The 64875-nt window shown below is 33.1% G+C and overlaps 2 protein-coding genes and 1 long non-coding RNA gene across 4 annotated transcripts in view; all 3 read right to left on the bottom strand.

Moving 5' to 3' along the window:
• Positions 1–923, bottom strand: part of LOC139976913 (uncharacterized) — a 3945-nt gene extending 3022 nt beyond the window's left edge. The window contains exons 1-2 of the long non-coding RNA XR_011796315.1: positions 825–923; positions 160–319 (exon numbers count right to left, since the gene is read on the bottom strand). This is a non-coding gene — a long non-coding RNA (uncharacterized lncRNA). The remainder of the gene's footprint in view (positions 1–159; positions 320–824) is intronic.
• Positions 924–12912: 11989 nt separating this feature from the next.
• Positions 12913–29142, bottom strand: LOC139977138 (phosphatidylglycerophosphatase and protein-tyrosine phosphatase 1-like). Of its 2 annotated transcripts, none has more exons than XM_071986248.1 (5): positions 28910–29142; positions 26154–26310; positions 19676–19756; positions 18560–18748; positions 12913–17176 (listed from the first exon to the last, which is right to left on the bottom strand). In XM_071986248.1, exons 1-5 carry the CDS (start codon positions 28930–28932, stop codon positions 17000–17002), a joined length of 627 nt encoding a protein of 208 aa, XP_071842349.1. In that variant the 5' UTR covers positions 28933–29142; the 3' UTR covers positions 12913–16999. The 2 variants fall into 2 exon arrangements, with proteins under 2 accessions (XP_071842349.1, XP_071842348.1); XM_071986247.1 differs by lacking the exon at positions 28910–29142 and adding an exon at positions 28692–28902.
• Positions 29143–29977: 835 nt separating this feature from the next.
• Positions 29978–35922, bottom strand: LOC139977137 (succinate dehydrogenase [ubiquinone] cytochrome b small subunit B, mitochondrial-like). The gene is made up of 4 exons (XM_071986246.1): positions 35773–35922; positions 34405–34509; positions 33442–33586; positions 29978–32324 (listed from the first exon to the last, which is right to left on the bottom strand). Exons 1-4 carry the CDS (start codon positions 35798–35800, stop codon positions 32153–32155), a joined length of 450 nt encoding a protein of 149 aa, XP_071842347.1. The 5' UTR covers positions 35801–35922; the 3' UTR covers positions 29978–32152.
• Between the last annotated feature and the right edge of the window lie 28953 nt (positions 35923–64875).

Genomic DNA, 64875 nt, shown 5'->3' with positions numbered 1-64875 from the left:
AATTTGAACTAAACTGTGCAAATTAAATCACAAATACTCATATATACAACTTAATATAGTCAAATAAAGTGGTTAAAAGTGTACTTCACGAAACCAATTTCAGCTGAGGTTTCATGTTTGTCTACTTTTATTTATAAATGAACAAAATGGGGTACTTACGTTTCCAATTTCCTTTTCTGCCCTTTCTGCCTTTTCTGCCCTTTTTGCCCCTTGTCTCAACCAACAGATTGTTAAAGAGGTCGTATCCGTCTTCAGCCGAGACAATAGCAATTGTTACAGAAAACAAAAGGAGAATGCTCAACAATTTGCTGTCCATGATCTGTGACAAATGATTGAAGAAAAATAATAATAATAATAACTAACCAAAAAAAAAAATTAATGAATGATATATATTTATGATAACTGTAAATCTAAAAGGCCACATTATCTTAGGAGAACAATATGGACTACGCGACATTATTTTTTAGTCATTTTTTACAGTTAAATTAAAGTTCCAAGTATGTAGCAATTTTGTTTGCAGTGAACTAGACATTAGCACAATAGTATTTACAAATAATAAGATATTATCCATTCTAAGTAAGTAAGTTAACAGCTTGCTGCTTCTGTGATCAAATTATGAACCGTTTTGTTCAACGCAAACAATTTTGTGTCCCACAATTTTATGTAATATTTAATTTTCATATTTGCAGTCATATTTCATTGTTGAAAGATTTGATAAAATTCAATGAAAAGTACAGATTTAACACATGCCTTATATTAATAATATACTTTTTTGTATAAATTTTATACACAATTTTAAGAAGCTGAGACATAAGTATACTTACCGTTCTTTTTTCTCTCTCTCTCTGTTAAAATTGGTACTTCTTGAAATGTCTAGTGACGAATGATATTTTCGGAGAGTATCAACTGCTGTTTGCTCTCTGGTGAGTTGGCTCAAAAAGTACGAACACAACAAAATGCTGGTATTTACGATTAAAGTTTACGCATGAATTCAGCTAGCTGGCATAACTATATATATATATATATATATATATATATATATATATATATATATATATATATATATATATATATATATATATATATATATATATATATATATATATATATATATATATATATATATACATATACTTCTGGACGTAAATATCTGAAAAAAGTATTCAAGATTATCTCGGTCCGATGAATATATATAAAAATGACCAGTTTGCAATATCATAAAATATGACTACTGCGCATGCCTGTTATAAATTTGAATAAAACAAAATGAAGCATCAACTTAATAATCCGCTTATTTCTCATAAAATAAACCCATTTACGTTTAGTGGTGTAAACTGCAGTGTTCTCCCAGAGGACAATTGCATCAAGGCAACTTGCAGTTTTTTTTTTTTAAATACTACCATCGCAGTTTGCCTTAAAGGATCCCTCGATAGACGATTTCTTTTTAGGATATTGTCGACAGTTGCAAAACACTGCTGTCAATTGATCTTGTATTTTAATAACCCTTTCAACCCTTGAAAAATGACCCTTTTTAACAGCTGAGGTTCACCAGTATAGTCTAATACACAAACCATTAGGGCACAGATGCAACACAAAACTGAATGGACAAAAAAAAAACAATAACAATACTTTAATAGCCTCAAATGTGTTATGTCATTCGACGGTGTTCTGTTGTGTATATGAATTTCAAAGACCATATTTTGGTAGAGTTATGATAGATTAACATTAACATTTAGATCTGCACTGAGAAGATGACGTCATAATATAAAACTAGCCTTAAATGAGCAGTGCTGGTAATGTTTTCATAGCTATTTCTGGTTTTCAAGAGATTCACTTAAAAGTATATGCTCAATCTCTGGAATGCTCCCTTAAGACTACGTTGATAGTGATGACGTCAGCTGATCGGCATTATATATATATATATATAAATATATATATATATAGATATATATATATATATATATATGTATATTTATATATATATATATATATAAGAATTGAATATGTAGCAAGTGGTATGACAGATATATAGTAAATCAATAAAGCTTATATATATATATAAATACATATATCAAAAAGTTCTCTTCAATACTTTTCGTCGTTGTAAATACAGACTGACCGTTTCCATGCTTACTGTATACCCACATAATGCTTAAAATACCTTCAAATTATGCTTATCGTCGCTTGTGAATATTCATAGGATATTTTCAGGTTTGTGAAGGGTGTATTTCGAATGCGTTTTTTTTTATCGGTTTTATGTTTAATTAACTGTTCTGTTCAGTTCAGTTTATTTCCACGTATGTAAGTAATAAGGATAAAACAAGTATAATAAAGCAGAAAGTGGAGGAGAGTTGAAGAAGCTAAATGCATTAACAGGCAGCTCCCTTTTAACAGAATAAAAGAGCAACATATAAACCAGAAGAAAGAAAAAAAGAGAGAAAAACGAAAGAATAGAAAGAAACGAAAAGGTAACAAAAAGGGGAAATATTGTTATATCTTATGTTTATATAAGGAGTGATTTTTAACCATTTATGTTTTTGCAAAAAGTAGTAACAGCTTTTAATAGTTTGTAATACAATTTTTCGAGTCCGTTCCGTTATATTGCACCAAAAGCTGAATCAATCAAAAAGATTGAAAATGTTTGAGTGCGAAACTTGCTTTGATAAATATAGTACAAATTTGCAATCAAGAAATAGCCTACTTACTGTTATGGTCAAAAGTTAAAGTTGGAATAACCGTCAAAGAGTTACAGAGGTGAAGATATATATTAAATTTTACATATTTGTAACATAAAGGTGTTAATTTGATACTTAAACTGATATCGACAAAACATGTAATGTTTTTAAATCGTATGAAATCTGTGTGATAATGAAGTGTGTATTTATATCGTTATTATAAATCTTCATTCTTTCAAGTATACGACAGCCTGAAAGAGACAGAACAGTTGTAATGTTATATGCCATGGATAGATTTGAAGTTAATTACTGCACTTTTCACCAAGTTCACATCATTTATAGCCTGCCTGTTCCTTAAATATCCATAAAGCCAATTGTTGTTCCACTTAAAAGACTTGTAAGAAAATTACGGGCAGGAGAACGCGCGCGCGCAACCGTTCTAGCATGACCACAATCGTTAATGCGTAACCAGAATCCAGATGGCGGTTGTCAGAGATCGCTAATGAATATATATCTACATATATATTTATATATATGCCGGAGAGCTCGTCAATCGTCCATCAAGGGCAAAGACGTAATTAACAAATCATTATCCATCAATATTAGAAAAAAAAAGGGGAGGGGTGGGAGAGATAACCACTAATAATTTAACACCTTTATCAGGTTTTGTAATCATATTTTGTTCATTAATCTAATTTTAATAGAATTTACAAATGGCTTTCCATTGCGTCAACTGTATATAAAAGCGTCGACATTTAGAAGACATCATTATTCAAGAATCGACACTACATCAATTTACTTCTTTTGAAAAGTTACGAAGTTCAACTTCTTTAATCAGGTAAGGATTTTTCAATCTATTTTTATTCTCAACTTACCTTCATTTTTCTTTATAAGTAGAATAAAATATATTTCTTTCTTTCTATATTTATTAATGAAAGGATATTGTATTGTTATTAAACGGAAAACTGACATGTAAATTATAGAAAAATTTTGCAAGCGCGAAAAAGTAAGGTCTTGAACTGAAAAGCGATTCGAAGCTGCCGTGATCTCAGGATTACAAAAATTTCAAAAGAGTTATGAAGACAAAATCGTAACTACAGAAAGGGTCTGGTACAGGACTAAGGTAAAAAGAGAAAGGGGATAACGAGGGGCTGGGGTGGATGGAAGGGAGCCATTGAAAATCACTAATTCACTTGTCAAGTTTTGGCCTATTTATAGATTCATATGCAAAAAATATGCAAGAAAGCATTCACAGAGAACCATACGCCGGTTGATATTTTTATTTTATTTTGGTGCAGTGTATATAACAGATTCGGTAATTTTATCAGAGAAAGCAATAATTGTTTTCATACTTTGATTGTAATTTATGACGAGTAAACAATGGTTTCATTCTGTTTTACAAAATTTCTTCATTAAGACACTTTCATAATATTCGAATCAACCAGGGGCGGCGGGTTGAACCTTCGCCATATCGGTTTGGAACTGGTGCACCGCTGGGCCAGTGGCGTCATAGGTTGGGTTGCCAAATACTCTAATTTCGTTGTTTGAATCTTCCATTTAAAAACAGTAAAATATAAATTGAAAAACGTAGCCCGGAATTTTCGAAAAGTAACTTTATAATTTTAGTAATGTGGCATACTGGAATTTTTTTTTTTTTATGATTTTTTTTTTATTTTTTGGGGAAAATCAGTCCTTGTCGTTGAATATATATATTGTTTTTTTCCAAAAAGATTTATTAGCTTCCATGTATATTTTAAAGAGAGCTTTGAACAAATTAAGATAATAAAGAATACATTTAAAGAATTACAGAATGATTTTAAATCTAATTCCAGACATCTACAAAGAATCATATTTTTTTTGCGAATTTAACACAGATCTGGAATTAAATCAGTCGTTGAATTAAATAACCATCACGTCACAACATTTGTTATTTAATTGAAACCTAATTCATGCAAAATATTTTTAACTCAAATTATTATTATTATTATTATTTTTTTGGGGGGGGGTACGGTTAAAGACTTTCAACAATAAACTAATCTTCTTAAATTTGATTTGTCGTTCCGTTCTTAATTCCCGCCCACTTTCTAGAGGGAGGCGCGGCAAAAGGGGATTCTGAGTGGGATGGAAAAATTAACAAATAATATTCGTGTTGCGTATATATGGATAAAGGGATGAACATAATATGAAATATTTCAAACAAACTTTTTCAAATTCTAAATTTAAACGATAATTTGAAACTTCTACCATACCAGTAAAACTTCTCACTGTTCCACGTTCTATAACCATACACTACATTAAAAAAAATCTTAAGCTAATTATCTGGGGGCGCTTTATAACATTTTCCATAAATAAGAAATGAATGTTAACGAATTGCTGAGGATTTTGTGGTTCGCTTCATGATCCATGCATGTTATATAATACAGGTGATGAAGTTTTATAAGTAACAAAGTTTTATATTGATACGGTTATAATATGTGACATTCTACGGAAACTGGGAGATAAGCAATTGAGGGGAGGGGGGGGGTGGGAGATTGACGGACGTCAGTGTGCGGTAAGATCTGCACTTTTTAAATTAGAAATGTTGTTATTGCTTCATATTTATAGTCAGTTTAAACTTGGCAGAAATGATCTTCATTTAATAATAATGTGACCCATGTGAACAAACGAAAATTGTTAGTACATAACTCATAGTGAAACGTTAATTATTCGCAACGAATATTTTGTTAAATCTTTGAGCAAGAAAATACGGAACGGACACCAGTGGTACAGTGTCGAGGAGCAACGTTGGTGGGGGGGGGGGGGGGAGGTTATTCACTCCTTCACGCCCTGAGCTTAAACTATTCAGAAAAGATTGTTTTTTCGTATAGAAAATAGATAATGCCCCCCCCCCACACCCCAAGAAAAGTATTGAAAAGAAGTTTTTAAAAAAAGACAGAATTCTAGCTGTACGCCCTACATGCATGTACATAATAGTGATATTTTATATTTAAAGGTTGGGATTTTACCAAGTTTCAAATCAACAAAACTTTAAATAAGCAAAACACTGTAACTATCCTATGAATTTACCGGCCTAAATTAGTCTAATAATTGTCTTACAATTGGTATAGGCAATTCAAAATTAATATTTCAAATGTCAAAATGCTTTTCATGTTTTTGTAGTTAGTATATCATTTGAAATCAAATTTGTTTTTAAATTTCAATAACGATTCTTTGAAAACTGTTGACAAGAATTATCTTAAGAATTGATGTTATCCTTTCGAGAACTTGCAGAATCAAAATATTAAAACACGTTAACTTGTAATTTCAATTCATTATGTTAGGGGTTTTCTCAATACTTGCTTGACACATCCCGGTGGGGTGGGGGGGGGGGTGGGGTCGGGACAGTTTGAAGGACTGGGTGTGGCCAAGGACTTAAAAATATTCAAACATCCATGAATATAACATAAAGTTATGAAGACTACAAAAAGGTCTCCAGGGGACATAACAGTCTCATTGGCCTAACCGGGTTCTTCGACGCCCTCTGTTTCGAAATAATCATACTGTTGAAATTGTTGCCTTCGTTGAACTGGTTTGGGTTTAAATGTCTTTTCTCTATTCCTTCTCACTTTTAATATTAGCATCATGCAGTCCAAGATGATTTACCTTCTTCTCGCGTTTGCCGTGACGATCGCTGTCGTCACAGCGACCTACGAAGATGACGATGATGACGACTTCTTTACGGAGATCGAAAATTATATGGAGAAAAGAGGCAAAAGCAAAAAAATGAAGCTTAAAGGTAAGAAGTGTCATGCCTAAAATAATATATAGGCCTATATCGTCGAAAGTTGTCTGTTTCAAAATACATAATTGTACCCCAGAGAGTGTACAACGTTCATTCCATTATTTCATGTTTTATAAGTGCAAAAGATAAGATTTGTTTTTCAGTTTGGGTGAACGTTTTATAATTTCTGATTAAAAAAATCCCTCTTAGAATCTGCGGAGTGAGACATTTTCATTGCAATTAAGTGATTTTCTTTCTTGCCTTGAAGTTACAATTAATTTAACTTCATCAGAGCAACAACAAAAAAGAATGTGAAAAACTGAAACACGCAAGCATTGTAATTTAATGAAACGTTGCATCTGCAGAATTTGAAAGCTTTAAGTAAGCTTTCAGTTGTATCCACATTTCGGGTACACACCAATAGCCGGAATAAGTAATGAGAGAAGGGTTTAAATCCTAACATTTTTCCAGGTTTCTTTTTTGATAAAGCCAAATAAATCAGCCAAAACTTGTTCTTTAAACTTCATATAAACGACACATTATCCTTGAAAGACGTTCAAAACAATTTGCCTTTCACAAGTTTTAAATGAATCGTGAATGACACATTTCAGTGCGTAACCTTCTTCTACTTATGTTGAGTGTTGTGTTTCGTGTGAAGAACTACCCTACTGTGTTTTTGTTTGTTTTCTTAGAATGACTATTCCAATTAAATCAGTTGTGATGAGTACCAGATGTTAGAGGATCATTATTCAACAAAATAAGATTATTGTTTTCACCAATTCAGTACATGGTAAAGAGGAGAGATAAAAAGGTGGTAGTTAATGAATATGATTATTCAATTCTCCACATATCGTCACCCAGACACTTTTCCAAATCAGTATTAGTCACATGACAGGCGCAATGACGTGCATTATTATTGAAGAAGAGTATTGAATAGCAGAGACGGCGAGAGACAATTCGGGCCTCGAACCCTCCCCTCCCTCCCTCCACCCCTCCCTCCCTCCTCCCTCCACCCCTCCCCCTCTTTCTCTCTCTCTCTCTCTGGTGTACACTTAATGATGAAGTAAATTACATAGCGTGCGTACGCGATTGTATTCGTTTGCTTTGGCTGATCGCTTTGCTGTTTTTTGTAAATGAAAGGATTTCTTCAAGTTTGGTAGGAAATTTGTCACGTGGTATGGACCTTCGGTATGCCTTTGAAAACCTTCAGAATGAAAGGTCACAGGTCAAACCTCGACTGAAGTACAAAGTGACTTGATTACACTGTGCATACATACTTACTTACAATGGCGACCTAGAGCAAAACTCAAGTAGTAAAAGGACAAAGTTAGCTTTGTGATGGATTCGTGAATGAGGGTTGTGGATTGAAACATTGCTATGTAGCGATGAGATGAGATGTGACGAGATATGCAACTTCCTGTTAGTTATTTTGACTTGTAAAGTTTCATTTAGGCCTACTAACCATGATTGTAATAAAACCAATGATGTGGAATTGGCATTGGAGCACAAACATGAACGGGAGTACGAATTAAAGGTCTGGTTCCGTCATAATGACGTAATACATTCTGCTATTTTAAATCGTATAAATTTTTTCCACCTATTGTATCTCTTCTTTGACAGCTTGTCCCGGACACGAAAGATGCCAGTGCTGGATGCGGGGAACTAAGGTGGTACAAATAGCAGTGTGCCAACAGCAGAGTGAGTTCAACCCGTATATATTAAAGACTTTAAACCCCAAAAGGATACTTCTTTTGCAGGAAAACCAGAATTGTTTTCTCATAGTTTATCAGTTGAAACTGGTTATGAATGGTTTTCAACCGTTTATAAGTTATTACTTGGTTGAGGAATGACCATGGTAACACATGTTACAACTGTTACAGTAAGAACTGAAAAGCTAGTATTAGACATATAAGGAGAAGTCAGAGAATATAACAAACGACTGGTAACAGGAGGTTATAATTGTGTGTGTTTTGGTTTCTTCTGAAAGCTGGCAAACGACTCGTAATATAGAAAGCTACGGTTTGTTTATTCTGAAAGATTTGATTTGATTTGATTTGATTTATTTTGTTTTTTTCACGTGCAAATATACAATGTGAAAAGAAGTCTTCTATAAAGCATACAATAGCTTAACAATGTAGAAGACTCCCTGAGGAAAGAAAAGAGAAGAAAAAATTAAAAACCAAATTAAACGTTTCGACAATAAATCAATTATATGATATTTTAATTAATATGATGCAATTATTTCTTTAATATAACATTTCCTAAATATTCTACAGGATAATTTATTTTTAATAATGTCAGCAATAGAATTCCAGGTTTTTATTGCTCGATTTCTGAGGCTTAACATTCCTGTTGAGGTATTCGTGTTATGATAATACGCATAATTTGCGCAGAAAAGAGAAGAAAAGAAAAGAGAACTTTAAGATGTTTAATATAGCCTAGTAATAACTGAATAACGGCTTAAAATCAGAACAATTTTCTATGAGAATCGGGTTGAAACTAACAAGTGATGGCATCAGCCGCGTATCAATTTATTTTGAGGAGCAGATGCCAAGTATTAAATGTGAACACAGAACCATCCACCATCGTTAGTTCATATGACAGAGGTCTCTATGAAGAAAAACTGGCCCAGACAGCTAAGAAAAATATTTCACATTTTGGGAGATAGCTTTGTGTAAACGTCGTGTTTGGGAGCTGTCATTTTGGTTAATCTGTGACGTCATAATGTCACTCTGATCTGAAAATCTCTCTTTGTTTACCCCACACTTTAAGGTCGAATGCTTATAGTTTCCACACTATAGAAAATAACAATTTTAAGAAATAAAAACTTTTTTTCGCGGCCCAGAGCTTCTCCCCGCTCAACCGCTTGGCGTAAATCTGCTGGACTAGTATATGACAATAGTACTATATCGATACGATTTTAACTGTATGATTTGTGTGTGTGTATGTGTGTGTGTATGTATGTATGTATTTGTTTTGTTTGTTGTTGCTTTTTGCTAAAGAAAGAGGAATATATTTTAAATACAACGGTGAAATGTGCATTCAGTTCTTTTGTATCGTTTTTGTGATAAAATATATTTGAAATTGGCATTTCTTGTACCATAAGTGAACTTGAAGCAAACAGGTGTGATGTCATATATAGCTGCACACTGAGAAATCTCTTCATCCAAATTTCTTCTTTAAAGTTGGAATGCATTACCATTTAAATACAATAAAGTCATTAGGTGGGGGGGGGGGGGTGTATTGCGGATAGCTTCGAATGCCCTAACGTTGGAACCCTATCCAATCCAATGTGACAAGAACAAAATGTAAAACATCAAGAAAACTAAAACATTTTGCTGCAAATAACTATGACATCAGAGTTGTTTGACTCAAGTTCATAGTACAAACTGTGACAACTTAAATTTTCCTTATCTTTAAAACGCAATATAGGAATTGCGCACAAATTTCACCAAGATGCTCAGTATATCTCATTTTTTCCATTATAGCCCAACAATAAATTTTTCCTTTGGACTTAATAATTTGCAAATCATAATGATACCCTTTTATAATTTTTCTTCGTTTGGGTAGAATGTTATTATTATCTTTGAACTGTGCAAAACAGGCATAAAACCAAGTTTGATATAAATTTATGCTGATATTATTTTTTCTCCATCTTTCAGACGCTGCAAACATTGGTATATAAGATGTCAATACAACTGAAACCGCAACGGAATCGACCATTTTAACCGGAACTCGACAATCCATAAATTTACTTGTTCTTCAGTTTTTCAACAAGCAATTTTGTGTCGAGGGATGAACAAATTTACGTCTTAAGAGTTTCGACAAATTAATAATTCTACCCAGCTGTTACAATGTGGACTTAATATTATTGTATTCTTGCTGTTTTGTTATTCATACCAGCCTATTCACCACTGGTACCGTAATCTACGTTCGCTTAAGAAAATAAATTTCCAACTTGGTTTTCGGGAGGGAAATGTTGTTATTTGTACAAATTGGCTGACATAAAACAATGAGGGCAAACGGAGATCATTGAAACGTTAAAAACGGTTTCATTGAAAAAATTTATAACTTTAATTCAAGATGTGGGATAAATTATTGATTGTATATGGGATATCGGAAATATCGAGTTTATTTCGAAGAACTGGTAATTCATCTCGCATGTGAATATTCTCGTGTATATCAATATATCTGAGAGAAAAAATATATAAATCGTATTGTTGTTTCTGTTTTGTCATTATTGTTAATTGTTTTTATTTTCTATCGAAGTGAAAATGTTCAGATAATATTGCACGGCACTACGGATATCACATTACTAATATATTGTACTAACTAATCGGATAATTCCTTTCAATAAATCTTTGTTTCGTTTTTCAATATCTTCAACATGATGTTACTTTCTTAATGAGACGGGATATTTCAATAATGGTGACAGTCAAAGAATGCCTTATCCTGTTTATTCTGATGGCGATGTACAATCATGAAAGTGGAGGGGTTGCTATTACTCAGTAGAACAAAGAAGTTAGCAATGAGTAGAAAAACAAACTATACGCATGGTTATCGATTAATAAGCTTTACAATGTATTGTAGATAATTATCTGATCTTAAGTAATTAAAAATAAAACACTCAAAAACACTAGACAATGTGCAGATTGCCCACCCTTCCTTTCCCCAAACATGTCTTGATTCGTTAACACCAATTGCTTTACACTAATACAGCCGTGCTCTGAAACATACATTTTGTTGTAATACTACCCCCCCCCCTACCCCCCTCTCTCATGAGAGCTAAAGTAACTCGATGCCTGCAGACCTACCGATTTCTAAATGAACGTTATTTTAGAATTGTAACATTCCACCAAAAATTGTGCAAAGTGAACTTCCTCATAATTTGAAATAACCTTTATGTACTAACCGTGTTTCTTAGTGTGTACTTATGTGTGTCTCATTCTCAGCCTTATTTACTTGAGTCTGTACATGCTATTTTTAAAATGGCATCCCATATCTTTTTGTAGCACGGTTAACAATAAACAATCTCAATAAATAGTATTGATAGCATACTAACACATCATATATATTTAAGTGATATGGCCGGTGTGTATCGGTTTATAGCATGAGTGGGGGTAGTGGAATGAGAAAGTGCCTCTCTGGTGTTTTACCCCCCCCCCCACACACACTTTTTGGAAGCTTCCTACCCCTTGAACCCATGATACACACCTGACGATGATCACACAGTCATAGTCCCGATGCAAGGGGACTGGGGTTGAGAACGGATCAGTCTGTTCGCTGTTTGGTTTTTCGTGTCCAGGTTCTTTCCTGGGCGACTTTCCTTAAAAGTATGTGTAGCATAATGTTCCAGCTTCCATTCTAGGGGATACATACCTGACAAAACACCAGAGTCGATGCAAGGGGACTGAGGTTGAGAGTGGATCCGATGCTTGGTTTCAGTTCCAGGGTCTTCGGTTCTATGTATATTTTCAGATCACGTGTAATACCTGAACGACTCAACACGAAGTGTAATGCTCGTAATTTTTACCAGAAAACACTACGATTGTGCTGTTTTAATTATGCAGATAGACACATCCCCGACGGGGGTGGGGGTGGGGTGGGGGCGGTGGACATGTCCCCTTCTCACCCCTTCTCTCACTTGGCTACACCCATGTTCATTGCGAATACTTTTGAAGTTTTTGAATTAATAACGCGATATCATTCATAACGGAGAGTTTATCATATGTAGGAAGGGACCCATGATATCAGCCATACTACAGTTTTAGTGCTTGTTTAGTGACCATGCTTAGGTTTCGAAAATGGGCAGACACATTTCATTTGGCAAAAATGTGATTACAGGTCCTATTGCATTATCAACTGACCAATCCAATTGTTAGTGGTCATTCCTTTATTATAGCCATTATCAGTGGCGTAGGAAGGTACTTTTGAGTGGGGGGCTGAAGACTTATGGCCGGCCTGGGGGAGGGGTCTAAGGGGAGGGGGTGTCCCCCTCCCCTTTGGAATTTTTTGCATTTCCAGATAGCCTCAGATGCAATTTGGTGCAATATAGCACACTTCAACACCGACTCCATTTTGTAAACTTAATTTTGTATTTTCACCTGGCCTTAGATGCAATTTGGTGCTCCAAATGAGATTTTTTTTCTCATTTGGAAATGAAAAAGGGGTTTTCTGACTTGCGAAGCGGGGGAGCGGAATGATACATCCGCCCCTCCACATTTTTCACTGGGGGGGTTGGCGCCCCCCAGCCCCCCCGGTTCCTACGCCCTTGGCCATTATGGCTATTGGATCGTCACCAACTATTGACTGAGTATATAGCTCAGTTACTATGGTCACCCGAAAGCCAAATCGCAGCTATAAATGAGCTCTTTTGTTTTCTGTTGAAGATGTAAACAACGCGGATATCCCCCCACCTCCCCAACCACCCATAAACACCCCACAAAACAACAACAACAGCCAAACAAAAACACCATGTAAACTTCGTTGAAATTGTTTATTAATATCCCTTATATCCAAAAGGTTTACACGAAATCTATATTTAAGCCTATATATACACATTTAGCAGTTTACCTATGATGAACGTGGCAGAGTTGGTAAGAAAAAAAAGGTAAAAGAAATACATTCACCAATTTTTGCTTCGATTAGGAATTTCAAATTAATAATGTAAAATAACGATGGTTTAATTTCACCCAAAAGAAAAAATGTTGAGTAAACTATAGGATTTATCTTCTCACATGATTCAAAGAAAGTAATTGGCTGTCTGAGACTTGATTAACCAGCCACTATTCTCGTAAGCTTTGATTAGCCGACTCTATCCTCGTAAGCTTCGATTAAACGAAACTATCCTTGTGAGCTTTGATTAACCAACACTATCCTCGTAAGCTTTGATTAACCGACACTATGTTCGAAAGTTTCGATTAACAGACACTATACTCGTAAGCTTTCAATTAACCGACACTAGCCTAGTAGTGTAAGCTTCGATTAACCAGCACTACTCTCATACCGTAATTTTCGATGAACCAGCTTTGATTAATCGGCATTAACCCTGTAAGCTTTGATTAACTAATACTAGCCTTGTAAGCTTCAATTAACCGACACTAGCCTAGTAGTAAGCTTCGATTAATCAGCACTATTTTCATAACCTTTGATTAACCGGCATTAAGCATGTAAGCTTTGAATAACCGATACTAGCCTCATACTGTAAGCTTGGTTTAATCGACACTATCCTTGTAAGCTTGGTTTAACCGACACTGGCCTTGTAAGCTTGGCTTAACCGACACTGGCCCCGTAAGCTTGGTTTAACCGACACTGGCCTCGTAAGCTTCGATTAACACCGATACTAGCCTCTAGATGAGTTGATGCTTTTTGATGATATAATATCCACACACCCAATGCAGCTGTGAAATAAGTGTTAAATTAATTACATTTGACTACAAAAACATTATTTCTTGTCGATGTACGAGAAAGCATATTTCTATGGTTGCCACAGACAACCAAAGAAAAAGAGAAGGTTTTAAGTTACAAATTTGAAAAAAGAGCATTCTTTGGAACTCGAAATAAGGAACTCAAAATGGTGACCTTATTTTCTTTCCCACATAGCAGCACCCTCCACATCAAAGTTTTTGTAAACAACATGCACGTTACTAAAGTACAAAAACAGTTTAAATAATTAAATGTATAATAACTACAGTTTTAATAACTATATGTATCAGAACAACTGAATATAATAATACAATTGGAAAAAAATTGGGCCAAAAATATACATAAATTAGCAAATACAAGGTTGGTAACAGTAATAATAAATCTACTTTTTTTTACTTAATATTCTAAAATTAATTTTTAAGGCATCCAATGGTTGGTTTGGTGTGGGATATATTATCAAGATGTGTTAGAAAGGCATTTGATAAACAACTTAAGTACAAACTAATTACCAATTTAGGTACACCTCCTCTAACTCCCTACCCCCCACCAGTTACAAATTGATATCTTCTCAAGTTCGACAGAGGGACAAAATGACTTCAGTGAATTGATCCTTTGAATGATAGAGAATATGACTTTCGGTTTGTTTTTCCTAAACAAAAACTTAGGATGCTTATTACAATGTTACAATTGTGTTTGTCTGATTATATCATTACAGAATTTTTCTCTATTTCTTATAATTTTAACATTTGTGCTTTATTTGTTTCTATTTCGTGTTTCGTTACAATTGAGAGCAATTTCCCTTCAACCTTCAAAGACAACATAAAAAGGTTCCACATAGGCATAATATTCCCCTGAGGCAATTCCTCTCCATTGCTCTTATTTTTGCAACCATCCACTGCACCCCCTATCTTACTTAGAAAGAGACACCACACAGACAGATACACTGTATTTCCATGGGAACAACTTCAACAATTAATTAGCCATAATTAATTATAAAGGCAAGTTTAAGTTTTTCTCTCAACCAAACAAAAAGAAAGAGAAATGAAAAAGATAGCTATAATAATCGCAAGGAAACTAATTAATAATGAGGCAATTGCTGATTAATAGTTTTATATCTAAACATATATATGTAGAAAACAGACAAGAGAAGATAACAATAGCGATGTATAGAGTCATGGTTAATCTGTCTACGGAAATTAAGAAAAATTGTGAAATAAACATTAAAAACTACCCAAAAGATAATAATACCTCCTCTTACAGGAGCTGTTATGCTCTTCGCTGCCAATTTACCGCAAATAGGACCACACCTGGACCTGGAAGTATACCCTTTGAAGATCCTTGTGTTGGTCAGCCTCACAACACCCACCCACCCACCCACCCAACCAACCCACCCACCCACCCACCCACCCTCCTTGAGTGTCTTCACCAAAGGAAATGATTGTTTGCCTTAGAGTGTGAATAATCGCTCTGTTTGTTATTTAGCAGCATTTTTTTCTTCTTCTTTTTGCACAAAGGTTTTTTTTCTCAGAATAGAACAAAACCCACTCGCTGACAGCAACATTTGTCTGGCAATTTCAAGAAAAGTCGAGGTTTTAGTATTTAAATATTTTAGAAACAAAGATTGGACAAGGTCAGGCTGATATGAACCCCAGCTGAACTCTTCTTACAGTATATATGGGATTTCAGTGCAATGAAAGTAAATTTTCAAATTTTTATTCTGAAGGTGCAAAGTGGATAAAAAGATGTTTGACAATGACTTTAAAGTACTGTTCGATTGTCACTCTGTGAATGACGAGAAAAAGAAAAAAAAAAAAACAACTAATTGAAACATGTCTTCCCTCTAAGACCCTCTCTCTCCTTTCTCCCTAAATTCAGTTGCTTCCTTTTACCGAAAGGTATTTTCTTTCCCCCTCCCCCTCCCCACCTTTCGTTTGCCTCTCTCTATCTTTACATATGCCACATAAACCTCAGCCTCTTGAATGTAAGTAACCCTGTCTGTTCCAGAAACTATATTACAATAACATGCAACAAAATTTATTACATTCTTTATACAAATGATGAAAGTTTAAAGAGAAGATGAAGGACGACGTAGGATTTTTTCGTCGACTCTTGGAATAGAATTTTCCCAATTTGAAAGATGCTCAGGGTTTGATGTAATACAGACATAAAGGCAGCAAAGAGATATGATAAGAAATCGTAGCTCTAGAGGTTCAACAAAATTGTACATGTGTTGAACTATTATTAAAAGTTTTTTTTAGGCAAATGATAATCAACTCATGATAAACTACAGGCCACTTCAACCAGCTGTTGCTTTTTGTGCAGGTTGCTTTTCAATAACACTTTCACCTACTGAGACATTTTTCTGATTTTTAATATTAGCTGTGGGATGTCCATCTAAATGGCTGGAATTTCTAGTTTAAGCACAAAGCTCTTGACAAGCAAGGCCACAAAAGCAGAGAAGAGAATCTTGAGGAAAATAAAAGACTTCTGGGGATTCCAAAAACATATTCAACAATGTTACTGGCAGTATCTAACAGAGAACTTCCTCCCTGCCTGCCAGCTAATGGTTTACTTTCCCAAGTTTTGATAAGTGAGTGTGTGTGTGCTGTTGTTGACTAACTTTCAGTCAATGTGCAATAAAATTGCGACATAAATCAGTAAATTTTGCCGTTTGTATCAGTCCACCAGGGAGTACCTAATGTTTGATTTTTAGACCTTTACAATTTAACAAGCCACAACTATCTCAGACGATTCTTTTGCCACAACTATCTCAGACGATTCTTCGCAACTTGGGGTCTCTAAGGAATAAGGGAAGGAGAGCAGATGGGGGAGAGCAGAGGGGGGCAGCAGAGGGGTATGGATTTGTGACATCAAGTGACCACAACCACACTAAACGCTTCAACTATTCAGCTGTGCATTAGTTTTCTCTTAGTTTTTATAACCACCAAAGGTCTAAATAAACCTTTGATATTGAGTGCCTATAAATATTACAATATATAAAGAGACCGAATGAACCGACACGTTTTCCTTACACGCGATTCGTTTTTTTTCTGAATACACTTCGCAAAGGGAACGGCTCTAATAGATAAGTGACATGGTTTAAAGGTCACCAGGAGAGGTTTCCTAACCTTTGACCTTTTTACTGGGATGCATTGAGATCTTCATTGCTGCCCTCTTTCCCCTTCTCTCTCTTTGCCTTGAGTATATTCTTGTCGTAGTATCGGTACATCGCTCGGAAATGCAGGTCCTGCAGAACCACGTGGGGCCTCTTGTCCTCGAGAAAATTTTTAGAGTTGGAAGGCGTCCACTTCCTCTTCTAAAACAAGAAACGAAACAGAAGGATTGCTTACTGGTCGTAGATTGTAATCACGGATGGGAATAAATATTGAAATATTTGAATAGATATGAATGATATCTAAGGAAGAAATAATCCAGGTGGGTTTTTGCAAGAAACTGACGGGAAAAAAAGTGCTAAAAACCCAGGCCATTCGGGTCAATTCCTGGTCTTAAAGGTTATCTGTATAGGACCCAGATTATAGCATGCAATAATTGCTAGTTTTCAAAAAGTACTTTCCTGGAGGTCTTTACTATCCAAATTATTCTCAGATGTTCTAAATGAACCCACAAGATGTTTGAATGTCCTAGTGGGGGAAATTTCCTCCAGGGTGATAACAGAAATAGTTTAAAAATTTTGACCAAAGGTGACCATATTTGAAAATCTGGCATATTTGGGGCCAATACAGCATACTTTTAAACTGGAATGGTTGCATGACTAACAGATAAAAGTTCAAATGCATACATTTGCTGTCAATGCTCAATTCAATTATGTCTGCAAACAAGGTTGTTAAAGACGGTAGCATTTGGGAGGGGGATGGGGGGGGCTCCGGGGACCCATTGGCACTTGGGTCACATGCCTATTGGGTAATCCTGTACTGGTTGGGTTAATATTTTTAAGTTAACATCTTGTACTCCACTGCTAGTACTGTCTAAGATGTCCTCACTTGGTGGTCCTGAGTTGCTATTAGCTCAAACTAGACATGCTCTAGACTTGCTCAAATCAACAATGGACTTGCTGACATCGAACTTAAAAAATTAGCACCCAGCATCAACACATCAAACAGTGCCGAACAATTCAAGAAAGGGACAACCATAGCTAATGGCATGGTGTAAATAAGATGTATACAGCTACATAACATGTATATATATATTGAAATGGTACTCAGAGGGAACATTTATTAATTTAAAAATAAATAATATTATCCCTTTTTCTTTAACCATCTCAGTTATTCAACTTTTCACAAAATCTACAGTCATGTTCAACGCATTAATAAAAAATTTGAAAAAAGAGAGGATTGACAAGCTTGACCAAAAAAATATAGGCTGGAGGCTTTGTTGCCAACGATTTTTGACCGTTAAGAGAAATTTTAGCTTGTTAACCCACACATTGCATCTGGTTTTTATGTTTTACAAGAGAAAAGTACTATAAATTTAATAGAAAAAGCTTTCAGCCTGGAGAAGACTCATAGCAGAGGGGGAATCCATTCCCCTTGTATAATATAGATGTATATACTACTGACTTCAACCTTACAATCTACTATACTTGGCAGAATAGGAATCCCTTCCCCTTGGATAATATATAGATGTATATAAACTACCGACTTCACCCTTATAGTGTACTATACTTGAGTGATCCAGATACCTGAATGAGGTAGCATCCAACTAACGTGACACTTCTTGTCCTTCCGGCCTTGCAGTGTACGTAGACTGTGCTGTCTTGTTCTGCGTGCTTCTTCATAAACTCTATACCGGTGTCTATGTTCTCCATTGACGGAGACGAGTAATCTACTGTGGGGAGACTGAGGTAGTCGACGCCTGCATTATCCCAGTCCTACAAAGAAACAAAACAAGCATCATTAAAACTAGATCATTGATAATGTCAGTAGTCAACGCTTGCATTATCCCAGTCCTACAAAGAAACAATACAAGCATCATTAAAAGTAGATCATTGATAATGTCAGTAGTCAATGCCTGCATTATCCCAGTCCTACAAAGAAACAAAACAAGCCTCATTAAAACTAGATCATTGATAATGTCAGTAGTCCACGCCTGCATTATCCCAGTCCTACAAAGAAACAAAACAAGCATCATTAAAACTAGATCATTGATAATGTCAGTAGTCAATGCCTGCATTATCCCAGTCCTACAAAAAAACAAAACAACCATCATTAAAACTAGATCATTGATAATGTCAGTAGTCAATGCCTGCATTATCCCAGTCCTACAAAAAAACAAAACAACCATCATTAAAACTAGATCATTGATAATGTCAGTAGTCGACGCCTGCATTATCCCAGTCCTATGAAGAAACCTTATATATTACAAGCCTAAGGATAGGAATGAGTCTTTGGAAACAAGCCTGATCAAAAATAAATCATTGATAATGTCAGTAGTCGACGCCAGCATTATCCCAATAACAAAGACAGGAATAAGACTTTGGAAACAGCATGATCAAAACTAGATCATTGATAATGTCAACAGTCTATGCAGGTCTGTGTTTACATCACATAACTAACACAGGACTTCCATAATCACCTGTGCAGACATACTAATAACCAATTGATGCGACAGTAATTGTGATTTTAGGAAATATCAACTGAAAAACTGGGTATGTTGTCAGGAGAAGTGGGCATAATTTTGGGAGAGGGAGAAGAGGGACAGAGGTGGCTGGTGGGTGGGTAGGTCGGTGTGGGGTTACAGCAGGGAAGCAGGGAGTAAAGTAGAGGGGTTTATCTGGCTGATTCTTCGTATTAATTACCTCTTTCCTGGCGACAAATCTTTTGTGTTCGTGTCCTTCGCACAAGGAAATGACTGCTTTCACATTCTCGTCCTTCATGAGCTGGAAAGAAGAGAAAAAGGAGAAAAAGAAATTTTAGAAACATTTGTGAATTTGAAAAAGTGAAATAGTGAAGTAAACAGGCATTTTGCAGGCAAAGTGTTAACCTTCTATAATGAATGTTATTAACGGATGTGACGGAAAAAAAATGCCCTCTGTCTTTTGGAAACGGTAGAAATTTGAGCTGATACCGATGACCTTTCAACGCTTTGGCAAAGAATTCCAATGTGACTTGTATCCTATAATTCTCCCATCTCATCCTGCTATGTACTACATACCCAGTCTTGGTCCCCCCCCTTCCCCCCAGTCTTTCTGCCTCCATCTGTTCCATTCATGCTCTTTTGGCCAACTGCTTCTCTCAGATCTTGTTTGTCTTCTTGCTCTCCCAAAACCCGACCCCCCCCTCCCTCACATTTATCCTTTGATGATAATGCGCCTGTCCCATCCTGCTACCCTAGGGCCACCCTCACATCTCTTTCCATCATATTCTCTTCCCAGTTTGATATTGTTTCTCTCAGATCTTTCTTGTCTTCCTTTCCTCCCCGACCCCACCAACCCCCCCCCACCCCAACCTTGACCCTTTGTATAATACTGCCTCTGTCCCATCCTGCTAAACTTCAACATTCTGATCCAGATCTGATACAATTTTACTACTACCCAACCCCTTTCCCTGGGCGGTAATAAAATGTTTAAAACTATGCAATTATCAAGTTCATCGATTTACTAAATACCTCCCTGTTAGACAGCACTGCTTAATTGACAAACAGTACTATTCCATTGCTGTCAAGTACAGACAAAACCCAGCACAGCAGTGCCTAGTAGAGTACAGTACAATGGCTAGACAAGTACACACTATAGTATACAGTAACACAATACTTTGTAAACAAATCGCTGTTATGGTTTAATGATATCTTTGGTACAAAAGAGGAAAAGTCTTGGATGAATAAGTGCGAAGAATCAAACCCTTGAAGCGAGACTTGAATAACAAGGACAATGGACTGGCTTTCTTGGAGAGGCTGTGAACTAACTTGAGACTTTCATGCATTGAAGGGAAAAATATGTACAAAAGGACACAGCATATGAGAAGACAGTTGTTATCAGCTACTGTCGATGTGGTTTTGGCTTTCACTAAAGAGAAGAATAGAACTGCTGTGGTTCTCTTGAGCAAATAAATAATTTTGAAAAGAATGAAGGAAATTTATGGATATGATGGGATTTCAACAACCACTGACCTTAGGTCACCAATCCTGTGCTATATCAGACAACTGAGCTATCAAGCCCTATATTGGTATTAACAATCCCTGAAATTTGAACCGACTAAAATTTGTGAATTCCACATGCAGTGAAATGTGTGCCTTCAAACATGTTTTAGGCACTGTCCTTTTGAGAAAGATTTTAAAATTGTGTTTTAAAATTGTTTATTTTTTTCAGATGCTGAGCTATTAATATATTTAAAATTCATGTTTGTCTATATATAGTTAAAGCAGAAATGTACCCAAAAAATTGTTTAATTAAGTGTTAGTTTTTGGTATATATCTATTTTGCAGTCATTCTAGAATATAGCAGAGTTAAGACTACTTCCCTTTAAGAGCACATGAACACCAAATACACTGTAGGTATATAACATCACAAAATAACTAGGTTCTGTACACTCTGCACTCAAATGTACACAAAGGTCGGTTCCTGTCAATCCGCCAGTCTTCACAACTAGGTGTTTATATAATCGAAACCCGCCGGATTCATGCACACCAACAAATCATTGAGACAAACATTGGCTGAGAGCCCATTAAAAGTAGATTTTTCACCTCAGATTCTTTTGTTGTGTTGTACTTTGCTGGGTTCAACCCAATCAGTACTGTTGAACTACTGTATAATATTATTTACTGTACCATCTAAACTTTTAATTGTATAGCAGTAGGCATACAGATTCTATTAATACAGCTCAATCCAATTCTTACATAGTGTATCATAAAAATAATAATAAGGAGGTCTTATGTATCTAGAGCAGACTCCAATTAAAGTTGTTCAATGGCCTTTGCCCATAGGCACTAACTGTGGGTTACCAAGCTGTGTCTAATAAGGACTGTACTTCCTCAACAAGGGATTGTTTTTCACTATTCTATGATACCTATAAACTCTGCACTGTACAGTTTGAACTTATTTTACCCTATAAAATTATTTACAGCAAATATAACTCAACTTATAGTCTTTAAAACTGGTTTTAATTTAAAACATACATTGAATGTCATTGTGAAAGATATTAATTTAACACTTACATTAAGGTCATTGTGATTGAACTTTCTCAAGTTTTTCATATTGAGCAACTCAAAACTGCCAGATGAACAGAAGAATGTTGAACAATGAGCGGCGAGAGCATTAAAATACTATGTTTCGAACATACAGTATTAGCATCTTGTTTTTGAAAGTTCTAAATTAAAGTTCCATCAAAGCTTTTGGATGGAGAGTGTAGGCCGTCATTACTGGAGAGTGTGTGTGTATCAGGGAGGGGAGGGGTGGATTGGTAAGCGTTACAGGACAATTATAATTGAATTGAGATTTCATTTAAATAAGAAAGATGCAAGTTTTCATAGATCTGAAGAATTAATGCAAACACACACTCAGTAAACGAAAAGGTTTCATTGCACCTGTGAGTACAGCCATAAATACAAAATTTCCATGGATGAAAGAATTGTGCAAAGGAATTACACCCTATCCCACTGAGCAACCCCAACCCTCCCCTTCCCCCCCCCCCAAACATACTTCTTTCCCTCCATTTATCAATTTTGCCAACCCTGGTAGTAAATCCAGACAGACAGTACTTTTGTATCCTAACATTTAGGCAATACACACGTACACCAAGCTAACAATATATAATAATTTTTCAGAAGATAAATTAGCATTATGTTATGAAAATGCCACCCATGGTGCTGTGCACACAAGTGATATGCACTGTACTCTCAACTAAGATTGCTCCAGTTTTTTGTATTATTGAGCTGATGGTTGTCAGCTGAAGCTTGTCAGACTTAGCAGATCAATATATATTGCAAAATATTGAGCATACATATTAGGCAAATGGAACGATGTTTGATAAATGTACACAGATCTGGGAGCAAACATTGTTTGATCTAGGGCAGAGAAACTTCATTACAGCTTGCCAAACAATGTCAGAGTGGCAGTGCTTGCCAAAGTTTTTATGAAATATAAATATGAGATTACTGTTTGAGTTGTTTTTTATTAATTTTTTGTGTGTGTTTGTTATTCAACTCATATGCCATAAGGGAGAGGTTCGTTAACCTGACCTTGTCAAATTCCATTTCAAATAAGGTACAATTAAAGTAAAAAAAAATCTATAAAAAAAATGAAATTTTGAGAGAAACTGTCAAGAAGCAGATGCAGTTACTAACTACAGAAGTGTATATTAAACCTTGATTTAGTTAAAAAATATCCAAAAGTTTTTTTTTTTTTTTTTCTTGTTTTCTCTTTCAGCTTTTGGTTGTTCATTTACTTCTTCTTTTCTTCTTTTAAGGTTTCTTATTTCTCCTTTCTTAATAACGGGTGGCGGCTTGCAAAACCACCATTGCTTCGTTGGTGTTAATCCGCCTCCTATTGCGTAATACACATGTACCTGCATGTACCTACATGAACATATATGTACCTACATGAACACATACATGAACACAAACATGTACCTACATGTATACCTACATGTACCTACATGTATACCTACAGTACTGTATTTAAACGGTTGAGGGTTGATACTGTAACGGTACACTAACCATTAATAGGGAAAGTGTTGCAGTTTCACGTTGAAACTTTCCATGCAAGACAGGAAAAGTCTACTATAAATTTACATCTCTCTGTTTTGAAAAGAATTGTTCTGTTTTGAAAAGCGTAACGGACTGCCATCAATTTTAAACATATATCTGTTGTGACAAACATGTATAGTTTGATTTGCTTACGAGTACAATTTTTGTTTTGCCTATCTATAAAGTTTTTGTCTGTTACCTTGCCAACAAACAGCAGAGCTGCTTTTGCGTCTGTTTGTACTGTGATGTTACAGTATGTGAAATTCATTAATCGATTAATTCAGTTACAGTACGTGAAATTTATTAATTGATTGATTCGAAAAGTCAGCACCACCCATGAAAAGAAAATAATTAAATTTTAATGAATTTTAGCATTTAAGCATGATAAAATTTAGGGCCTGTACATAATTATGTTCAACTCCTGTTACGTGACATCATTTATAATTGATACTTGTTGCTGCCCTAGAAACAAACACACTGGATAAAAAAAATAGTATGGCCTTGCAAATTTCAAATTAAATTTGAAAAGGTGCGACTGTCGTAAAAAACTGTTTACATAGTAACAGCTTACTGAGTTTAACACGAGTAAACAATGTGAAATAATTTGGGTCATAACTTCCAAGTAATGTTGACAACTGTAATGTTATGTATTAAAGGGTGCAAAGAGTAAAGTCTGCAGCTTATTGTGTTTATAGTGAGTCAATAATGCAAAATAATTTGGCCATTACTTCCACGTAATGTTGACAACTATTTGTTGTATGAATTAAAAGGGTGACTTTATGTACCAAATTATTTGTCATATTTTAATGACGTTTACAAATCACTGCTACAATCCAGGCAGTACTTCAGTACCACTTTTTATTTTGGAGAAATGAACATTTAGAACCTTGAAATGAAAGTGGCTGAACTACTAAGCCTACGTAGCACACAGACCGTAAGGCCAGTTTCTCAGATGCAACATAAAAGTCACAAGAGAAGAAAAAAGGAGACTTTTATGACCTTAAAAGACCATGTGTTCTGTGTATATTGTAGTACAAATTTAACAAGGACAAATAAAGTTAGTGTTGAATCTAAGCCAAGGGTTGTTCTTTTGTTTAACTGCAAAAGCTGAAATAAAAAAAATATGCTTTGGATGAGTCATTTATACAGGAGAAAGCAATGGGATGATTATTAGCATAAATTTACGCCTCCACTGTTGAGCCATCATGATTAACTAAATACTGGTTTATCCTTTTAAAGGTGCATACCATAAATTTGATGTCTTTATCATAATTATTTCAATTTTGACTATCTTTAAACCCTAAACAACTACAAAAAGATAAAGTACTGTGGAGAGAAATTCCAACTTTCCTAGTTTGTCAAAGTATGTCAAACTATTAAAACTAAAATTCTGTCTGAGGGCACAAGTACTCAGAATTCTGTCTGAAGACAGCATTTGAAGTACAAGGACTTCGCTAAATTATAAATCTGTTTGTTTTCCAGTCAAAGTATATGTTTCACTTTTCAGGCTTAGAATTTCACAAATTTAGCTAATTGCTAAAAACTAAAAAATGATTAAAATAATCTACTGGCTAAAATCAACTTCTCATTGCCTTTTTCCTGAATTAACAGCACACAGTTTATAGTGAACATGTCCATTCAAGCACTTCAGTATTATTTGCTAATCATAAGCAGTAATACATTACTGTACCTTACAGTAGGTGTGGAAATCATGTGGATTCCTTGACTGACGATTGTTAACTGACCCACCATGTGTTTATGATGAAGTAACTTTGTCTACTGGAAGAAAACTGCGAGTGTCTTTTTCTATCTACTGGCAAACCACAAAATCCACTGGTATGTCGCCATGAAATACAGTAGCCAGAACAGATCAATGTACATAACAAAACAACACAGTTTTATAGAATCTTTCTGTCTTGACTTGTATAGAATTTTCCACATGCTTGACTGGTCACCTTCTACCTAGTTTAACAAAGGAAAAGACCCCAACTTGACAAATTTCCCTCTCACATTTTGCACGTGGTTTTTACTTTTGTAAATCAGCGACACATAACTGAAGGATAATATGGAATAATAAGTCATGTTGTCACTGGCTGTGAGGAGGGAGGAGTAGGTGGAAACTAATAAATATTTATCCTGTGCAGATTTTGTTTCCCCTACCCCCAAAGTGTCATGTACCTTCCCTAGCTGCAGTACAATTTCAAAGAGTCTAATCCTTGGCCAATATATGTTCCTACAAACTGTCATTAATATGATGGTTCTGCACTCCCCCCCCCCCCCCACCTTCATCCCACTAACTGTAGAACATGCCAATCTTTCTCTAAGATTACTTCCAATACTCCCCAAGACCTTGACGATGGTACTACAGGCATGTAGGGTAAGGCTGCTGGTGGTAAAGAGCTAAAGTAAACCAACATCACTAGTTTTCAAGAAAATTATAATATCTGAAATGATTTAATATAATTATATCTAGACCGAGCAGAAATCTACCAGTTAGCACAGAAATCAACAGAGTGATCTCATGATTGTACATCATGTTCTGGGCTCTATCAACTCTCTTTCAAGTCTCTCACAGATCTGGTTCTGAGTTTTACCTTTTCTACATCACTTTTGAATGGCATTGCTCCGACAATGATGTTTTCGTCCATCCTGTCGTACCAGTTCCTGGATGAGACCTTACTCATAACCACGTTGTAGAAGAGTGACGGATAGAAGCCACCCATCTTGAAGTACAGTGGTAAGAAAGTATTTCTGTGAATAAAATAAATAAAGCGCAATCACTCACAAACCCTTGAAGACTGTTCATTTTGGTAACGATACACTTTGATTGGATTATGTTCTTTACTTGTACTGTAGACTGCTAGTATAGTAAAGGCTTCATAATTGACGCTCCTTCAAATATTACTGGCAACGATACAGCAGGCAACCTAAACTTTTTGCAGCGAAGCAGTTACATATTTCATGAATTTGAATTCATTTCAGTTACATTTGCTGATCAAATTGTGTTTCTTTTTTTAAAGCTTTTAAACACACTCCCCCCAGTTTTGCACATGTTTCTGGCATTTGGAAATTATCTTACTCCCTAAAAATAACCAAAGTAACCTCAACATGATACCACTTCTCTCTGGGACCTGACCTATCTGAGCTCAGAGGCTCAGAGCATAGCAAACAGCATCCAGAGTCAATGGATGTAAACTTACAGTCAGCTTATCGACGAATGTGTCAATTTCAGGGTATGAAAGAACTTGACACAGCATCATCTTGTGGTCAAATTCTGCTCAATTGTAAGTTGCATACTGTACAGTAGGTACAGCACAATAATTATTTTGAGATCATTACATTTCTGAGGAATGACACATATGAAAAACGCATATAGTTGAGTGATCTGGAATTTTCCTTGATAGATATGGTTGATCAAATCCTTAAAGGAATTGTCTGGTGGAAGATTTTGATACATTGTCTTTGTAGTTATTATTTTTCTCTTTCTAACCATGTAAAAATTGTCCCCATTCGACGTTTTCTTTTTGTAGAAATCTGGTTTTCAAATTCACCAGTTTCTCACCAAAAGTACCGTTTGTTCGAACGCTTCAATATGGTGATTGACGTAGTGGTTGCAGATAGGCAAAACAGGCGACTTGAAGTTAGCACTCCCAATTCCGCAGCAAATAAACTCACGTGTAAGCACATTGGATTGCCTCATATATATAACGTACATACTCGCGAACGTATATACTACGATGCTCAGTTGGTGTACTTGTATAGCGTTACACATAGTACACTCACACTCAAACCACAGTTCATTAACTGTTCTTCGAAATCGCTGAAATAAAATTCACGGATCAAATTAACAGTAAAAGGAAACTTGTAAAGTATTCGTTAAACCGAAAGATGAAACTTGGCGGAATCGATGTCATCGCAGAACTGTCCGATTGTAAACGTTACAGTAGGCTATACACGCGAACATTCTTCGCGCTGGAGCTGGATACCGCGATGTGTAAACAACGAAGAGCCTGCTGTTAAAACTTATCTTGTGTTTCACAAAGACCACAAAACCACCGATCTACTACACATATGGCGGCTTAAGGAGTTTTTTAAATCATATCTAATTTATAAGAAATTTCACCGGAAATTATTGAAGAAATTGATCGAATCGTTGTCAGAGCAGAATGTAGCACTGAGAAGCTTAGGCTTCGCAGAACTGTCCGATTGTCAACGTTTGAGTATAGCCTACATGCGAACATTTTTCGCGTTGGAGCTGGATAGCGCGATGTATAGCCTGAACAACTCAGAGTCTGCTGTTAAAATTTACCTTGTGTTACACAAAGAATACGGAACCACCGATCAAGTACATGGCGGCTTAAGGAGTTTTTGAAAACATATCTAATTTTAAAGAAATTTCACCGGAAATTAAGGAAGAAATTTATCTGTATACAAACGCTGTTTTTGTTGTGATTACCGTATAGGTACTGTACGGAGGGTGGGTTATGACGCAATCTGCTATGGCAGAGCTGACGTCACGTATTGTACTGTTCAAATCATATTTGAAATGTCTATCCATAACGATTAAAAAATCGTTTCTCTGTCAAACGCAACATTAGCGTTCTCATACTTTGACAACATGTTTGGAAAATTATTTACTATTTTTTAAGCTAACTTCTTTGGGCCACCAGACAATCCTTTTAAGTGCCTCAATTATGAGCCCACCATGCTAAATACACTTTTAGAGATGACATGACAACTTAGTGACATGGGCTACTTCTGGACGGAGACCGCAGCACAATATTGCCAAACTGTCTGGTAAAACATGGGATATTGCGAAATTTTTTCATCCAGAATTTGAAAAGTATGTTGGATGAACTCAATTTGCACTCCCCAAGGAGACAAACCTCAGTTAGGCCTAAAATGCATCTAGGCTACTGCAAAATAGTCTAAGTAAGAATATAAGCAACCAAGTTACACCAGTTCTGATCCTATGGATTTCTTAACAGTAGCTCTTAGCATAAATTTCTTAAGGTAGATTAGGTCCGAATCAAATCCCACTAGGCTATTCCTGGCACATAGACTTAGGCTGTTACGGTGTTACAGTACACTAGTAGTACTAGGCCTTCTTGCTATCCCAAGTTGTGAATTACCGAAAACTATTGACCAAAGTTCCCTTTCCTTCTTGGCTGAATGAGTATATACTTCTCTCGATGAAACCCTTCGTTGGTAAACTCTTGCTTAATCGAATAAGTTTAATAATCATCAAAGCGAAATCTTTGATCTTAGTACCTCAAACTCAAATACACGTAGTATACACAGTAAGCCTAACGTTATATCTTCGATGACTGGTAATGCAAAGACTATTTACCTCAACGAATCTAGCATATGCATTATGGCAGTGTGCAAACAAGGCGATTGTGTGTCTTTACGCTTCACTGCTCTTTCTAAAAGAGAAAGAATGCTGAAATTAAAGGCGTTGGATAGATTCAAGGAACGGTTCGTTGATACCTAGTCTCGCAGGATGAAATTGCATGGAGTGTTTGTCATGAGGTAGTTGGTCAGCCAAAACAGTGCCACGATCATACTATGCAAAGGCCTAATCCGCGAAAAACAATAGCATTGGTCCCAGGTGCAGGACGTGTGTATTAGTAGTTGTTACGTCACTTCCGTTTAGGATTCCCCGGTAATTAATCATGATTGCTTGCAGAATGGTGTCAATTTTGTTGCATATGTGGTGGGTGTGTCACGACAAGTTACTTCATTTAAGTGTTATATCATCAATAGTGTGGGCAGGGGAAGCAATATGGGGGAGGAGAGTTATATGAAAATATCTAGATACAGCCTAGGAATTGCAAAACTTGTTTCGGAAAATAAGAAAAGCCAATTCACACACAGGGTGTTCTCACCAAAATCTGATACCTACTAACCTACAAACCAGTTCCCTAACCCTCTCTCCTTACCTCGAGTCCTTTTAATGACAATGCGATTTTAATAGAATGTCACCCGTACACGCCACACAGAAATGACAAAACCAATAATGCCCTACACTTCCACTTTGTTATTGGTTTATGCAGGCTTCATTTTTCTTTCATTACAAAATCAAGATGTACATAAATTCACTAACTTCCAAAGCAAACTGATCCTTGGTTCTATATTTTTCGTGTTTACATCTTCCATTTCTGAAAGTTTTCAAAGTTTGTGGAATCTCACATGTTTTGTCTAACATCTCAAAAGGCATAGGATGGGGGAGGAGGATGGGGGGTTATTAGTCTTGGGAGGAATTTGCTCCTGGGGAGCAATCCCTGTCACCCATCCACCCAAAAATTATATGGATTTATAATATGATGATGGTTGACCACATAAATACATGTCTGTTTCAACACAGACCACCTATTTATCACAGCTGAAGACAAGAAAAACAGAGAGACAACAAAAGAAAGATTACCACTCTATTCGTTCATCTGCTATACTATTTCTCAACAATCCTTTTCCATTTATCACTTATAAACTGTTAAACTTAAAAAGTTGTTACGTTCAAACACAGAAAGAGAAAACACAAATGAAGCACAAAATGAAAGATAACAATAAAATTATGCAGCACTTTTTTGAAGCAAACGCAGACCCAAAACACAAAAGTCACTTCCTGATGACAAAGCTGTGCAGACGTTACAGTTCTAAGTCAACTGGTTCCAACAGAGAAGTACATATCAACCATATGTTTAGTACTTAACAACGTGATAAAACAAATAAATCAAATCAAATCAAATATTTATAGGAGAATATTGGAGAGCATTGCTAACAATTTGCTTGTTTCACTGTGAGAGCTTCTCTTTGACTTGAAATGGTCGATGGATATACATGTAGATCATTTGGAATTGATTTATTTTCTAACATTTCATCGATATTATTAAGTTCCAGCAACTTAAAAGTCACACGTTTCACTGATGGTTCTATGAGTCTTTCATATCATTACTTTGAGGATGGGAAGCAGTTGGGTTCATGCTCTCTGGCATAACCCTCCAGTCCTCCACCAGGATGCAACAGCCTACTTTTCAACCAAAAGAAATATGGTAAACCTACCCTACAGTCGCTATAAAATAAAATAAAATTTTGCATTTTATATTTGAACTATCGTATGGTGCTATTAGCAGATATTCAAGGAGAGCGAATGAGGATGTACATCAAATTTGTGCCGGTGAAACAGTAAAAAGGAAAGAAACTAATTCAAACGAAAATAATATAACATATTCAGGACAAATTCGAAATGTTTCCCTCTATTTTGGGACATTGCTAACTGTTTCTATCACATACTCCAGTGAATACAAAGATTGGTTTGTGCCTATGATATGGATGAATAAGTTTAGGTTGTTGTCTCATAATTGTAACAGGACAACATTTGGGTCTAACTAGTTAGTCAAGTTTAAAAGCTGATACTTAGTTGGGAACCTTTTATTTGTAGTTCCATCTGTGTGACAACATTACAGAAATACTAAAGTATAGTTCTGCATGAAAGTGGCAATAGTCCCTTCTTTGGAGAGCATTGAGGAATTACTGATGTATATTACAATTCCCACTGAAAGTCACAGTAGCTCCTTCTATGAAATTAACATCCAATGAAATTATTGAAATATAGTTCTCTGTGTGACACCATTTGAGGAAGTCCTGAAATATAGTTCCTTGTATGGGGCCATCCTATGAAACTGTAGAAAAATAGTTGTCAATGAAAGTCATAGTAGTTCCTTCTTTGCAACACCCTCGAGGAATTACTGAAATATAGTTCCAAATCAAATGTGTCATATCCTGAAACCATTTTTACATTCCCTTCAGACACGTATCTTGAGTATCTTCAATGCATAAGCAATTCGCCAATAACATATAAATTTGTAACTTTTTAATCCATTTTCTTTCAGGTTGAATTCTACTAGAATCCCTTTTTCATATCACAAATGTAAAAAACAATCAAACTTCAACAGGGTTGGGGGAGGCTGTTACTATGGAAACCCAAGAAACATTTTTCCATATCCAACAAAAATTCAACAGTGGAACAACTTTCACAACCAAATAAAAGACTAATTTACTTTTTGAAAACAATCAAATATCTGGTATCACATCACAAAATGCAATGCTGAACGGTCACATTCTTTGAGAGGACCAGGGTGAGAAGACATGTGACGTGGTTGTTGGAGGGTGGGATGGGGTAGCACTTAAAAAAAAACATTCCAAAGAATTGTCTGGCACATCCATATCACCTACTCTATTACAATAATAGCAAACATATAAATCAGATAATCAATAAATCTTTGAACAAAAAGAAACAATAATAAAATCCTTAATTTCTGAATATTTTAAAAAGCCTTTACATTCCTAAGATCTGTAAACGTACATAACCTGTGTATGAAGCATCTTGGCTAAATATTGTATGAAAATTCACAGAAATTCCCCTTTTTTTTCCATTGCTCCGATCAATTCCATACAAGTTCAAATATTTGATGGATTAATTTTCACCTTCTGGTTGATCCCACAGGATGACATTTTTTTTGGTTTACATCTTCCTGATGTCCTTACATACTCGTTCTGTAGCGTTCCTTTGTGTGATCGAGAAGTGGCGCGGTTAGGTTGAAGACGACCATAACATCAACACTGCTTTCGTGAGACCCACATCATTGTAGTTGAAGTATGAGAGACCGGCGAATGTGAGGGCAGAAAAAGCAAACAGGGCTGCGTTTGCTACTTTGGGCAACGTCTCCCCGTGAACGTAATCTGTCACTACCTGTTCAATTCCCCTGAGGTATAAAAGAAATTGGGGGGGGGGGGAACAAACAAAAATATGAACGCATTAATCGATCTTACAACGGCATCATAACTGCATTGATTGACAGGAAGTAATTGTAGGGGTTACCTGTACAGCGCTATCAACAGGTAATGATTTTGCATTTGCCTGTTCTGTGTACGGTGATATTGACAGGAACAATTACAGCTTTTAATTGTATAGTGAAATCATTGAGAATAATATTGCCTTTACCTGTTGTAGTGCTATCAACAGGAACAAATGTAGCATATACTGTACTTGTCGAGAGCTATCAACAGGAAAAATTGTAGCATATACCTGCACAGAGCTATCAACAGGAATAATTGTAGCACATATACCTGTTGATAGAGCTATCAACAGGAATAATTGTAGCATATACCTGTATAGCTATCAACAGGAAAACAAGAGGGCAATCCACAAAGTTGCATATCTCATTGCCAGCAAACACTGATTTCAAATGAACAAATTAACCATTAGCTATGCAATATGGATATTGGAGGAATGAACTACTTGATTTTAACTAAATGTGACCTTTGAGCTTTGGTTTCGGGGGTCTGTGAGACCCTAGGGAACCTGCCCACAAAGTTTGAAGAAAATTGGCCCAGGAGTTTAGGAGGAGTATTTGACACAAAACTGAGGTAAAAATATAATTCACCCTGGGGTACCTTCCCACCAAGTTTGACCCCTCCCTCAGTCATGTATATCCGGTCACCCTGGGGTACCCCACCATGGGTGACCCCTATGAGATTAACTACTCAGGAAAATTAACCATTACCATGGCAACTGTCATAGCTGTGTATGGCCCAACAGGATAAGGAACTACAATATTTCTTCCTCCCTATGGGCGATGACATAGTTATAGCACTTACCTGTTCAGTGCTTACCAACAGGAATGATTATAGCCTTACCTGTACAGCACTATTAATACTAATAGGAATGATTATAGACTTTATCCATAAAGTGATAGTGAAAGTAATGGTCATTGATTTGTCCTTGTTAATCATGTACAAATTTTGTGGACTTCTGGTCTTTTCTATTCTTTAGACTTAAAAAAATATATGAATAAATTTGCATATTAATCAAGTTCTTACCAGTGACCGTGAATGACAAGACTAGCGGCTAAGGCATAATCCATAGCAGGATGTTGAATGCAAAAGGCTGCGGGTATGATACCAATCAGCCCAACAGAGACGAGACGCTCAGCATTCCAATGTGTGGATGCGAGGAGTCCAGAACCTAGGGAGGGGGGAAACAAAAATCAGAATTACAGTACAAGCATCTTCAGCCATGCCATTAGGGGGCAAACAGGTAACTTCCCTGTAAGGTTGGGTGAAGGAATTTGTGACAAACCAACCGAGGCTGTGATGAACTGAAGACCACATACAAGTGCAATCCGTCACATTAATTTCAGTGAAACGATTAGGATTAATCAAATCTGCTGTTCATCGAAGATCATCACATGGAAAGGGTTTCAAATCAGCTTCTCTTGTCTAACAAACCCTTGGGAAGTTATGCTAAACAAATTAAAGATCAGACTATTATCCAATTAAACTACATATGTGTCAGAAACAAAAGTGTTTACAATAAAACTTGCAGACTAAAATGAATGAACAGAACTCTACAAACACTTACCATTAATGAGACAATAAAATGGTACGAGATATAATTAAAGAATCTTTCAAATAAGAAATGACTGATTTAGGTGATCAAAGAATGCCCTTCATGATGAATGGGACGTTCAACAGGTTTAATGAATTTTGCCCATCTGAACACGGTATGAAGACCAGCCACACCAAGTTTAGTCTTAGCATCTTTCATCCTTGCCTGCACTATCCTCACCACTATCCCATCCCTACACAAATAATAAACACATGTATTCAAAAATTGCTAACCTGTGTATCAAATGGTCTGGACTTTGAGAAGTGGGTGGGGAGAGAGAAATGATATATGCCTTCATGACTTAAACATAAGAAAAGAAAATGAGACAATTCTTGTCACAACTGTACATCATCTATTCTACGGAGAAGAAAAAATAAGGAATGTTAATCACTAACCTGGTGCATTGTTTTCGTGAGTGGTATGTATTGTGGTTGCAAGAACTGGCCTCTGTCCAGGTTTTATAAAGTGATGAGTCATCAACCTTGGTCCCAATAAAAGGGCTATGTAAGAAAACATGAAAAGAAGTATAAAGTGCATACATGTACCACTGTAAATATTACCACAGGAATCTAAATGCTGATCACACAGTTCATACAAGATGAGTTTTGTTGGAAAAGCTTCCATGATCTTTCCTATTGGCTGAATTTATCTCTCATCACGTATAAGTCACAAATCGACTTTAGTAAGACAAGTCTGAGAGAATGGGAGGGTGACAGGGCTAGTGGGGGCAGTTTGATATTAGTCATTTTAACTTGTTGTGACTTGTCAATCTCAATAGGTATGCCTACCAGGAACTCTGATCCAATTTGTAACTTATTGGCACTTACATTAGTAGGCCTAGGTAGTACTAGTAGTAATATGTTTCTATTGAAATCCTTGGATGAAACCCCTAGGCCTATTTCCGATGATTGTTGTGCAGGATGAGTCCTGTTTGCCAGTCAGTGAGAGAGGTTGTGGAGTCTTTGCTGCAATGCTTGAACCCTACTAGCTCTGGTCCATTTTGTGTTGCCTTATAATTAAGACTCAAAACGGCCAACCATGAAAAGCTTAGGCATTTGGTTTCGACGTTATGACCCGAATGGCCAACCTAGCTGTACGTGTCAAAACGTCTTTCTTTACGCATAAATTTATAAGTTAACACGTAAAGTTTAGATGTTATGACCCGTACGGCCAACCATACACCTGAAGTTACCGAACACCACCATATGTAATGCAAGGACATTTGTGCAGTATTGTATTTCTTTGCCCCTAAAGCAAAATGTTGTTCATGCCATAGGCCCTACATATTGCCTTCAATTAAGTTACACTCAGTAGTGTTGTGACAAAGTAAGAATAAGATCAATGACCTAAACTAGCTAAAGACTTTAAAGTTTAAGTTTAACTAAATCCCTCCAGAGTCCATAGATGATACATGTTCAATTCAACCTACAAGTAGAACAACTATGGAATAACTAAAGTAAATTGTACTTGCACGTTAGCAAGAGAGTAGTTAGTATTTCAATTTGTTCCAGCCAAAGCATCTAGCCTTATTCTGCAGCCTATCATATTGTTAATGTTAGCCTACAGTAACGTAGTATACAGTGAATAGTGTGTAAGTTGTAACGTTAAGCGTAAGGGTTAGGCTTCGCCTTTCTGAATTTTCGCTACCAAGTTTATCTATAATTAGCTCCTATACTTTTATTGAACATATTTTATTTGGAATTATTGTTTGCAACATTAACAGATAGTTAAAACAAGTTTGTCAAAGTAAAACATTAGCACACCTCGAGAACGTAGTAAACTCGACGTCATGTTTCTTTCGTGTAGTTTCTTTCGTTATTTTGGTAAATTGATCGATTCGAAGTTGGAAGTTTATATTTAGTTGTCTGGTCGCTAAATTCAACACACAAAATAAACCTCAACAAAACAGCAATGCTGCCATCTATTTTCGGCGCAAGCGCAACCGATCCCTGGGATTTGGGCTTTTACATGTCTTCTAATCATAATGTATTTGTGACTATTAAAAACGGTTAAAATATGTCACGCAGTTCCAAAATGAAAGAGAATTTACATAAAAACTATTAATATTACTCCAGTCCTGAGAAATCGCACAAAGAATGATGAAATAAGGGTAACTTTTCAAAGATTTGACTCATGCGCGTAACCAGCCTTAGTGGTGTAAGAGGTGCAGGGGATGCGAACTATTTTTACCAACGCGGTAAAGGCCAAGATTTGCATACCACGCTCCCATTAGCTGGGGTCCGTATGAATCAACTTCATTACAAATATCAACTAGCAGCAGCTGCACAAAATTGCTTATCACATACCACTTTTCGCAAGGCCAGTTTGCTACACTCAGAGAAGAAAACAGTCTAGCAGCAGATTCTGAACTTAAAGGGTGTGAAGACTCGCGCAAAAAGAAACGTCTAATGCCGGTAATCTGACCTAGTTTCGGATGAGGTGTAACAGAAGTTTTAGACATCACCATCGATCCCAGAAAATCCACACACACAGCTTGCTACCTTCGGTAATTAGACACTAGTGTAGTCATTACCCAAAACACAGTGTACAAACAATACAGCGATGGACATCTCTGGTCCAGCTTAAGATAACAAGTTATCACGTTTCATTACTGTACTGTCTGCATTTTGTAGCGACACGAACAAAACGTCACATGCAAGCAACAGAAAGTTAAATTTTTCAGATGGCCGCAAGCGGTTTGGGGCGAGTCTTCAATGCCTTTAACAACTTGCTCAGTAATCCTCATCCTACGGAGACATTTCATGTTGATCTATAACTTTTGTCACATTTTTTAATTACTTCCAAAAAACTGTCAAATATTGATCCAAACCTTGCACTCGCATATTAAAATGTTTTAATTATTCAAACAATCATCGCACGGCTGCAAAACCATTGGCCTGTGTCCTTTCCCCGTAGGAACTGCGCACTGTCGAAGCAGCCAATCAGTGAAGTGATTTTACTCACGTGATCATTCTTCAAAGAATTTAGTCATCAATGCAAGGATATTAGATATGGTAACTTTCAGTACTGTCCTTACTAACTATAGCTTCAATGTTATTTAATAATATATTTTAATTATAATGTTGCCTTGATAGACTCGGTTATAGTGGTGATGCATGTGGACTGAATTGAGAGTGTATCACGTTTTTATTTATTTATTTTTTTTGTACCCATGCGCCTACCTTGTCGGGTGATGAATTTTTCTTTAAAAATAGTATATAAGGTAAACTTCCATAATCATTCCCTCTAAATCCAGCCTTTTTTTATATTTTGCATGTTGACCTCAAGTTTCATCTTTCTCATCTTAGCGACCCTTGGTTACAAAATGGTGTTTTAGTTTCCGCCATTTGTTTTATATTATGTTAATTCAGAAATTTCCTTTTTTTTCTCGCAAATATCGGCAATTCCATTGTTTGTTCCGAAATTGTTGGCGATCTTCGAAACTAGTTCTTCTGGCTCAATTGGAAGTAACATTGCAGGTTGCATCATTTGAAAAAGGTAACTTGATTGAAAAACGACACATCTGTTTAATAACAGTGCCACATTAATTTCATTATTTTGAGAATGTTGACTTTAGTGGCTATTGGCTCAGACCATGCTTATTATGTTACAGTTAGGGTTATCATATCATACAGTTAGGGTTATCATATCACAGTTAGGGTCATCATTGGTTGAAAAGTGAGACATCACATAACTTGGTCAGTGTTACCTTAATTCGTCATATTTAAGCTCATAAAACGATGGTATACTGTACCTAACGTTTATCAAAATACTTATATCGCGATATAGAAAAACGTTAGCGTTAGGTCAGTATACTTGTTGCAACTATATAACCCAATTAACAACACCTGCCCCACCCCCTCCCGTGCGTCCATCAATCATATTTTCAGTGTTGAAAATGATCATTATGAAGCTTCCTAAAAAATACTATAATCACGCGAGGAACATTTACACTCCTTTTTTTTTCTCCTTTCAAATGCTTGTCGCAAAATCATTGATATTGTTGGACGTATAGCAGAGACCTTTAAAAATTGGGATAATTGATTTTGCCAGCGTGACGATCTGTTTTCGTTGCAAAAAGTGGAACATTATGATTAATAGGAGATGTAAGGTAACCATAGTTACAGCCATGAACATCTGGTTTGCATAATATGTTTATTAAACACATCGGTAACTATGTTGCTATGTGAGTTCATTTTGATAGGGTTTGTGTTTTATTGATAATCGGCAGGAAAGGTGTAACTGTCAAGCGGCGCAGCCATAGGAACAAACCAATTTTCAAGAAAAACCCCTCAAAGTTCCCTCTTTGAAGAATATGGATCCCGTTTTCAGTAACAAAATAAATGTGTAGCAAGTGCTAAGACAGATATATATTAAAATAATAAAGATGAAAACACCAGATAAATTCCACCTTTGAAGAAAAGGTCTCGTCCATTTGGGACTCATCAGGCGATGGCGAGAATCGAACCTCGGACGTTGTGTCACAGACCGAAGTGCGACACCCCAACGCCCCTTTGAAGTAAAGAATCCCATTCTCAGTACTTGTAAACCAATATTGTCCCTTTTGTTGAAAATCTAAAGAAATGAAGGTATAATTAAGTTAAGTGTTTCCATTGTTGAAAACTAAAGAAAAAGTGCATTTAAACATTGCTCTTTGTTGCATACATTTCTAAGCACTGGAACTTGTGGGTCGGAATGGACAGAGTGTCCAGTTTTAAGGTAACTTTCTGGTTTCTGTCCCTTCAAATCAATACAACATGTCTCGATGCCCCTCGAAGCTCGTTTCCCACCGGCCCTCCCCAATTGAATCCCTCCGCCGCCCGCTTCGTATACGGGTGGTTAAATGATATAAACATAGTCACATGATTTTATCCGGTGTAATATGATGGGACCCAAATAGGCTGATTATTATTGTTCCGGCATCAGTTATAGGCAGCGTTCCTGTCTTCATTCTTGCTATGTATGTATGTGTGTATGTATGTATGTATGTATGTATGTATGTATGTATGCTCTTGCAAGAGATACAACGTGGGACTATGTTTTTGTTGGACCGATCGTTGTGCGGTTTTTCTTCATTGTGGGGTTAACCCCACAGCTGCGATCTTCGCTACTGATAGGTATAGACATTACGGGCTGTTTGCAATTGAAAAAAAAAACACGAACATACACACACACACACGCACACCATGCATACACCCATACAAACATACATATATATACATAATGTATATGTATATAATATTAACATATATATATATATATAGCTATATATATGTATATATATATATATATATATATATATATATATATATATATATATATATATAAACATATATATTCCTTGATGCATATTGTAATAAGCTAAATTAGCAAATAAGAAAATAAGCTACATAAGCAAATAAGCTATATTAGCAAATGCAAAGTAAAGTAAATAAAAGTAAAGTAAATAAAAGTAAAGTAAAGTAAATAAAAGTAAAGTAAATAAAAGTAAAGTAAATAAAAGTAAAGTAAAGTAAATAAAAGTAAAGTAAATAAAAGTAAAGTAAATAAAAGTAAAGTAAATAAAAGTAAAGTAAATAAAAGTAAAGTAAATAAAGTAAATAAAAGTAAAGTAAATAAAAGTAAAGTAAATAAAAGTAAAGTAAATAAAGGTAAAGTAAATAAAAGTAAAGTAAATAAAAGTAAAGTAAATAAAGGTAAAGTAAATAAAAGTAAAGTAAAGTATTTTCCCCCCATCTCATTTATTCTATAAATACATGCATGTTTACATATGAATATTAAATGGCTTTTTTTTAACGTATCTAATCATTCAAAACTATCGCTTATACATAGTAATTTAAACGTTTAACTGAGCTCATGGATTAAATGACAATTTCTGAACGCAGTACGAAGGCTATCATAAGTTATTTTGCTCAAGTTACTCAAGCTTACTCTGCATAAGTTATATGAGATCTATCCAAACTTTTTATCTACTTGAAGGATGAACTTAAATTTATTGATAAATTCATTTAACATTGGCACTTTATTATTCATCTTTTGACTAAAGATATAGTACTTCAAATTAAGGATGAGAAAATTGTACGGATGACTTAGAATAAGCTTATAGTCAAAGAAAATGTCACTCTTGGTGAAAATAAATTGCATACCTAGAATACCTAGAATACAATGTCTAATATAAAGTTTGAAGTAATTTTAAATAAAAGTAAAGTAAATAAAGGTAAAGTAAATACAAGTAAAAATAAAGGTAGAGTAAATAAAAGTAAAGTAAATAAAGTAAATAAAAGTAAAGTAAATAAAAGTAAAGTAAATAAAGTAAAGTAAATAAAAGTAAAGTAAATAAAGGTAAAGTAAATAAAAGTAATGTAAAAGTAAAGTAAAGTAGTAAAAAGTAAAGTAAAATAAAGCAAGTAAAAGTAAATAAAGTAAATGTAAATAAAAATAACAGCAAATGAAAGTAACAGTAACATAAAAGTGAACGTAAATAAAAGTCAAATTAAATAAAGTCAAAGTCAATAAAATTCAGAGTCAATAAAAGTCAAAGTCGATAAAGTCAAAGTAAATCAAAGTCAATAAAATTCAATAACAGTCAACGTAAATAAAAGTCAAGTTAAATTAAAGTCAGAATAAATAAAAGTCAATTTAAATAAAAGTCAAAGTAAATAAAAGTCAAAGTAAATACAAGTCAAAGGAAATAAAAGTCAAAGTAAATAAAGTCAGAAAGTAAATAAAAGTCAAAGTAATTAGCAGAAGTAATACAAAACCACAAGAATCCCTGACTAGAAAAATATTACAACGAATAGCAGCAAAATATAAGAATTACCGTAGTTATCAGTTGGATTATTAAAAGATATTTCACACCAAGCCTAATAATCTGACTTACGAAGTTATTTGCAATGCTTATATCTCTTTTGTTGCAGTTACATTGGAACAGAAACTGCTTGCCAAGTTCGTAAAGCTCCAAATCAAAGAAAATTTTCCATGGACTTTGAATATCGTTACAGTAACGTTTGATCCATGTGCACTTAAGGCTATTGATAAACTATTAATATGAATGACCTTTAGCCCCCCCCCCCCCTTCATCTGTTAAACGGTTTATCATTGATGATTTCTTTACTTTATCAGAACTACCTCCCCAAATGAAATCGATAATAATGCTCTCGAGCTCTTGAATTAATCCAATCGGAGGGTTTGGCAAAACCAAGAAAAGGAAAACCAGTGGAGAAAGAGCAAACGTTTTGACAATAATATTTCAACCAATCAGGGTCAGGTCTCTACCAGACCATACCCGAAGGCAGATTTTCAATCTAGACAATTTAGGTTGGTAGTTCAAACGAAAGTGATCGTCTCTATTTTGAGTAAAAGAAACACCCAGCATAGTAGCAGGACAAGTTGTGACATTCAAAGCTAGATCATTAACACAAGTAGGGAGGTTATAAATATACGGACCCAAAGGCATTATATTACACTTAGAAATATTGATAGCAAGCCCAGAGGCTAATCTGAAATCGTCCAGAACACTAAGGGTTTCCTTAAAGGAATCCCTACTACCATCAAGGAAAAACGTAGTGTCATCTGCGTATTGTGATAATTTAATTACATTATTCCTTACCCTAATAACTTTGATGTTAATGTTACAAATAACCTTTAAAGCAAGCACTTTCGCACAAAGTATAAAAAGACAAAGACTCAAAGAACATCCCGGTCTAACACCTCTCTGGATGTGAAGAATCCCGTTGAATAGCCATTGTTACACACACATGCATTTCCCCTCTTATAAAACACAGTAATCCACTCTCTGAGGCTATTACCAAAACTAAAGTCCGACAGGGTGCAATCAATAAAATTCCATTCCAACTCATCAAAGGCCTTTTCAAAGTCTATAAGAAAGAGTAAGCCAGGAATGTTGTGATTTGACGCATGATCAATAAGATCTAAAACAACAAGGGATGTCTTCGCCAATGAACTTGCCTTCCATAAACCCAGTTTGAGTGTGTGATTGGTCGATAATTTTTAAGAAGCGTTGAGTCTTTTCCTGGCTTCAGTATGACAGTAATAATACCCTAGATTGTTCAGCCCTTAAAGCACCCTCCTGAAAACCGGAGTTAAGAGAGTTAATAAACACTGGTCCAATAATATGCCAGAAGTTTTTATACATAATTGACAGTTAGACCGTCGCTCCCAGGGGCATTATCATTCTTCATCGAAGAAAGAGCACTAAAGCATTCCTCTAAATCTAAAGGTCCATCGCACGAACTTGAATCAACTGGGTTCAACTGGGGGTGATCTAGGTCATTAACGAAACTAGATGGGGAGCAATGGTTAGAAGTATATTATGTCTTATAAAATTCTTTAATATTGATTAGAATATCAGTACCCTCTGAATATATTTGGCCGTTTTCTCCAATGAGCTTACGAATTGTATAATTACTCCTATTTTTTTCTCTAGATTAAGAAAATACCTTGTTTTTCCCCTTCCTCTACCCATCTTGCACGAGATCTAATAATAGTTCCTTTCAACTTATAATCGTAGGAGGTTAAATGAAGGTAAAATGGTAAACTGGTTAAATGGTAAAATGGTAAAATCGAATATATGATAAATATATGTGGCCTACAATAGTAACGAATAGTTAAACTAACTTATGAATATATGTGGCTTACAATACTTGAAAGTAATTAAACATAATTACGAAAATCTGTGGCTTACAATAGTAACGAATAGTTAAAATTACTTATGAATATCTGTGGCTTACAACACTAACAAATAGTTCAACTTACTTATGAATATCTTTGCCTTACAATACTTATAAGTAATTAAACTTACTTATGTATATCTGTGGCTTCAAATACCAACGAATAGTTAAGCTTACTTGTGAATATCTTTGGCTTACAATAGTAACGAATAGCTAAACTAACAGATAAATATCGTGGCTTACAATACTGACAAATAGTTCAACACACTTATGTTTTTCTGTGGCTTACATTACTTACTTATGACTGACTATCTGTGGCTTAGAACACTTAAGTATTGTTAAACTTACTTATGTATATCTGTGGCTTACATTACTTACATTACGAGTGATTAAATTTAATTATCAATATATGTGGCCTAAAATACCTAAAATAGTTAAACTTACTTATGAATATATGTGGCTTACAATAGTAACGAATAGTTAAACTAAATAATGAATATCTGTGGCTTACGACACTAACAAATAGTTCAATTACTTATGAATATTTTTGGCTTACAATACTTATAAGTAATTAAACTTTATTATTAATAAGTGTGGCTGAAAATACCGACGAAGGGTAAACTTACTTATAAATATCTGTGGCCTACTATATTCCGAAGAGTTAAACTTAAGGATTTATATATGTAATTTACAATACCCACGAATAGTTAAACTTTACTTAAGAATATCTGTTGCTTACAATAGTATTATATAGTTAAACTTATTTATAAATATGTGGCCTACAATACTTGAAAGTAATTAAAATTAATTATGAATATCTGTGGCTTGCAATAGTAACGACTAGTTTAACTTACTTATGAATATCTGTGGCTTACAATAGTTAAACTGACTTATGAATATCTGTGGCTTACTATATTCCGAATAGTTAAACCTAAGGATTAATATATGTGGCTTACAATACCCACGAATAGTTAAACTTACTTATGAATATCTGTGGCATACAATAGTAACACATAGTTAAACTTACTTATAAATATCTTTGGCTAACAATACTAATAAGTTATTAAACTTAATTATGAATATCTGTGGCTTAAAATAACTACGAATCGTAAACATACTTATAAATATCTGTGGCTTACTATATTCCGAATAGCTAAATTTAAGGATTAATATATGTGGCTTACAATAGTAACGAATAGTTAAACTTAATTATGAATATCTGTGGCTTACAATACTTACAAATAGTTCAACACACTTATGTATTTCTGTGGCTCACACTACTTACGAATAGTGAATAACTTACGAATAAGTTACGAATAACTTACTTGTGAATATCTGTGGCTTAGCACACGTAAGTATTGTTAAACTTACTTATGTATATCTGCGGCTTACATTACTTACATTACGAGTGATTAAAATTAATTATCAATATATGTGGCCTAAAATACCTACAATAGTTACACTTACTTATAAATATTACGTGGCTTACAATAGTAACGAATAGTTAAACTAAATAATGAATATCTGTGGCTTACGACACTAACAAATAGTTCAACTTACTTATGACTATCTTTGGCTTACAATACTTATAAGTAGTTAAACTTACTTATGAATATCTGTGGCTTGAATAGTAACAAATGGTTAAACTAAATTATGAATATCTGTGGCTTCACAATTCTTGAAAGTAATTCAACTTAATTATGAATATCTGTGGCTTACAATAGTAACGAATAGTGTAACTTACTTATGAATATCTGTGGCATAGTAACAAATAGTAAAACTTACTTATGAATATCTGTGGCTTACAATACTAAGAAGTAATTTAACCTAATTATGAATATCTGTGGCTTACGACACTAACAAATAGTTCAACTTACTTATGACTATCTTTGGCTTACAATACTTATAAGTAGTTAAACTTACTTATGAATATCTGTGGCTTACAACACTAACAAATAGTTCAACTAACTTATGAACATCTGTGACTTACAATACTTAGAAGTAATTAAACCTAATTATGAATATCTGTGGCTTAAATAGTAACGAATAGTGAAACTGACTTATGAATATCTGTGGCTTAAATAGTAACGAATAGTGAAACTGACTTATGAATATCTGTGGCTTAAATAGTAACGAATAGTTAAACTGACTTATGAATAACTGTGGCTTAAATAGTAACGAATAGTGAAACTGACTTATGAATATCTGTGGCTTAAACAATAACGAATAGTGACGAATAGTAACGAATAGTGAAACTGACTTATGAATATCTGTGGCTTAAATAGTAACGAATAGTGAAACTGACTTATGAATATCTGTGGCTTAAATAGTAACGAATAGTTAAACTGACTTATGAATAACTGTGGCTTAAATAGTAACGAATAGTGAAACTGACTTATGAATATCTGTGCCTTAAACAATAACGAATAGTGAAACTGACTTATGAATATCTGTGGCTTAAATAGTAACGAATAGTGAAAATTACTTATGAATATCTGTGGCTTAAATAGTAACGAATAGTTAAACTGACTTATGAATAACTGTGGCTTAAAGAGTAACGAATAGTGAAACTGACTTATGAATATCTGTGGCTTAAATAGTAACGAATATTGAAACTGACTTATGAATATCTGTGGCTTAAATAGTAACGAATAGTGAAACTGACTTATGAATATCTGTGGCTTACAATACTTAGAAGTAATTAAACCTAATTATGAATATCTGTAGCTTAAATAGTAACGAATAGTGAAACTTACTTATGAATATCTGTGGCTTAAATAGTAACGAATAGTTAAACTAAATTATGATTATCTGTGGCTTACAACACTAGCAAATAGTTTAAGTTACTTATGAATATCTGTGGCTTACTATATGCCGAATAGTTAAACTTAAGGATTAATATATGTGGCTTACATTACCCACGAATAGTTAAAATAACTTATGAATATCTGTGGCTTACAATAGTCAGGAATAGTTAAACTGACTTATGAATATCTGTGGCTTAAATAGTAACGAATCGTTAAACTGACTTATGAATATCTGTGGCTTAAAAGACCTAGGAATAGTAAACTTACTTTTAAATATCTGTGGCTTAATATATTCCGAATAGTTAAACTTAAGGATTAATATATGTGGCTTACATTACCCACGAATAGTTAAAATAACTTATGAATATCTGTAGCTTACAATAGTAACGAATAGTTAAACTGACTTATGAATATCTGTGGCTTAAATAGTAACGAATAGTGAAACTGACTTATGAATATCTGTGGCTTAAATAGTAACGAATAGTGAAACTGACTTATGAATATCTGTGGCTTAAATAGTAACGAATAGTTAAACTGACTTATGAATAACTGTGGCTTAAATAGTAACGAATAGTGAAACTGACTTATGAATATCTGTGGCTTAAACAATAACGAATAGTGACGAATAGTAACGAATAGTGAAACTGACTTATGAATATCTGTGGCTTAAATAGTAACGAATAGTGAAACTGACTTATGAATATCTGTGGCTTAAATAGTAACGAATAGTGAAACTGACTTATGAATATCTGTGGCTTAAATAGTAACGAATAGTGAAAACTACTTATGAATATCTGTGGCTTAAATAGTAACGAATAGTTAAACTGACTTATGAATATCTGTGGCTTAAAGAGTAACGAATAGTGAAACTGACTTATGAATATCTGTGGCTTAAATAGTAACGAATAGTGAAACTTAGTTATGAATATCTGTCTCTTAAATAGTAACGAATAGTGAAACTGACTTATGAATATCTGTGGCTTAAATAGTAACGAATAGTGAAACTGACTTATGAATATCTGTGGCTTAAATAGTAACGAATAGTGAAACTGACTTATGAATAACTGTGGCTTAAATAGTAACGAATAGTGAAACTGACTTATGAATATCTGTGGCTTGAATAGTAACAAATGGTTAAACTAAATTATGAATATCTGTGGCTTAAATAGTAACGAATAGTTAAACTTACTTATGAATATCTGTGGCTTAAATAGTAACGAATAGTTAAACTAAATTATGATTATCTGTGGCTTACAACACTAGCAAATAGTTTAAGTTACTTATGAATATCTGTGGCTTACTATATGCCGAATAGTTAAACTTAAGGATTAATATATGTGGCTTACATTACCCACGAATAGTTAAAATAACTTATGAATATCTGTGGCTTACAATAGTCAGGAATAGTTAAACTGACTTATGAATATCTGTGGCTTAAATAGTAACGAATCGTTAAACTGACTTATGAATATCTGTGGCTTAAAAGACCTAGGAATAGTAAACTTACTTTTAAATATCTGTGGCTTAATATATTCCGAATAGTTAAACTTAAGGATTAATATATGTGGCTTACATTACCCACGAATAGTTAAAATAACTTATGAATATCTGTAGCTTACAATAGTAACGAATAGTTAAACTGACTTATGAATATCTGTGGCTTAAATAGTAACGAATAGTGAAACTGACTTATGAATATCTGTGGCTTAAATAGTAACGAATAGTGAAACTGACTTATGAATATCTGTGGCTTAAATAGTAACGAATAGTTAAACTGACTTATGAATAACTGTGGCTTAAATAGTAACGAATAGTGAAACTGACTTATGAATATCTGTGGCTTAAACAATAACGAATAGTGACGAATAGTAACGAATAGTGAAACTGACTTATGAATATCTGTGGCTTAAATAGTAACGAATAGTGAAACTGACTTATGAATATCTGTGGCTTAAATAGTAACGAATAGTGAAACTGACTTATGAATATCTGTGGCTTAAATAGTAACGAATAGTGAAAACTACTTATGAATATCTGTGGCTTAAATAGTAACGAATAGTTAAACTGACTTATGAATATCTGTGGCTTAAAGAGTAACGAATAGTGAAACTGACTTATGAATATCTGTGGCTTAAATAGTAACGAATAGTGAAACTTAGTTATGAATATCTGTCTCTTAAATAGTAACGAATAGTGAAACTGACTTATGAATATCTGTGGCTTAAATAGTAACGAATAGTGAAACTGACTTATGAATATCTGTGGCTTAAATAGTAACGAATAGTGAAACTGACTTATGAATATCTGTGGCTTAAATAGTAACGAATAGTGAAACTGACTTATGAATATCTGTGGCTTAAATAGTAACGAATATTGAAACTGACTTATGAATATCTGTGGCTTAAATAGTAACGAATAGTGAAACTGACTTATGAATATCTGTGGCTTACAATACGTAGAAGTAATTAAACCTAATTATGAATATCTGTAGCTTAAATAGTAACGAATAGTGAAACTTACTTATGAATATCTGTGGCTTAAATAGTAACGAATAGTTAAACTAAATTATGATTATCTGTGGCTTACAACACTAGCAAATAGTTTAAGTTACTTATGAATATCTGTGGCTTACTATATGCCGAATAGTTAAACTTAAGGATTAATATATGTGGCTTACATTACCCACGAATAGTTAAAATAACTTATGAATATCTGTGGCTTACAATAGTCAGGAATAGTTAAACTGACTTATGAATATCTGTGGCTTAAATAGTAACGAATCGTTAAACTGACTTATGAATATCTGTGGCTTAATATATTCCGAATAGTTAAACTTAAGGATTAATATATGTGGCTTACATTACCCACGAATAGTTAAAATAACTTATGAATATCTGTAGCTTACAATAGTAACGAATAGTTAAACTGACTTATGAATATCTGTGGCTTAAATAGTAACGAATAGTGAAACTGACTTATGAATATCTGTGGCTTAAATAGTAACGAATAGTGAAACTGACTTATGAATATCTGTGGCTTAAATAGTAACGAATAGTTAAACTGACTTATGAATAACTGTGGCTTAAATAGTAACGAATAGTGAAACTGACTTATGAATATCTGTGGCTTAAACAATAACGAATAGTGAAACTGACTTATGAATATCTGTGGCTTAAATAGTAACGAATAGTGAAAATTACTTATGAATATCTGTGGCTTAAATAGTAACGAATAGTTAAACTGACTTATGAATAACTGTGGCTTAAAGAGTAACGAATAGTGAAACTGACTTATGAATATCTGTGGCTTAAATAGTAACGAATATTGAAACTGACTTATGAATATCTGTGGCTTAAATAGTAACGAATAGTGAAACTGACTTATGAATATCTGTGGCTTACAATACTTAGAAGTAATTAAACCTAATTATGAATATCTGTAGCTTAAATAGTAACGAATAGTGAAACTTACTTATGAATATCTGTGGCTTAAATAGTAACGAATAGTTAAACTAAATTATGATTATCTGTGGCTTACAACACTAGCAAATAGTTTAAGTTACTTATGAATATCTGTGGCTTACTATATGCCGAATAGTTAAACTTAAGGATTAATATATGTGGCTTACATTACCCACGAATAGTTAAAATAACTTATGAATATCTGTGGCTTACAATAGTAAGGAATAGTTAAACTGACTTTTGAATATCTGTGGCTTAAATAGTAACGAATAGTGAAACTGACTTATGAATATCTGTGGCTTAAATAGTAACGAATAGTGAAACTTACTTATGAATATCTGTGGCTTAAATAGTAACGAATAGTTAAACTAAATTATGATTATCTGTGGCTTACAACACTAGCAAACAGTTTAAGTTACTTATGAATATCTGTGGCTTAAAATACCTAGGAATAGTAAACTTACTTATAAATATCTGTGGCTTACTATATTCTGAATAGTTAAACTTAAGGATTAATATGTGTGGCTTACATTACCCACGAATAGTTAAAATAACTTAAAAATATCTGTGGCTTACACTAGTATCGAATAGTTAAACTGACTTATGAATATCTGTGGCTTACAATACTTACAAATAGTTCAACACACTGATGTATTTCTGTGGCTTACATTACTTATGAATAGTTTAACTTACTTATGAATATCTTTGGCTTAAATTACTTACGAGTAGATAAACTTACTTATGAATATCTTTGGCTTAAAATAGTAACGAATTGTTAAACTAAATTTTAGTTAAACTACAATATAGTTAAACTAAATTATGATTATCTGAGGCTTATATCAAAGGGTGCAATGGTAAAATGGTGAAATGGTAAAATGATAAAATGCTAAAATGGTAAAATGGTAAAATGGTAAAATGGTAAAATGGTAAAATGGTAAAATGGTAAAATGGTAAAATGGTAAAATGGTAAATGGTAAAATTGTAAAATGGTAAAATGGTAAAATGTGTAAAATGGTAAAATGGTAAAATGGTAAAATGTGTAAAATGGTAAAATGGTAAAATGGTAAAATGTGTAAAATGGTAAAATGGTAAAATGGTAAAATAGTAAGTGGGTAAAATGGGTAAAATGGTAAGATGGTAAAATGGTAAAATGGTAAAATGGTAAAATGGTAAAATGGTAAAATGTGTAAAATGGTAAAATGGTGAAATGGTAAAATGATAAAATGCTAAAATGGTAAAATGGTAAAATGGTAAAATGGTAAAATGGTAAAATGGTAAAATGGTAAAATGGTAAAATGGTAAAATGGTAAAATGGTAAAATGATAAAATGATAAAATGATAAAATAATAAAATAATAAAATGGTAAAATGGTAAAATGGTAAAATTGTAAAATTGTAAAATGGTAAAATGGTAAAATGGTAAAATGGTAAAATGTGTAAAATGGTAAAATGGTAAAATGGTAAAATGTGTAAAATGGTAAAATGGTAAAATGGTAAAATGGTAAAATGGTAAAATGTGTAAAATGGTAAAATGGTAAGTGGGTAAAATGGTAAAATGGTAAAATGATAAAATGATAAAATGGTAAAATGGTAAAATTGTAAAATGGTAAAATGGTAAAATGGTAAAATGATAAAATGAAAAAATGGTAAAATGGTAAAATGGTAAAATGATAAAATGGTAAAATGGTAAAATGGTAAAATGTGTAAAATGGTAAAACGGTAAAATGGTAAAATGGTAAAATGTGTAAAATGGTAAAATGGTAAAACGGTAAAATGGTAAAATGGTAAGTGGGTAAAATGGTAAAATGATAAAATGATAAAATGGTAAAATGGTAAAATGGTAAAATTGTAAAATTGTAAAATGGTAAAATGGTAAAATTGTAAAATGGTAAAATGGTAAAATTGTAAAATGGTAAATTGGAAAAATAGTAAAATGGTAAAATGGTAAAATGGTAAAATGGTAAAATGGTAAAATGGTAAATGGTAAAATGGTAAAATGGTAAAAAGGTAAAAAGGTAAAATGGTAAAATGGTAAGTGGGTAAAATGGTAAAATGGTAAAATGATAAAATGATAAAATGGTAAAATAGTAAAATTGTAAAATTGTAAAATGGTAAAATGATAAAATGGTAAAATGGTAAAATGGTAAAATGATAAAATGATAAAATGATAAAATGATAAAATGGTAAAATTGTAAAATGGTAAAATGGTAAAATGGTAAAATGGGTAAAATGGGTAAAATGGTAAAATGGTAAAATGGGTAAAATGGGTAAAATGGGTAAAATGGTAAAATGGTAAAATGGTAAAATGGTAAAATGGGTAAAATGGGTAAAATGGGTAAAATGGTAAAATGGTAAAATGGTAAAATGGGTAAAATGGTAAAATGGTAAAATGGTAAAATGGTAAAATGGTAAAATGGTAAAATGGTAAAATGGTAAAATGGTAAAATGGTAAAAAGGTAAAATGGTAAAATGGTAAAATGGTGAATATATGATAAATATCTGTGGCTTGCAATACTAATATATAGTTTTAACTTACTTATGAATATCTGTGACTTACAATAGTAACGAATAGTTAAACTAAATTATGAATATCTGTTGTTTACAATACTAATAAATAGTTTAACTTACTTATGAATATCTTTGGCTTACATTACTTACGAGTAGATTAACTTAATTTTGAATATGTGTGGCTGAAAATACCTACTAAGGGTAAACATACTTATAAATATCTGTGGCTAACTATGTTCCGAATAGTTAAACTTGAGGATTAATATCTGTGGCTTAAAATACCTACGAATAGTTTAACTTACTTATGAATATATGTGGCTTACCATAGTAACGAATAGTTAAACTAATTCCTGAATATCTGTGGCTTACCACACTAACAAATAGTTCAACTTACTTATGACTATCTTTGGCTTACAATACTTATAAGTAATTAAACTTACTTATGAATATCTGTGGCTTAAATAGTAACGAATAGTTAAACTAAATTATGAATATCTGTGGCTTCCAATTCTTGAAAGTAGTTCAGCTTAATTATGAATATCTGTGGCTTACAATAGTAACGAATAGTGTAACTTACTTATGAATATCTGTGGCTTAGTAACAAATAGTAAAACTTACTTATGAATATCTGTGGCTTACCATACTTAGAAGTAATTTAACCTAATTATGAATATCTGTGGCTTTCAAATATAACAAATAGCCAAACTAAATTATGAATATCTGTGGCTTACAACACTAACAAATAGTTCAACTAACTTATGAACATCTGTGACTAACAATACTTAGAAGTAATTAAACCTAATTATGAATATCTGTGGCTTAAATAGTAACGAATAGTGAAACTTACTTATGAATATCTGTGGCTTAAATAGTAACGAATAGTTAAACTAAATTATGATTATCTGTGGCTTACAACACTTGCAAATAGTTTAAGTTACTTCTGAATATCTGTGGCTTAAAATACCTAGGAATAGTAAACTTACTTATTAATATCTGTGGCTTACTCTATTCCGAATAGTTAAACTTAAGGATTAATATATGTGGTTTACATTACCCACGAATAGTTAAAATAACTTATGAATATCTGTGGCTTAAATAGTAACGAATAGTGAAACTTAGTTATGAATATCTGTGGCTTAAATAGTAACGAATAGTGAAACTGACTTATGAATATCTGTGGCTTACAATAGTAACTAATAGTTAAACTTACTTATGAATATCTGTGGCTTAAATAGTAACGAATAGTGAAACTGACTTATGAATATCTGTAGCTTAAATAGTAACGAATAGTGAAACTGACTTATGAATATCTGTGGCTTAAATAGTAACGAATAGTGAAACTGACTTATGAATAACTGTGGCTTAAAGAGTAACGAATAGTGAAACTGACTTATGAATATCTGTGGCTTAAATAGTAAAGAATAGTGAAACTTAGTTATGAATATCTGTGGCTTAAATAGTAACGAATAGTGAAACTGACTTATGAATATCTGTGGCTTAAATAGTAACGAATAGTGAAACTTAGTTATGAATATCTGTGGCTTAAATAGTAACGAATAGTGAAACTTAGTTATGAATATCTGTGGCTTAAATAGTAACGAATAGTGAAATTGACTTATGAATATCTGTGGCTTAAATAGTAACGAATAGTGAAACTGACTTATGAATATCTGTGGCTTAAATAGTAACGAATAGTGAAACTGACTTATGAATATCTGTGGCTTAAATAGTAACGAATAGTTAAACTGACTTATGAATATCTGTGGCTTAAAGAGTAACGAATAGTGAAACTGACTTATGAATATCTGTGGCTTACAATAGTAACGAATAGTGAAACTGACTTATGAATATCTGTGGCTTAAATAGTAACGAATAGTGAAACTGACTTATGAATATCTGTGGCTTAAATAGTAACGAATAGTGAAACTGACTTATGAATATCTGTGGCTTAAATAGTAACGAATAGTGAAACTGACTTATGAATAACTGTGGCTTAAAGAGTAACGAATAGTGAAACTGACTTATAAATATCTGTGGCTTAAATAGTAACGAATAGTGAAACTGACTTATGAATATCTGTGGCTTAAATAGTAACGAATAGTGAAACTGACTTATGAATATCTGTGGCTTAAATAGTAACGAATAGTGAAACTGACTTATGAATATCTGTGGCTTAAATAGTAACGAATAGTGAAAGTTACTTATGAATATCTGTGGCTTATATAGTAACGAATAGTTAAACTGACTTATGAATATCTGTGGCTTAAATAGTAACGAATAGTGAAACTGACTTATGAATATCTGTGGCTTACAATAGTAACGAATAGTGAAACTGACTTATGAATATCTGTGGCTTAAATAGTAACGAATAGTGAAACTTACTTATGAATATCTGTGGCTTACAATACTTAGAAGTAATTAAACTTACTTATGAATATCTGTGGCTTAAATAGTAAAGAATAGTTAAAGTAAATTATGATTATATGTGGCTTACAACACTAGCAAATAGTTTAAGTTACTTATGAATATCTGTGGCTTAAAATACCTAGGAATAGTAAACTTACTTATGAATATCTGTGGCTTACTATATTCCGAATAGTTAAACTTAAGGATTAATATATGTGGCTTACATTACCCACGAATAGTTAAAATAACTTATGAATATCTGTGGCTTAAAGAGTAACGAATAGTGAAACTGACTTATGAATATCTGTGGCTTAAATAGTAACGAATAGTGAAACTTAGTTATGAATAACTGTGGCTTAAATAGTAACGAATTGTGAAACTGACCTATGAATATCTGTGGCTTAAATAGTAACGAATAGTGAAACTGACTTATGAATATCTGTGGCTTAAATAGTAACGAATAGTGAAACTGACTTATGAATATCTGTGGCTTAAATAGTAACGAATAGTGAAAGTTACTTATGAATATCTGTGGCTTAAATAGTAACGAATAGTTAAACTGACTTATGAATATCTGTGGCTTAAATAGTAACGAATAGTTAAACTTAGTTATGAATATCTGTGGCTTACAATAGTAACGAATAGTGAAACTGACTTATGAATATCTGTGGCTTAAATAGTAACGAATAGTGAAACTGACTTATGAATATCTGTGGCTTACAATACTTAGAAGTAATTAAACCTAATTATGAATATCTGTGGCTTAAATAGTAACGAATAGTTAAACTTACTTATGAATATCTGTGGCTTAAATAGTAACGAATAGTTAAAGTAAATTATGATTATCTGTGGCTTACAACACTAGCAAATAGTTTAAGTTACTTATGAATATCTGTGGCTTAAAATACCTAGGAATAGCAAACTTACTTATGAATATCTGTGGCTTACTATATTCCGAATAGTTAAACTTAAGGATTAATATATGTGGCTTACATTACCTACGAATAGCTAAAATAACTTATGAATATCTGTGGCTTAAATAGTAACGAATAGTGAAACTTAGTTATGAATATCTGTGGCTTAAATAGTAACGAATAGTGAAACTGACTTATGAATATCTGTGGCTTACAATAGTAACTAATAGTTAAACTTACTTATGAATATCTGTGGCTTAAATAGTAACGAATAGTGAAACTGACTTATGAATATCTGTAGCTTAAATAGTAACGAATAGTGAAACTGACTTATGAATATCTGTGGCTTAAATAGTAACGAATAGTGAAACTGACTTATGAATAACTGTGGCTTAAAGAGTAACGAATAGTGAAACTGACTTATGAATATCTGTGGCTTAAATAGTAAAGAATAGTGAAACTTAGTTTTGAATATCTGTGGCTTAAATAGTAACGAATAGTGAAACTGACTTATGAATATCTGTGGCTTAAATAGTAACGAATAGTGAAACTGACTTATGAATATCTGTGGCTTAAATAGTAACGAATAGTGAAACTTACTTATGAATATCTGTGGCTTAAATAGTAACGAAGAGTGAAACTGACTTATGAATAACTGTGGCTTAAATAGTAACGAATAGTGAAACTTAGTTATGAATATCTGTGGCTTAAATAGTAACGAATAGTGAAACTGACTTATGAATATCTGTGGCTTAAATAGTAACGAATAGTGAAATTGACTTATGAATATCTGTGGCTTAAATAGTAACGAATGGTGAAACTGACTTATGAATATCTGTGGCTTAAATAGTAACGAATAGTGAAACTGACTCATGAATATCTGTGGCTTAAATAGTAACGAATAGTTAAACTGACTTATGAATATCTGTGGCTTAAAGAGTAACGAATAGTGAAACTTAGTTATGAATATCTGTGGCTTACAATAGTAACGAATAGTGAAACTGACTTATGAATATCTGTGGCTTAAATAGTAACGAATAGTGAAACTGACTTATGAATATCTGTGGCTTAAATAGTAACGAATAGTGAAACTGACTTATGAATATCTGTGGCTTAAATAGTAACGAATAGTTCAACTAAATTATTATTATCTGTGGCTTACAACACTAGCAAATAGTTTAAGTTACTTATGAATATCTCTGGCTTAAAATACCTAGGAATAGTAAACTTACTTATGAATATCTGTGGTTTAAAATACCTAAGAATAAAAAACTTACTTATAAATATATGTGGCTTACTATATTCTGAATAGTTAAACTTAAGGATTAATATATGTGGCTTACATTACCCACGAATAGTTAAAATAACTTATGAATATCTGTGGCTTACAATAGTAAGGAATAGTTAAACTGACTTATGAATATCTGTGGCTTAAATAGTAACGAATCGTTAAACTGACTTATGAATATCTGTGGCTTAAAATACCTAGGAATAGTAAACTTACTTATAAATATCTGTGGCTTACTATATTCCGAATAGTTAAACTTAAGGATTAATATATGTGGCTTACATTACCCACGAATAGTTAAAATAACTTATGAATATCTGTGGCTTACAATAGTAACGAATAGTTAAACTGACTTATGAATATCTGTGGCTTAAATAGTAACGAATAGTGAAACTGACTTATGAATATCTGTGGCTTAAATAGTAACGAATAGTGAAAATTACTTATGAATATCTGTTGCTTACAATACTTAGAAGTAATTAAACCTAATTATGAATATCTGTGGCTTAAATAGTAACGAATAGTAAAACTTACTTATGACTATCTGTGGCTTAAATAGTAACGAATAGTTAAAGTAAATTATGATTATCTGTGGCTTACAACACTAGCAAATAGTTTAAGTTACTTATGAATATCTCTGGCTTAAAATACCTAGGAATAGTAAACTTACTTATGAATATCTGTGGCTTACTATATTCCGAATAGGTAAACTTAAGGATTAATATATGTGGCTTACATTACCCACGAATAGTTAAAATAACTTATGAATATCTGTGGCTTAAAGAGTAACGAATAGTGAAACTGACTTATGAATATCTGTGGCTTAAATAGTAACGAATAGTGAAACTGACTTATGAATATCTGTGGCTTAAATAGTAACGAATAGTGAAACTTACTTATGAATATCTGTGGCTTACAATACTTAGAAGTAATTAAACTTACTTATGAATATCTGTGGCTTAAATAGTAACGAATAGTTAAAGTAAATTATGATTATATGTGGCTTACAACACTAGCAAATAGTTTAAGTTACTTATGAATATCTGTGGCTTAAAATACCTAGGAATAGTAAACTTACTTATGAATATCTGTGGCTTACTATATTCCGAATAGTTAAACTTAAGGATTAATATATGTGGCTTACATTACCTACGAATAGTTAAAATAACTTATGAATATCTGTGGCTTAAAGAGTAACGAATAGTGAAACTGACTTATGAATATCTGTGGCTTAAATAGTAACGAATAGTGAAACTGACTTATGAATATCTGTGGCTTAAAGAGTAACGAATAGTGAAACTGACTTATGAATATCTGTGGCTTAAATAGTAACGAATAGTGAAACTGACTTATGAATATCTGTGGCTTAAATAGTAACGAATAGTGAAACTGACTTATGAATATCTGTGGCTTAAATAGTAACGAATAGTGAAACTGACTTATGAATATCTGTGGCTTAAATAGTAACGAATAGTTCAACTAAATTATGATTATCTGTGGCTTACAACACTAGCAAATAGTTTAAGTTACTTATGAATATCTCTGGCTTAAAATACCTAGGAATAGTAAACTTACTTATGAATATCTGTGGTTTAAAATACCTAAGAATAAAAAACTTACTTATAAGTATATGTGGCTTACTATATTCTGAATAGTTAAACTTAAGGATTAATATATGTGGCTTACATTACCCACGAATAGTTAAAATAACTTATGAATATCTGTGGCTTACAATAGTAAGGAATAGTTAAACTGACTTATGAATATCTGTGGCTTAAATAGTAACGAATCGTTAAACTGACTTATGAATATCTGTGGCTTAAAATACCTAGGAATAGTAAACTTACTTATGAATATCTGTGGCTTACTATATTCCGAATAGTTAAACTTAAGGATTAATATATGTGGCTTACATTACCCACGAATAGTTAAAATAACTTATGAATATCTGTGGCTTAAAGAGTAACGAATAGTGAAACTGACTTATGAATATCTGTGGCTTAAATAGTAACGAATAGTGAAACTTAGTTATGAATATCTGTGGCTTAAATAGTAACGAATAGTGAAACTGACTTATGAATATCTGTGGCTTAAATAGTAACGAATAGTGAAACTGACTTATGAATATCTGTGGCTTAAATAGTAACGAATAGTGAAACTGACTTATGAATATCTGTGGCTTAAATAGTAACGAATAGTGAAACTGACTTATGAATATCTGTGGCTTAAATAGTAACGAATAGTGAAAGTTACTTATGAATATCTGTGGCTTAAATAGTAACGAATAGTTAAACTGACTTATTAATATCTGTGGCTTAAATAGTAACGAATAGTTAAACTGACTTATGAATATCTGTGGCTTACAATAGTAACGAATAGTGAAACTGACTTATGAATATCTGTGGCTTAAATAGTAACGAATAGTGAAACTTACTTATGAATATCTGTGGCTTACAATACTTAGAAGTAATTAAACCTAATTATGAATATCTGTGGCTTAAATAGTAACGAATAGTGAAACTTACTTATGAATATCTGTGGCTTAAATAGTAACGAATAGTGAAACTGACTTATGATTATCTGTGGCTTACAACACTAGCAAATAGTTTAAGTTACTTATGAATATCTGTGGCTTAAAATACCTAGGAATAGCAAACTTACTTATGAATATCTGTGGCTTACTATATTCCGAATAGTTAAACTTAAGGATTAATATATGTGGCTTACATTACCTACGAATAGTTAAAATAACTTATGAATATCTGTGGCTTAAATAGTAACGAATAGTGAAACTTAGTTATGAATATCTGTGGCTTAAATAGTAACGAATAGTGAAACTGACTTATGAATATCTGTGGCTTACAATAGTAACTAATAGTTAAACTTACTTATGAATATCTGTGGCTTAAATAGTAACGAATAGTGAAACTGACTTATGAATATCTGTAGCTTAAATAGTAACGAATAGTGAAACTGACTTATGAATATCTGTGGCTTAAATAGTAACGAATAGTGAAACTGACTTATGAATAACTGTGGCTTAAAGAGTAACGAATAGTGAAACTGACTTATGAATATCTGTGGCTTAAATAGAAAAAGAATAGTGAAACTTAGTTATGAATATCTGTGGCTTAAATAGTAACGAATAGTGAAACTGACTTATGAATATCTGTGGCTTAAATAGTAACGAATAGTGAAACTGACTTATGAATATCTGTAGCTTAAATAGTAACGAATAGTGAAACTGACTTATGAATATCTGTGGCTTAAATAGTAACGAATAGTGAAACTGACTTATGAATAACTGTGGCTTAAAGAGTAACGAATAGTGAAACTGACTTATGAATATCTGTGGCTTAAATAGTAAAGAATAGTGAAACTGACTTATGAATATCTGTGGCTTAAATAGTAACGAATAGTGAAACTGACTTATGAATATCTGTGGCTTAAATAGTAACGAATAGTGAAACTGACTTATGAATATCTGTGGCTTAAATAGTAACGAATAGTGAAACTTACTTATGAATATCTGTGGCTTAAATAGTAACGAAGAGTGAAACTGACTTATGAATAACTGTGGCTTAAAGTTTAACGAATAGTGAAACTGACTTATGAATATCTGTGGCTTAAATAGTAACGAATAGTGAAACTGACTTATGAATATCTGTGGCTTAAATAGTAACGAATAGTGAAATTGACTTATGAATATCTGTGGCTTAAATAGTAACGAATAGTGAAACTGACTTATGAATATCTGTGGCTTAAATAGTAACGAATAGTGAAACTGACTTATGAATATCTGTGGCTTAAATAGTAACGAATAGTGAAACTGACTTATGAATATCTGTGGCTTACAATAGTAACGAATAGTGAAACTGACTTATGAATATCTGTGGCTTAAATAGTAACGAATAGTGAAACTTACTTATGAATATCTGTGGCTTACAATACTTAGAAGTAATTAAACTTACTTATGAATATCTGTGGCTTAAATAGTAACGAATAGTTAAAGTAAATTATGATTATCTGTGGCTTACAACACTAGCAAATAGTTTAAGTTACTTATGAATATCTGTGGCTTAAAATACCTAGGAATAGTAAACTTACTTATGAATATCTGTGGCTTACTATATTCCGAATAGTTAAACTTAAGGATTAATATATGTGGCTTACATTACCTACGAATAGTTAAAATAACTTATGAATATCTGTGGCTTAAAGAGTAACGAATAGTGAAACTGACTTATGAATATCTGTGGCTTAAATAGTAACGAATAGTGAAACTGACTTATGAATATCTGTGGCTTAAATAGTAACGAATAGTGAAACTGACTTATGAATATCTGTGGCTTAAATAGTAACGAATAGTGAAACTGACTTATGAATATCTGTGGCTTAAATAGTAACGAATAGTGAAACTGACTTATGAATATCTGTGGCTTAAATAGTAACGAATAGTTCAACTAAATTATGATTATCTGTGGCTTACAACACTAGCAAATAGTTTAAGTTACTTATGAATATCTCTGGCTTAAAATACCTAGGAATAGTAAACTTACTTATGAATATCTGTGGTTTAAAATACCTAGGAATAAAAAACTTACTTATAAATATATGTGGCTTACTATATTCTGAATAGTTAAACTTAAGGATTAATATATGTGGCTTACATTACCCACGAATAGTTAAAATAACTTATGAATATCTGTGACTTACAATAGTAAGGAATAGTTAAACTGACTTATGAATATCTGTGGCTTAAATAGTAACGAATCGTTAAACTGACTTATGAATATCTGTGGCTTAAAATACCTAGGAATAGTAAACTTACTTATAAATATCTGTGGCTTACTATATTCCGAATAGTTAAACTTAAGGATTAATATATGTGGCTTACATTACCAACGAATAGTGAAAATTACTTATGAATATCTGTGGCTTAAATAGTAACGAATAGTTAAACTGACTTATGAATAACTGTGGCTTAAAGAGTAACGAATAGTGAAACTGACTTATGAATATATGTGGCTTAAATAGTAACGAATAGTGAAACTTAGTTATGAATATCTGTGGCTTAAATAGTAACGAATAGTGAAACTGACTTATGAATATCTGTGGCTTAAAGAGTAACGAATAGTGAAACTGACTTATGAATATCTGTGGCTTAAATAGTAACGAATAGTGAAAATTACTTATGAATATCTGTGGCTTAAATAGTAACGAATAGTGAAACTGACTTATGAATAACTGTGGCTTAAAGAGTAACGAATAGTGAAACTGACTTATGAATATCTGTGGCTTAAAGAGTAACGAATAGTGAAACTTAGTTATGAATATCTGTGGCTTAAATAGTAACGAATAGTGAAACTGACTTATGAATATCTGTGGCTTAAATAGTAACGAATAGTGACACTGACTTATGAATAACTGTGGCTTACAATACTTAGAAGTAATTAAACCTAATTATGAATATCTTTGGCTTAAATAGTAACGAATAGTTAAACTAAATTATGATTATCTGTGGCTTACAACACTAGCAAACAGTTTAAGTTTCTTATGAATATCTGTGGCTTAAAATACCTAGGAATAGTAAACTTACTTATAAATATCTGTGGCTTACTATATTCTGAATAGTTAAACTTAAGGATTAATATATGTGGCTTACATTACCCACGAATAGTTAAAATAACTTAAAAATATCTGTGGCTTACAATAGCAACGAATAATTAAACTGACTTATGAATATCTGTGGCTTCCAATGCTTGAAAGTAATTAAACTTACTTACGAATATCTGTGGCTTACACTAGTATCGAATAGTTAAACTGACTTATGAATATCTGTGGCTTACAATACTTACAAATAGTTCAACACACTGATGTATTTCTGTGGCTTACATTACTTATGAATAGTTTAACTTACTTATGAATATCTTTGGCTTAAATTACTTACGAGTAGATAAACTTACTTATGAATATCTGTGGCTTAAAATAGTAACGAATTGTTAAACTAAATTTTAGTTAAACTACAATATAGTTAAACTAAATTATGATTATCTGAGGCTTATATCAAAGGGTGCAATGGTAAAATGGTGAAATGGTAAAATGGTAACATGGTAAAATGGTAAAATGGTAAAATGGTAAAATGGTAAAATGGTAAAATGGTAAAATGGTAAAATTGTAAAATTGTAAAATTGTAAAATTGTAAAATTGTAAAATTGTAAAATTGTAAAATTGTAAAATTGTAAAATTGTAAAATGGTAAAATGGTAAAATGGTAAAATGGTAAAATGTGTAAATGGTAAAATGGTAAAATGGTAAAATGGTAAAATGTGTAAAATGGTAAGATGGTAAAATGGTAAGTGGGTAAAATGGTAAAATGTTAAAATGGTAAAATGGTAAAATGATAAAATGGTAAAATGGTAAAATTTTAAAATTGTAAAATGGTAAAATGGTAAAATGGTAAAATGGTAAAATGGTAAAATGGTAAAATGGTAAAATGGTAAAATGGTAAAATGGTAAAATGGTAAAATGGTAAAATGGTAAAATGTGTAAAATGGTAAAATGGTAAAATGGTAAAATGGTAAAATGGTAAAATGGTAAAATGATAAAATGATAAAATGATAAAATGGTAAAATGGTAAGTGGGTAAAATGGTAAAATGGTAAAATGGTAAAATGGTAAAATGGTAAAATGGTAAAATTATAAAATGGTAACATGGTAAAATGGTAAAATTGTAAAATTGTAAAATGGTAAAATGGTAAAATGGTAAAATGGTAAAATGGTAAAATGTGTAAAATGGTAAAATGGTAAAATGGTAAAATGTGTAAAATGGTAAAATGGTAAAACGGTAAAATGGTAAAATGGTAAAATTGTAAGTGGGTAAAATGGTAAAATGGTAAAATGATAAAATGATAAAATGGTAAAATTGTAAAATTGTAAAATTGTAAAATGGTAAAATGGTAAAATGGTAAAATGGTAAAATGGAAAAATATTAAAATGGTAAAATGGTAAAATGGTAAAATGGTAAAATGTGTAAAATGGTAAAATGGTAAAATGGTAAAATGTGTAAAATGGTAAAATGGTAAACTGGTAAAATGGTAAAAAGGTAAAAAGGTAAAATGGTAAAATGGAAAAATGGTAAAATGGTAAAATGGTAAAATGGTAAAATGGTGAATATATGATAAATATCTGTGGCTTGCAATACTAATATATAGTTTTAACTTACTTATGAATGTCTGTGACTTACAATAGTAACGAATAGTTAAACTAAATTATGAATATCTGTGGTTTACAATACTAATAAATAGTTTAACTTACTTATGAATATCTTTGGCTTACATTACTTACCAGAAGATTACCTTAATTTTGAATATGTGTGGCTGAAAATACCTACGAAGGGTAAACATACTTATAAATATCTGTGGCTAACTATGTTCCGAATAGTTAAACTTGAGGATTAATATCTGTGGCTTAAAATACCTACGAATAGTTTAACTTACTTATGAATATATGTGGCTTACCATAGTAACGAATGGTTAAACTAATTCCTGAATATCTGTGGCTTACCACACTAACAAATAGTTCAACTTACTTATGACTATCTTTGGCTTACAATACTTATAAGTAATTAAACTTACTTATGAATATCTGCGGCTTAAATAGTAACGAATAGTTAAACTAAATTATGAATATCTGTGGCTCCCAATTCTTGAAAGTAATTCAACTTAATTATGAATATCTGTGGCTTACAATAGTAACGAATAGTGTAACTTACTTATGAATATCTGTGGCTTAGTAACAAATAGTAAAACTTACTTATGAATATCTGTGGCTTACCATACTTAGAAGTAATTTAACCTAATTATGAATATCTGTGGCTTTCAAATATAACAAATAGCCAAACTAAATGATGAATATCTGTGGCTTACAACACTAACAAATAGTTCAACTAACTTATGAACATCTGTGACTTACAATACTTAGAAGTAATTAAACTTACTTATGAATATCTGTGGCTTAAATAGTAACGAATAGTTAAACTAATTCCTGAATATCTGTGGCTTACCACACTAGCAAATAGTTCAACTTACTTATGACTATCTTTGGCTTACAATACTTATAAGTAATTAAACTTACTTATGAATATCTGTGGCTTAAATAGTAACGAATAGTTAAACTAAATTATGAATATCTGTGGATTCCAATTCTTGAAAGTAATTCAACCTAATTATGAATATCTGTGGCTTAAATAGTAACGAATAGTGAAACTTACTTATGAATATCTGTGGCTTAAATAGTAACGAATAGTTAAACTAAATTATGATTATCTGTGGCTTACAACACTTGCAAATAGTTTAAGTTACTTATGAGTATCTGTGGCTTAAAATACCTAGGAATAGTAAAACTGAATTATAAATATCTGTGGCTTACTCTATTCCGAATAGTTAAACTTAAGGATTAATATATGTGGTTTACATTACCCACGAATAGTTAAAATAACTTATGAATATCTATGGCTTACAATAGTAACGAATAGTTAAACTGACTTATGAATATCTGTGGCTTAAATAGTAACGAATAGTGAAACTGACTTATGAATATCTGTGGCTTAAATAGTAACGAATAGTGAAACTGACTTATGAATAACTGTGGCTTAAATAGTAACGAATAGTTAAAATAACTTATGAATATCTGTGGCTTACAATAGTAACGAATAGTGAAACTGACTTATGAATATCTGTGGCTTAAATAGTAACGAATAGTGAAACTGACTGATGAATATCTGTGGCTTAAAT

Source organism: Apostichopus japonicus, chromosome 12, assembly GCF_037975245.1.
Source record: "Apostichopus japonicus isolate 1M-3 chromosome 12, ASM3797524v1, whole genome shotgun sequence".
Taxonomy (NCBI): domain Eukaryota; kingdom Metazoa; phylum Echinodermata; class Holothuroidea; order Aspidochirotida; family Stichopodidae; genus Apostichopus; species Apostichopus japonicus.
This window is presented reverse-complemented; position numbering and strand designations above follow the sequence as displayed.

Excerpts from the sequence above, each read along its gene's own strand:
- LOC139977138 (XM_071986247.1), bottom strand. The coding sequence starts at position 28,804 with ATGATTATTAAACTTATTCGATTAAGCAAGAGTTTACCAACGAAGGGT. Across the intron at positions 19,757-26,153 it reads TCAAAAGTGATGTAGAAAAG|CTCATGAAGGACGAGAATGT; the intron begins GTAAAACTCAGA and ends TCTTCTTTCCAG. Across the intron at positions 17,177-18,559 it reads TTGGATGCTACCTCATTCAG|AAGAGGAAGTGGACGCCTTC; the intron begins GTATCTGGATCA and ends TTCTTGTTTTAG.
- LOC139977137 (XM_071986246.1), bottom strand. The coding sequence starts at position 35,800 with ATGACGTCGAGTTTACTACGTTCTCGAG. Across the intron at positions 33,587-34,404 it reads TCACGAAAACAATGCACCAG|GTTCTGGACTCCTCGCATCC; the intron begins GTTAGTGATTAA and ends CCCCCTCCCTAG. Across the intron at positions 32,325-33,441 it reads CTTGTCATTCACGGTCACTG|GGGAATTGAACAGGTAGTGA; the intron begins GTAAGAACTTGA and ends TTTATACCTCAG.